Raw genomic sequence first — 72,089 nt, forward strand, 5'->3', positions numbered from 1 at the left:
AGAATGTTGAGGAGGAATCAACACCTAAGTGGAGTAAAGAACCGAAATAGAAAAACACAAAGGAAAGACACTGGCAGTACTGGTAGAGAATTTCCTGGCAAATGTTTCAAGTGTGGAGAAACCGGACATATATTTTATGAATATAAGCAGAGAATGGCAAGAAGTTGTTTGGCAAATGAGGAACCAGAAAGTGAAGTTACCGGACTTGACTGCATATCGGAGCAAGGATAATCCCTTATGTTCAGAAGAGTCATGATGGAGTAGAGCAGTGAGGATACCGGATCTACTCAGAAAAATTGTCTTTTTCAGACTATGTGCAAATCAGGTGGTAAGTGTTGCAAGGTTATTATAGATAGTGGAAGTACTAACAATTTGGTATCCGAGGAGATGGTTCTGAAGCTTGGATTGAAGAGGCTTGAGCATCCTTGTTTTTATGAGGTAAGTTGGTTACAAGATGATCAAAAGATAGAAATAAAGGAATAGTGTTTGGTGAATTTTAATATTGGGCCTTTTAGGGATGAAGTTTTGTGTGATGTTGTATCTATGAGTGCTTGTCATGTCTTGTTGGGAAGACCTTGACAATTTGATAGAGGGTTTATTTATGATTGTAGAAGAAACCTAGTCACTATTGAGAAGGATAGGCGAAAGTTCGCATTGATTTATTTGAAGGAGGAGGAGAAAGAGGTGAAGAATTGAGTCATGAGAAAAGTTGCAGTACTGAGAAACCGGTTGTAGAGGTAATACCAAAATGTGACATGAGTTTGCAGAAAGATCTAATAAATAAGCCTGATGGACAGATAGAACCAAATGACAAAGAGCTTATGATGACAAACCAGATGAAGTCTTGTGGCTGAAATAAATCAGAGTTGCAGAAGAAAGAGAGCAGTAAACAAAGACAATATGCAAATTTGAAGCAAAAGAAGAGAAACAAAGAAAGTCAGAGGTTAGAGAAGTCAGTTGAGGCACTAGAGGAGATAAAAAGAGGTTGGCAGATAAAGAAGATGTTTGGATTAGAAATGAGCATGAGGTCTTTATTCTGAATCCTTTTAGATGTTCATGGGTTGCCTCTCATGGAACATCTTTTTCTACCTGGGGTGTTTGATGCAAGAGCATCCTCGGTCTCTGAGCAATCTTGCATCAACCAAAAATATTTCCCTTTCAGTTTAGTTCTTGTTCAGTTCAGTGTGCAGTTTTATGTGTTCTTATAGATTGGTACTGGTAGTTGCTTGCTTTTAATTGCAGATCCTATTTTTTGTTTCTAGGTTGGTTCATGTGCTCCATATTTTTAGTTCATTTGGATTTTTTTTTTGGTCAGTTATCGCTTCCAGTTGACTATTTTTGGGTTCTGGGATAGTTTCTGTGCTTACCGGTTAACTTTCCTTTATTTTCGGAGTGATTCTTGGTGTGTGGATCTATTTTGGTTCTTGTCCGATGTTCTTTGGCATGTGGTCGACCTTCCTGCTGAACCACACTTCTTGGTTGTTATTTTCCGTAAGGATTTCTTTAATTCTTAGGGTCGACCTACTTACACATTTCATTTTCCTACATTGGTACATGTAATCTTATGAGGCCGATCCAGATATGTTCCGATGGGTATAAATATGGCACTATGTAATCATTTGTAGGGGTAGAGGAAGTAGAATGGAGAATATGGATTGAGATTCACATTTAGTGATCCAGTTGATTCTTAGAGTCCCGGTTGGATTGTATCTGGCTTGAAGCTTGCATGTAATAGGTTAACTACTAGATGTTCTATGATGATTGTATGATGATAACCGGTTGGTTGCCAGAAGTTCTATGAAAATAATATGATCTGTTTCTGTAACCTTGCTATGTTTTCTTGTTGCTTTCATTGTGTTACTCTTGCTGCATAAGTCAATTTATTCTCTTTAAGGGTTTTACCGGTTATGGTTGCATCACCTTCTTGAGGCAAGATATGTGGAAGACATAATGCACATTTCTACTCTCAGGTAGCTCTAACTCGTATGGAATCTCTCCAATCCTCTTGGAGATCCTAAATGGTTCATAAAACTTTGGCTTAAACTTCTTCGATCCACTCTTCTTGAGTGTGGACTATCTATAGGGTTGTAAACACAAATAAACCATGTTCCCATCTCAAATGCATTCTCAACACAATGATGGTTTGTATATTTCTTCTACTGATTTTTAGCATGTTGGATGTTGTCTCTCAAATATCTCATGATATATTGACTTTGTTGTAAAACATATTTGGCCTTAGGCACTCTACTATCACAAAAAAACCAAACAATGAAGCTAAGAGCTTAATAACCAAACAACACTATAAAGGAAGACATCTTAATGGTCATGTGGTGGGTATATTTATAATAATATTCACCTAAATGCAACCATTTCACCCATGTCTTATGCTTCCCTGAAACATAGTTGCATAGGTACCCTTCCACCTATTTGTTAATAATTTCAATTTGTCTATTTGTTTTGTGGGTGGTAGCTAGTGCTACGAGTCAATTTAGTAACTCAATTTGAACAACTAGTACCTAAAAAAGCTCATGAATTTTTTTTTCTTGTCACTAACAATGTTGTTTTGGCATTCCATTTAGTATGAATACCTCCCTAAAGAATAAATTTGCCCCCTGAATCACTGTAAACACCATTGAAGTGGCATAAAAATGAGTAAGTTTAGTCAATCAATTGACTACCACATAAATGCAATCATTTCCTTGTACCTTGGGAAGTCCTATAATAAAATTCCTAGAGATGCTTCCCCATTTTTTAGTGGTATTGGGCAGGGACTCCAACAAAACAACAAGATAAGTATGCTCATTTTTGTTTTTTTGTCATGTCGAACACACTTGAACATACTTAAGGACTTCATTTTTAGTGTCTTCCATGAAAATATCTCACATATTTGGCTCTTATAAAAACTAAAGTGGCTAGCCATATGAGCATCATGAAATGTCTTCAAAACCTTCAACTTAAGCCTTGATTCAGGAGCCAACAAGATCCTATCCTTATAAGATATAAGCTCATCCTTTACCTTGTATTTGTCATCATGATATTGTTGGCAAGGGTGCTCTTTACATACTTAGTAAGGATTTGATCCTTCTAATTTTTTATAATCTTTGTCAACAACACAAATGTGTCCTTCTTGACAAAGCATCAACCATTGCATTCATTTTCCCTTTAACATACTCAATGTCAAAATTGTAAGCTTGAAGCTTGGTTACTCACTTTTGTTGTCTGTCATTGAGATTCTTCTAATTTAGGAAGTATTTGAGGTTATTATGATTTGCTTTGATAATTTATTTACCTCTAACAAGGTATTATCTAGCTTTAGCCAATGCATGCATAATGGCAAGCATCTATTTGTCATAAATACAATTACTTTCTCTTCGCCTCTATACTTCCTACTTTCATAAGCAATTGGGTGCTTATTTTGCATTGGAACAATACCAATACCATCACTTTCAAAGCATCGCATTCAAGCTCAAAAGACTTAGAGAAGTTTAGAATAACCAAAATAAAGCATGTGCTCTTCAAATGTTTGAAATTATCAAATGATTTTTGTGTTGTTTTGAACAATGTAAATGCCCCCTTCTTTGTCAATTATGTGAGTGGGGCAACCAAATATGAGAAAACTTTAGCACACCTCTCATAGAAACCACACAACCTAAAAAAACCCTTCAACTACATAAGATTTGTGGGTGGAGGACAATCAAAGAGTATCTAATTTTTTGAAGGTTAAAGGACCTAAAGAGGACATGAACTTTAGATGCAGAAGTAAACCAATTTGGACGAATAATTTTACTTTATGTGTGGTATTAATCACAAGGCATGTGCTCAATTTTTTTACCTGGCATGTCTAATGTAGGATCATCTTAAGGGTTGAGAAATCTTGCATCACCCATTTTGTTTGTTGCGTGTTTTGGAGCTTGTTTCTTGTGTCGTGTTCTCTTGTTTTCTTGTATACGTGTGCCTTGTGTTTGTTGCACATGTGCATGTTTTTTCTTGCCACGATGTACATATGATGGGTAGGTGTTGGGCCTACACAATTAGGTGCTATGTGGATGTTCAATTCTTGTGCAAACTTGTGACATTTCTCATTCAATTAAATTCCGAGAGTTATTTATGTTGGGATTAGGTGTTTCATTCACCTTGAAAATTTGAAGTCTTATAAAATAATTTAATTATATAAATAATTAATAATGTATGATCTCTAAATGCATCACAAGTTAGTTAAAATATGATGGCCATGTGAGGGAGATGACATTATTCCTTTATTGTTTATTCACAATATACTTTGGATATTGTGTAATAAATCATCAAGTATGGAGGTTACATTGAAAGGGTCAAAATTGAGAGTTAGAGAGCATTTTTGTTGATTTGGTGGTTATGACGATCAATGACCTCATAAAGCATGTAGATTTGGAAAATTGATCAATTTGATTTCTATGGCATAATTTATGACACGTAAGAGAGATGTAAGATATGTAAGGGGAGTCACTTATTTTTTGGGTTATTTAACCATGACTTTGGGTGTTTGGATTTTTGGTATGGCTCATGGCTTCAAATCATACTTTTGAATACCACTTGGTAGTTTCTAGTTTTTGCCTTTCCTATATTGGATATATTATATGTAGAGATTCTTTACTAAGGCTAGATATTCCAATTGATTGGGTTTATCTATTGTTTGGTTTTGTTTGTGAACAAGGATCCATAAAATTGTAATTTCTTTGTGACTTTGTGTGCCCATGTTATTTTTAACGAGATGTCTCACCTTGCATATTTGAAGATGAGTGGTTTTAAGCTCCTTGGGGAGATTTCTAGTGTTTAAAGGGAAAGTGCAAAAAAAAAATCTTAATAACTAATCAATCCTTGTTTAAGATCAAGATTGAATACACTCCAAGTATAAAAACAAGATTCCTAGATGATGAAACAATTGTATGGTATCTATTAATGTAGGTGTTGGTGCAATCCCCTTATCTCTATTTGATATAGTGTAAATGAAATACAACAATCCAATGATATTTGATAATCAACTATGACCTAGGACTTGTCAGATTAAAAAAAAAGATCCTTTATGTTCAATTTAAATTATATTGGTTAATAAGCCAATATATTTTGTTATATTTTTTGTAAGGGTTAGCTTAGAAAGTGAGGAGACAATTTTGAATTGAGAGGATTGGGTCATGGGCGTGGTCTTGTCTAGAGGATAGGTTCACAGACAGTCTAGTCTCTAAGATGACAAAAACCTACTGGGATGAGCCAATCTTGTTTTGTAGTGATGCATTATGCATTATAGAGGCTAGGTTTAGGATAAGGGCCAAATTACCTAAACAACCAAATTGAACATAAAGATAATGCTTAATGATAGGACAAAACATGTGTAAAACAAGATGATAAAAAGGAAAGATGATATACTCAAAACACTATCAATTTAAGATCAATTTAATAAGACGCTCATTATAATTTATGGGTGTTAGTTATTCAATCAAAGGGGTTTTGGTGGCACCATAATAGGTAAGTGGTTGAAAATCTATCCATTTAGATGTTTGTGAACAAATAGTAACAAATTAGGTAGCTACAGTAGTGAGTAAATTTTGAACATTATATAATTATCTATGTAACAAGTTGAGTTTCATTCGATGTAGGTTTAATATCACACTTGATGCTATGTGCCACATCATCTTGTAATTAAGGTTGGTCCCCTTCCTACAAGTTTATATAAAAATGTATTTCCCCTCAAGTTAGATATGCCTAAAAGATTATGTCTTGGAATTATTTCTATAACTATAATTAATTTAAAATTGGTCATATGCCTTGGTTAATGATTACATATACACTCCAATATACCATTATCTTTATGCCAATGGATGTGATACCAAAATGAAAATGTCCCTGTTACTAACATAATAGTTAATTGGTTGTAGATGAATTTGTTTGCTTGTTTAGTCTCCTATCTTATATCTTGTTGAAAAATCTAAAAAAAAAATCGTTTGTACTTGATTTTCAATAAAAACTTGGTCAACTCAGAACTATTTTTACTTCTATAACCCCATGTCTCCATGTGGATTCTTATGTACAAATTCTGCTTATTTTTCAATAGTTAGTGTGTTCCCATGTAAATTTTTAATTACGGGTAAAAAATAATTTGGAATCTTTCCCTATAGTGGCTACTTAAATATTGAAAATAAGCTTTGAAAAAAGGGGGGATGAAAATAAACAACAACTACTTATTGGAAAAAAACAATATGTGGCTTCACCATTTTTCTCTCCTTTTTATTTGCCTCCAATTTTTTCTCCAAATTTTATTGCAAAAATTATTAGTAAGATTTTTATTTAAGAATACCATTTAGATTTCTTAAAAACAAGCATCAAAACTTTACTATTCATGAGGCCACCAACACCACAAATGGTTGCTAAAAAATTTGAGCAATGATTGCTAGCCAAAATAAGCTAAATAGTTGCATGGAGACCTTGTTGGATATTCCTGCTGCTAGGATATGTTGTTGTCATTGATGTCAATATATTCCTGTGCTTTGGTATTGCAAAGAGTTGTTTGGTGTTCTGGTGATTGCATTGCACTTATTTGGTTGGCTTGAGGATTTGTGGTTTAGTAATGAAGTATCTCCTGTATCTCTACTTCATTCCTTATTGGTTTAAGTGATCCATAAGTTTACTTGATCATATTATTTGATCCGGTTTTTAGTTCAGGTTTTCTATTTTGTGGTTGGCAGAGTTTGGTGTTTGGTTCGGTGAGCTCCGATATGATCATATCTTTGGCTGTGGATTTGGGAGAATGTTTTGTATGTTCATGTGCATCTGAAAATCAGATGGTTCATGATTTGGTTTTCCGCAAGTTATCTTTCTAGTCCAAATTGCTGCTGTTGAGTGTTCCTGTGAGTTAGCATGTTGATCGATGAAGATTTGAATAAGTGGTGTTGGTGCAGCTATTGTGGATGGTTCTAATGTGCTTGTTGGTGTTTCCTGATTGTGTCTTATTTGTTTTGGTGGTCCGCCTTGATCTTTGTGCGCGTTCTTGGTGATTTTGCTGATCCAGTAATATTCTTCATGTTATGTAGTATTCTTGGTGGTGTAGCATGTTGCGGTTGATCTTGGCAAGATTTCTGGTGGTGATGCATGTTTGAAGATCTGATTTAGGTCCATGCTATGTCATGTATATTATTATATTGGTTCGATGGTTCATATATGTATCGTGTGATGTAATTTTATAATTGAGAGTTGAGGGTTTGGCCGACCTTGTAGTCAAGGTTGATGGATTGTATAAATAGGTGGTATAGTCATGTGTTGAAGTGGTGTACGCATTATCAGAGAGTGGTGTATGTGTGCATAAGCGAATTTATCCTTCAATGTGGTGAATTGAGCATAGATTGTTGTAGGGCAAACAAATGTTCTTAACCAGAACTGTCATTAGGCATTGGCAGATGCTATATCTACAGTTCATGTGATCCAGATTGTAGTTCGAATCTTATTGTAATGTAGCGAACCTTCCCCGAGGGTGAGCAGTGAGCTCTAGGCAGCGTGCCTGAATGCATGTGCATTCCCCATTGTAATATTTACACATTCTACTGCAGAGTTACATCTTATTGTGGGTAGGTTCCCACCATGGTTTTTCCCTTAACCGGGTTTTCCACATCAAAATCCTGGTGTTATGTGTGTTGGTACTATTGTGTTTATCTTTATTCTTGATGCAGTTGTTTAGATCTGAGACTGTGTTTATTTTAGTGAATCCAGTGAAAATTGATTCACCCCACCGACCCCCCTCTCAGTTTCCCTTCTTGGTTGCTGCTAACAGTCCTGCCCTAAGGTTCTCATTCCTCTAATTCTTCATCTCTTAATTGTACTTATAATATTTTTAGGGCTATAATACTCTTGTTCCCCTAATTCAACATCTCTTCATTGTATATACTCCACCATTCAATGATCTTTATTACAATGGGTGGGCAATGCCACATTAGAATGATCCTTCTACTACCATAATGGTTAATTGATTGTGAACAAACACACTTACTTGTTTAGTCTCTCCTCTTCTCTCGTGACTTGAAAATCTAAGAGAAATCCATTCTTACAAATTTATATAAAAACTGTACATCTTAAAATTATTTTTATGTCTATAAAATCTTCATTTTCCTAGCTCTTCATCTCCTAATTATATGTAAAAATATTTTCACAATAAAACTCCATTATGTATAACTTCTCATAATAGCTGCGTGAATTAATTTTTTCAAGAAGAAACATTAAGTTTCCACAATCCATGAGATAATAACCAGCTGCTTCTGGATTAGATTGTGTGAATTTTTGCATCAACATTTTGGATCACTTTGTGATCCATCATCAGGATGAAAGAAGCCAGAGAGCATGCAGAGAGAAAAATATTCTTTGACTTCTTTCATTTGATGATGGATCATAGAGCGTGATCCGAAATATTGATGTAAAAATTCACACACAATCTAATTCGGAAACAACTGGGTATTAATTTCTTCAACATTTTAGATCAAACTACAAGAAGAAAAGAATACAAGACAACAAAATTGAATAAATTAAAAGCAATATTATAAAAGCTATGCACAATAATGATATAGGCTGAGGAAATGATATGTGCATGACAAAACTTCATTTTTTAATTATATTGAATGAAGGTGGGGGACCCAATACAAGACCCCATCTCCAAAAATATCTTTGACAATGCATTGTTTTCTTATAAACAAATTCAAGTATTGCATTGTTTTCTTATAAACAAATTCTAACTATCAATTTTTTAAGAAAAGAAACAAAAGTCGATACAATACTCTTAACTTTTGCCCTGGAATATCTCGAAACTCTCAACATAGGCTGCCTCGGTTTTTCCACGAAAGCAAAAGAAGCTTCTAATTTCTCGTGACCAACTTTTCCCAAAACCACCGTTACGATATTTCCCATTTCGGTGGGCGGCCGTCGTCCAATAGACGTTGGAAATAATAATAATAAATTAATAAGAAATCAGCTGCGGATAAACTCGCCTCCTCTGACATTCCGTCACATACCTTAATTTGAGCAACGGAACGGATGAACAAAACAGCGGGGCCCACAGGACACACTGTCATCAACGACGCCACCTGTCACCATCGTTGAAAACGACGTAACGGATCTCATCCTCCCGCTGCGCTCCACGTCAGCAACACCTGTAAAGTCTAGAAGCTCCGTAGCTGCTGCCGCGGCAAATGTTTGAATATTCCGGTCCTTCTCAAATATGGGAAACCAGAGTGCCGTGTGAAAAACCTTGTTCCTCACGTTTTCCGATGTATTGATTTTCTATATAGCCTTCCCGCTGCTTGCTTTTTGTATCGCGAAAAGAAAGCAGCCTTGTATATCTTCAACCCTAACGAAGTAAATATTTTTGTTTGGAAGGTCGATTTTAGCCTTTGACAATGGGTGAGCTTGTGATCTTTGCTCTTGACTGGTTTTCTTTTGGAAGAATGGAAAGGAATTTTGGCTGAATTTATATTTGTGTTTGCTTTTTTGTGCTTAGGTTCTACTGGAAAGATCAAGATCGGCATCAATGGTAATCACTTGTTTGCAATCCTGTTATTATAATTAGTGCATGGAAAGTGTCAAGTCAAATGAATCAAAAATAGTTTTTGAAGTGTACATGCAAGGTTTTTGTGGAATCTGTACTTATTTATCTATAACATATATTTTTTCAATGATTTCGATGGTAAAGATTCGACGGTTTTTTCCCAAAATTTTAATTGTTTTTTGAAATAGACCGCTCTAAATACACTTAAGATTGTGGAGAGAGAGGATTTTGATGATCTCCTCGACTTTAGCAAAAAATTCGCTGTGTTCTGTTCGGCTGATTATTTGTTCATTTATTTGTTTCTCCAGGGTTTGGGCGAATTGGAAGATTGGTAGCCCGTGTGGCTCTGCAGCGCGATGATATCGAGCTCGTTGCAGTGAACGATCCTTTCATTTCAACCGAGTACATGGTACGTGACTCAGGGGATTGATATTGAGGGTTTCTTTATGTTAAAATTACATGTTTGTTGAGCTTTGTCTCCGTATTGAAAAATAATTAGGAGTTGAAAGGAATTTGATTCTCTTCGATCGGTTGATCGGAGACAGCTGAAAAAGGATTTAAAACAGTTGTTTAGAGGCAAAGTGGATTGTTTGGCCCCATAAGCCTTTCCGATTAAGCTCTTGTTTGTTATACTATTATAATATGATTTTTTTCATAATCTGATCATAGGAATTTGAGGATTTTTTAAGAATACGATCATATATTTTGAATTGCTAATAATTGTAACTCCAATATTTATCGATTGGAATCCCGTCCTGACTATTTATCCCCTGTATTTCTTTACCTTTCTTCATTGATTACCGTGGCAAATTAGATTGTTTGGCCCCTTAAGCCTCTCTGATTAAGTTTGTTTGTTATACTATTATAATATGATCACATATTTTGAAGTGCCAATAATTGTGACTCCAATTTTTATCGATCGGAATCCCTTCCAACTATTTATCCCCTGTATTTCTTTACCTTTCTCCATTGATTACTCCTATCATCTTCATTCAAATTGAACCTTTGTGCTGTTTACTGGCTACTGTAGTTACAAAATAGCTATTACAGGGTACAAGGTTACCTCAGAAAGGCTTTATTGTTTGTTCGTTTGGCGTTGTTGTTGAAGAAATGCAGAATATATTAGTTACATCAAATATATCAAGAGTGTTACATCCACATGTGACTTTTTCCTTTTTGTTCATTTAGGATCATTTCTTTATGGGTGATGATTGTATCCCCCATTTTAGCTAGAGCTCTTTTGGATAACGTATATATAAGTCCATTTTTCCCAAGAGCTTTGGCAATGTCTGTGTGAAAATCTTCGTTCCAAATTAGAGCTCTTTTTAAAACTGGTTAAAGGAAATGTCTTCGTTAAAATATCTTAGACATGATTGTGATTTAGAACCAGTTTATACAAAGAAGGCCAACTCCTTCAAAATGATAGCCATTATAGTTGAGATTGGTGAGAGTATGAATCTTATCTAATTAACGCACATAACTATTGCCAAAATGCTTTGCACAGGGAACACAAACTAGTTGTGGGTGTAAACTAATCCATTCTTTTGGAAGTCTTACAAGCCTGTATGTAGAGAATAATGCATACCAATTAAAAATGCACCTGTGAATTTGTGGACATTATCACAACTTTCTAAAGGATAGGGATATTTGTTGGAAAATTTAATCCTTTTATTTTGGCGATTCCCTTTCCTACAAGTATTACACTTTCCATAATGTACTGTATTATTATGAGTCTTTAAATATTTGTTTGAATGACTAATGACATCATCAGATTTTGTGAGTACTCATCTTTGTCTTCTTTGTTTATGTTACATTCAGACCTATATGTTCAAATATGACAGTGTCCATGGCCAGTGGAAGAAACATGAAGTCAAGGTCAAGGATGAAAAAACTCTACTTTTTGGTGAGACACAAGTAGCTGTATTTAATTGCAGGTAAGGCATTTCTAAATGTCTAATTGTAAGCTTCTATGAGAGATTTCATGAGAAAAGTGCTTACAGGAGACACAATTTTTGCGTTTATTTGATGTGTTGTTATACATATGAATGTACATGTCTAATCCAATTCAATTATTCAGAAATCCGGAAGAAATTCCCTGGGGTGAGGTTGGTGCAGAGTATGTGGTTGAATCAACAGGAGTCTTTACTGATAAAGAGAAAGCAGCTGCACACTTGAAGGTATGCCAATTTTCCTCCAATCATTTTTGTCTCTTTTAATAGGTTTTAAAAATAATTTTCTGTATATTGTTGTCAGAGTATTAAATTTAAGTAATATTTTTTCGGTGACTATTTACGGTAGCAGGAAATAATGTTTTTTTTTCTTCTTATTGGTCATTCTCAGGCAGGTGCTAAAAAGGTAGTCATCTCAGCTCCTAGCAAAGATGCCCCTATGTTTGTTATTGGGGTTAATGAGCACGAGTACAAATCTGATTTGAACATCGTTTCAAATGCCAGTTGTACCACCAACTGCCTGGCTCCTTTAGCTAAGGTTTGTAAGAATATGTTAAATACTTGAATCATACAATTTCAGATGTAATAGTTTTTACACATGAAAACGCTTTATTTTTACTGGAGATTAAAATTTAGAGTTTGAACTCTTTTTTCCTTTTCAGGTGATCAATGATAAATTTGGCATTGTTGAAGGTCTCATGACAACAGTACACTCCATCACAGGTATGTTACGCTAGCTCTCATCGAAGTCAAAATATCTTATCTTATTCTTGCAGTGCTAACCCTGCAACCTTGGAGTGGAAGCATTGATGCCAATCTTTCTTATTCCATTCTAAGTCTGCCCTCCCCACCATCTTTTGTTCAGGTTATCTGCAAGTTATACTGACCATTTCTGTTTTTTTCTGGTGAACAGCAACACAGAAAACAGTTGATGGACCATCAAACAAGGACTGGCGAGGTGGCCGAGGTGCTGGATTCAACATTATTCCTAGTAGCACTGGAGCAGCTAAGGTGGGAATATGAAATCGTCCACATTGTTATAAATGAATATAAAAGTAAAAATTACAATCTTTAATTGCCTCCAATTTGATTATTTTGAAGTTCAATTTTAGAAATTACATAGAAACTATGGAATTGTTCTTCTGAAAATGGTTTGATTTCGGTCTGAAAATTTCAAGTTTGCAATGGAAATTTGGGGAAAATGAAATAGATACTGCTGTTTGTACCAAGATTAACGGATCTTGTTGGTCATGCATATCTAATGCCCATGATTAGTATGCTACCACATCCAAATGAACTATGCTTATATATTTCTTGCTTTTTAGGGCTCTCCCGATCGCTGTAATTTCCAACCAGACACCGAAGGAAAAATAATATCAGTCCTTTCCCGATTTAGCATCTACATTGAATAATATCCGATATAGTTGTGATAAATACTTTCGTTTTCTCCTTCTAGGCTACAATGCAGTTTGGCTTTAATATGCAACACTTGTGTACAGGTCTCAACTACAAGCAAATATTTATGGACAATCGAGTCATACAGATAGTGAAAAGTTAGCACACAAGTTCTGCACTGACAAATGGGTTACAAAGAATGTTGTGCGTGTATGTAGATATTGATGTCAAGGCGCAATGCAATCTACCTATTTTTCTAAAATTAAAACTTCAACAGTAGGCTTTTAAGTCTTGCTATGATATATTCTTCTTATATAGGTTACATGATGCCATTCTCTCCATAGTCTATGAGAGGCTTTGTGTTGTACTGTTAGACCTATCAAAATTTGCCCACTTGTTTAGGTGATTTTTTATATGGGTCTCTGGTTTTAAATAAATTTTGTAGGCTTTGATTATCTTGATTTCAGATTCATAATTAAAGTGAATTTTACAAATTTGAAATGTCAACATGGTTGTGCTGATCTTGATTGTAACCGGGTTTTTGAAGGCTGTCGGAAAGGTTTTACCAGCTTTGAATGGAAAGCTGACTGGAATGTCCTTCCGAGTGCCCACACCAGATGTATCAGTTGTGGATTTGACTGTCAGACTTGAGAAGCCTGCCACTTATGGGGAGATAAAGGCTGCCATCAAGTAAGTAGTTAATTCTGAATTTGTTTTCTGCAAGGGGGGAAGGAAAAAAGTTGAAAACCGATCTTATTTGCTATTTTTGCTTGCAGGGCGGAATCTGAAGGAAAATTGAAAGGAATTCTTGGTTACACAGAGGATGATGTTGTATCTACAGATTTCATTGGAGACAGCCGGTATGTTAATTTATTCAATTCAATCCATTCCTTTCCTTTAGTGTCGACTATGATATCGTTTTGACCAACAGATACTATGTTTAATGATTGTAGATCAAGCATATTTGATGCCAAGGCAGGAATAGCATTGAGTGACAATTTTGTGAAACTGGTGTCATGGTATGACAATGAATGGGGCTACAGGTAACTACCAATTTACCTTACTTTAACATCAAGGCTTTTAGGCTTCTACAGATGGACATCAGTATTCGTAGTAGACATTTGGAATATCTCTGAAATTCTTAATAATCAACATTGTTTCAGGCAGTTGATCCATCTTGTTTTTTGCTTTGAGCAACGCAATGCAAACGGTGTTAATTATATTTAATGTTTTGTGTGCAGTTCACGAGTCATAGATTTGATCGTGCACATGGCTTCAACTGCATGATTATGGAATATACGGTTCCTTGACTATGCAACGGACAGAATTATAATTTAGTTACTCTGCTCTCTTCTTTTGGTCCAGGATGAGAATCAACATATTCTGAATAAACTCATAGGTCATCTAAGCTGAAGCTTTTGGTAGATTTTTGTCTATCTGTCTCTCTACCTTAGGAATAAATCGAATTCTGTTAATAGAGAGTATTCCAATTTATAATATTGTACTGGTTATTGTTAAATTTATTATCCTTGCCTGTAAAAAGGAAAGTAAAAGAGTTCTGTTACTCTCCTATCAGAAATAAATGATATTTTTTTTTATAACAAAGGCTAGCACATTCTGAGAATATGAAGCATTTATTTAATCCTAGGGGTTTTCAACAATGCTGTTTTTTGCTTGTCAAGTAAATCTTGCAGTCTGAAATCAAATTTTTTTTTAATTGTTTAGATTCCTTCTTTATTCTGCAGCATTTAGCGTACATGTACATACAAATCATGCCAAATTGTCAAGCATTCTGTTACATTTAGCATACATAGGAGTCAAAGCCCTCTAAATTGTTAAACAGTCTGCTTCATTTAAGATGCGTATGCCTCAAAGCTTTCAAATTTGTCACAGTCCTGAGTTCTTTTTTCATTTCATTGCATATAGCATGAGTGTGCATCAAAGCTCTGAAAACCCGTATCAGTCGCAAATTTGATATTTATTAGTTTTTGATAATCATACCCTGCTCCAAACATCTCATTCTGGTACATCCTTAGTGATACTGACAAATGTTTGGTAAGTTTAATGGAACACCTGGTATTTGCATTGTAGCAAAACTAGTAGATGGACCTCCGATACACAATGAAGTAGAAGATAATTTTCAACTAGCCATGAAATATATTTCTGGAAAACTAAGCCAACAAGCACTAGTACAGATATTTCTGTCACAAGTACGAAAATTTGAAGCCAAGACAAATAAACGATGTCAATGAATTCTAAAACTAATCTGTGCTATAAAAATAATGCACTTGGGGCCTGCACCTATTATATTAATATGAAAAAAAAGATTTTACAATGAAATTCTGTTCTGCAGATTGCCAAAAAAAACTACTATCATACATTTAAAGTTTTCTCTCCATTCTAGCCTTCAAAAAAATATCACCATTATGATTATAGGTCTTTGTATATTAAAACCATTCACCTCGACTGCCTTCGGCTCCTGCAGCATAACTTTCCAAAGCTTGCTGCTCCCTTCTCTGATCTATGTTGAAATTGGTACCCCATAGAATGAAAGGTTGCAGAGGTGGGTTAAAGAGACAATAAACTTGAGTCCAACATTTCCCCCTCGAGCACGGAAGCCCGCTCCCGGCTCAGCCATTGCTATAAACACTCCATATCACCTCACCATTTCTCCCAAATGCACTTTGTCATCACCTATCTGGCCTCCTCCTTTGAACCTTATTCCTAGATCCAAGCAAAAAACTTGGAAGCAATGTCAACAGTGGTTCTGTATTTATACTCCAAATTCAGGTATTCATCTTAACCACCAGCAACGTCATCGAATCATGGCGTTCGAAGATGTTTTAAAACTTTTTATCAAGTCACTTTTCCCTTAAAAGCTATATTTTTCTATCCCTCGCAATCAGACTGAAGTTTGCCTTCATTGTTGGTCTAGACTCCCATTGTGTCTTTCCTTGCAACTGCTTTGTAAAATGCCACTCTTTTCGTCTCATAAAATGGCTTTACTGCTGCCTACTGCCCCTCGGCCAACACAACCTTCCAATGTGAGATGTACCACGTCGTCCATTGACTACATGTTAGACGTAGAGGGGTTAATGCTCTTAATTCCAATCGCCCATCAACTCCCCTGCATCACCTTCACGTTTTGTCGCCCATCTAGCCAGCTGAGCGGCGTATGTCATTTCTCTCTATAAATGTGAGATAAATGAAAGTCTTTAAATTTCTCCAATAATTCTCAGGTAGGCCATACGAATTTATTTAAATTTTATTTTGATGTTTTATTACTTGTAGTCGTATTGAGGCTTATTTGTGAGTCACCTTCAAGATGAGCAATGCAGCCTGAGCCTTCATTAACAATCCAAAGGTTACTAGATTACTCTCCCAATCTCTTATTTGTGAGTCACTTTATTTCATTATTAGCTAATGTTTTTAGATCCAAAGACCATTGGATTACTCTCTCAATCTCTTATTTGTGGGTGTCACCCATTTTCAAGGTGAGCAATGTAGCCTGAACCTTAATTCATTATTAGTTAATTTTTTAAAATTCAAAGGTGACCTTAATCTCTTATTTGTGAGTGATCACCTCTGTTTGTCATTTTTGTCTTTTTCAAGGTGAGTAATGCAGCCTGCACCTTATTTCATTATTAGTTAATTTTTTAGACCCAAAGACCGCTAGATTACTCTCCCAATCTCTTATTATTACTCTCCCAATCTCTTATTTGGGAGTCACCTTTTATGTTCCTTATTTTCCTTATTTTCAAGGTGAACAATTCAGATTGAGCCTACTTTATCATTAGTTTAGATCCAAAGTCCACTAGATTACTTGCCCAATCTCTTATTGCACACTAATGAATGAATTGTTGTTGAAACATCCATCAAAATTCGCTTTTAGCCATCCCTTCATTTGGGATAGTCCTAGCCCATCTTTCACTTTGTCTATTTTTTGAAGATTAACTTGGCCAAACCCATTAATGGGTAATGCAATATAAATTGATATTTATTAATTTTAAATTTATTTTTCTAATGATGATTTGTGAAGCTTTGTAACACAATATATATACAATATTAATTTATTAAAACATTACATTTATTAGTTTTAAATTTAATTGTCTAATGATAGAATTCTTAAGCTTTGTAATATAATATATAAGCAACACTAAATTATTTAAACATTGTGGTATTAATTGACATTATTTAATTTTTTAATGATATATCTCCATCTTTTAGTTGGCCACAAGATTTTTCTTTTTGAAATAAAGTAACTATGGTTTACTATTACTTACCTCTCTTCTAAGTGTAATGTCCCCTTTCCAATCAAGATGTGTTTGTGGAATTAAAGTCAATTTCCTCTCTCTAGTGAGTTAAGTCAAGGCCTAAGTATAGTTCATCATCATTCTTAGGATGCTTGCTAATGTATTAGAAGTTGCAAAGGTCTCAAAATTCTAAGTGGGGTGTTTTCTAGTCTATCTCCAAGTATTTACAAGTTGTTAGACCTTTGGAGTTTTGGAGTTCTTTGCTCCAACCTCTATTTTCCCTTCCTTCTATCAATTCATTAAATTTCATCTTACCCACATGCCTCTCTTCTAAACCCCATTTTCCCCCTTATCAGATTTTCAAACTTGGCCTTATCAACATGTCTTTTGACCAATCTTCGCACCTCGTATCAATCAATTCAATCCATAACACAAATCTACAAAAGTGAAGATCTTTCAAGATGTCAGTTCCAATATCCATAGAAGTTAAGAAGGCATTTAATTTCTTTGGATTATTTACAAGAAATTATCGTGCACTTGGTTCCTACTGCTACAGTTGAAAGGAGTATGTTTGGATTGCAGTCTAAGTTTGGTTAAAGTGAGGCATGCTTTCATATTACCATAGTTTTTTGTAATCAATAGTTGGAATCGGTACGAATTACATCTCACCTTGTTCTGTGGAATTCTTCATGCTCGTGAGTGATCCCACTACAAATTATGTTACTCTTTGTTTGCCAACATTATAAAAGACTTTATAAGTTTCATTATTATAAAAGACTTTATAAGTTTCATTATTACGAGATCAAGGATCATATCTCTTGAAGTAGTCATGAATTCCTCATCTCTAGAATCCCTCTAGCCTTAAAGTCAGAGTTGAAGCCACGGGGAAGAATAACCCACAATCAACCACAAATGACTATCGCCAAAATTTACTTTTGGTAAAACTAGATGAGAAATCATATCGGAACTAAAGTTTCATTTGCAAATCTTTGATGCACTTGAAATTAAAAAAAAAAGGTATAAACGTTCACCTTGAATTTGCACATTTTACCAAAAACATGTAACAAAGCCTAAATCAGAAATTTGTTTAGTCGATATGATAGTTGAAAATATTGCCATAAAATGATTCAACATGTGATACATTAAAATAGAAGAGTTTTTCATTAAACAGTAAAAATTCCTTTAAAAAAAGGGAATGACAGCTACAAACAGATTCTGCCCAAATAAATAAAAATTAAATAGGTCAAAACATTACATGTTTAGAACTACCTGAGCACGCATCAAATTTTTATAAACAAATCAGGTTCATATGCAAATTCCTACAACCGTAAACAGAATGTAAAATATAATTCAATCACTATCTTCTAGGAATCCATATTCCTAAGAGTCATAAATATACTCCAATTAGTATATACAATGATATATTTTGAAATTCTATGTAGTTATAGTACTATCACTATGCTCTTCCTCCATTAGACAAGGGTAAATAATGACAGAAGAATCATACTACAGTGTTAGCTACTAAAAAGCATATTTGTTGGAACATGAAAAAACGCCAACATGCTTTCATGAGGACACGAAAAAAAAAATTCAGATCATGCTACCATGTTGAAATTTATTTGGAGCATTGCATCTTTATTATTGTAAATCCTATACCATCAATAGTAATGAATAATCTACACTCATATTGGAAGCAATAGTTACAGTCTACAAATAGAACTTAAATATGCTACATGAAACATGATCAAGAGATCAGACATCCCATGCATTTGTCACTTCGACAAAAATACCGGTACACAAAATTGTCACTTTAACAGCTTCTTGAAACTTCTCTGCAATAGATTAACCATGTCCTTAAATTGTACTTCCAATGCATAATATAGTTTAAAACAAAGACTATAATGAGTTTTCAATGCCAGAAAAAGCCAAAACTCTGGTCTTGAACCTACCCTTGCTAATCAGATAACTTAAGTCAACAGGAAATTGGTTGTTGCTTCAGATATCCTGAAAAAATCAAAATAATACAAAACTACTCCAAATCAGGTAGAAAAGCCTCCACAACACCAACCTAAGCAGGGCGTATAATTCTGTCATGGAGAATATAGCCGAGCTGCACATGAACCAAAAGATATGCATTAAGACCCTTAGCAAAGCAAAGGAAATCCAAGTCTTTAATCCAGCCCCAATGGGGAACAACAAGTGTTTCAAACTCTGCCATGTAACATTCAACAACCAATTTATTTTCTTATTTTCTAACATCCATTATCTTTGCTCTCCTCTCTTGTGAGACTACTAGAAGCATAGATATCTTAAATACATCCATCTCTCAAAACAATTTTTAAATAGATGTATTTCAGATATCTATGGTAGTAAATCTATCTTGAATTTCCAAAAACTCTATACTAAATCTTAAATTACTATATATCCTGATATCCATAATTGATAAGTAACTGCACAACTGTTAAAACATATATATAATATTTCACATAAATAATACAAGTTAATGCCAACGTGAAAATTCTTTGCAGATTTTAGCATCGTCCATTTATTATGAATGATTAATTCCTATTACATCATAATGCAAAGCCTATTACTGATAAGTACCTCCAAAGTGATATAATCTGAAAATTCATGCACTAAATTATATCTTAAATTTCCATAATATAACTTCAAACAAGTCTTAAATTACTATATTGATATTGCTTCTTGTTTCAAGCAACATGAATTTACAGAAAGTAATTCTGAATTAAATCTTAAATTGTTAACCATCTTAATATCAAATTTATTTAATTATTAATCTTAATAGCAATCTTCACTGATAAATTACCATTCAAATATATGGTATATATAAATATTATTTTAATTAAGGCCCCTGATATATATAAGGCTAAAACCACTACCACTTGTATTGTAACTACACAGTTGGTTAGTTTGCATGTGATTACAAGTTCCAGCCCCTCACAATAAGACTTGCAATGCTATCTCAAGCTAGCTCTATTGCTATATGCATATGAAATAACTGAAGATGTATTGCACGATTCATGATACATTACCATATTTGTGAGATGCAGGTTGAGATTAACAATGCACATTGTTTTAGCAATTAAATAAAACTAGTACACCAAAATTGTCTAAGACTTGAAATATAACCATATAATAACACCAACATCTATGCCACTGATGATTTATGTCTGTACAAATTACTGTCACCATCCCAAAGAGAATTCCTTCATACCATAAATCAAAGAAAAGATATTTTATGAGACATACCTTTAAGACCACACCCACAGTGCCAACTTCCTTACTTGCATCTGGAAATTGAAATACTGCCATATGCCTATGAGGATCAAATTGCTCATTTATTGGGTCAAACTTCTCAATTCCATACTTTTTAAACACCTGCAGTCCATACCAACATCATTAGAATAAACCTCTGCCTTAAAACCTTACTATTTCATATCTAATGAATGCTTAGATTCCCAAACTTCCTGAAACAGTTAATAGATGTTGACTTTAGCACCTAAGAAAGTTAAGGCCAGGAAAATTAGGTTACATCAGATAGTTGTTTTTCTGTCATCTCCACTCCTCCTAAGAGTGTTTTCAGAAGTGCTGCAGCACCATTTGAATCTTTTGAGGCGTCTAACTTGCTAAAGCTTTCCTTTGCAACAGATGAAGCTCTTCCCAAATTATCTGCAACATCTAACAAGCTCTTGGCAAAGCTCTGCAATGCAATATATAATAAGAATACAACAGCAGTAGATATCAGTTTACCATCTCAACAAATAATACAGCAACAGTAGGTGTAAATTTACCATATCTACAATATTTTATAAGTAGAACTCATTGAAAATATAGAATCGATCAAAACATTCCATATGTAAGTCCAAAATACTAACTCTTCGTTCAGTATATCCCTAAAAATTGACAAGAATAGGCACCTGTATTGCAAACTTTTTTGAGTTTTCTGCATCACGCCTTGTTCTATCCATGACATTTTCAACTTCTGCATAGCTCCGAAGAACCTTCTCCTGCATTGACTGAATTTCTTTGTGCTTAACCATCAATAGTTCTTCTTTCTCGTCTACAAGCCGAATCAAATCCTCTGTAGTAAGTTCCTTCTCTTCATCCGAATCTAATTCTGATTCTGACTCTGACTCATTTTTCTTCACATTATTCTTGGGCTCTGTCCGTGCTCTCTTCACAGCTTCCCCTTTTCCTACTGAGTCTGGTTTCTTTTGACTAACAGGCTCAACAGGTTCCTCTCCTTTATTCCCCAGTGAACTCTCTGTCGATGAATCTGTATTTGATTCCTTTTGTGACAAATCAGGTGATGTAACAGAGGAGGAAAAAGACAACTTCTGAGTTAAAAAAGCTGGCTGAGGTCGAGAGAAGGCTTGAATTGTTTCACAGGAACCCCACAGCAACTGCACATGAAATTTAACTTAGGTAAAACTAAACATGAATAGAAAATACAAGAACATGGCATAAACCCATATTGTTTAATAATTTCCTATTCTGGTTTGAGTTGTTGCAGATATCAAGCTAAATGGTTTAGCTTGAATAATATTCAAAAGTAATTTCTATATCCATGATATGAATATGTTGACCACCATATCCGAACCTCAAACACAAACATTATTTCTAGATATATTATTTATTATATGCTGCCCAAACTATTATCTAAGTTTTCCACGATAATCAAGAAATTTATAGCCTACTCACCATCCCAACTTCTAAGAACACATTTTTCAGAAGAAAAACATAAACATCTATCTGACCCTATAGATACCCACACTTCTGTTTGATGTAACTAAAAGCAGGGACGACCATGCTTTCAAACTCAATAAGATGCAATGAAATAAGTCAATAAAAATATCATACATAAGCAAGGCAAATGAAAAAACATTTTCCCAAAAGGCATATTTAAGAAAAATAAAATCACCATTGTATCAATAATCTTGGTTGAAAAATCATCTCTATATATGCAAGATTTAGAACACAACAATACTGCAATATACTACCAATAGACCATCGCACTATTTTTGATAAACTCTATCAAAACAAAAAAGTTCCATCAAACATGACTGTACAAAATGCATATTAACTGCAATTTTCCAGTTTAATGCAAACGTAAATACAGCCTCCTTTGATTACAAATGATATTATTATCTCTTCTGTTTGAGGACTATTATTTCTAGTAGTATACAGCCTTTTCAGAATCCATCTAGTTCAGGCATCAAATTTTGCAAGACCAAGCTCATGATTTTTCGTATTTTCGTAAGGCTATATTTTAATTTTGTCTATAAATACTATTAAGTAGAAAAAGAAAACCATTACATATATATTAGTGTGTAATTTTAAGGTTCTTGGCTTTAATATATGTCCTTCTATAGAGCTTACATGTTTTAAAGGCTGTGTATTTTTGTATCTTTGATGTCTACAATTTACCCACATAATTGTAGTTATTAGATACTTCTTTACACAACCTATAACTCTTTGCCCACTCATGATATGAAAAGTTAGTATTTTTTTTGCAAAAAGAGACATGCATCATCCATTGTGACCAAATGATACTTGTAAAGATCATGACAATAGATTTTACTAGTTATGTTTGGTTTAGCAAATATAGTCATCAAATGTAATGTCCCTCTTTGGAATATTCCTGATCTTTAACTTAAAACAATAATTTTTACTAAAAATAATAATATCTTTATCAAAGCTAAAGAATTTATGACAATATTCAGATCAATAAATCATAGCACAATACTCAAAGTCAATCATATCGTGAATTCTCTAGAAATACTTGCAAATCTGCTGAATTGAAAGTTTCATCCCTAACTCAATAGTGACAATATCAAGGGTTTTCGTCCTTAGCTTTCCAAAGAGCATGAAAGGGTTTTCTTCCTCCCAACTGTTAGACCACCTTGGAGGGTTTTTGTCCTTGACCAAGATTTGGGTTTTCATCCAAACTTGATAAGAGAAAGAAAGGGTTTCCATCCTTCCAATTCTCATGTATCCAAAAGGGATTTTGTCCTTCCAATTTGCAAGATACTACTTAGAATTCACAACTGATAACATTGCTGACTTGATGCTTCAATGAATTTCTACTTTATATTTTTTTCTGAATGAATTGATACTTAAAAATATGAATTTCTGAGTTGATTGAGTTTCTTGGATGAAACAATACCTAAATGAATTGATACTTGAATGAATTGATATTTGAATGGATGATGCTTGAATGGTTGATGTTTGAATGATTGACGCTTGAATGATTGATGTTTGAATGATTGAGATTTGAATGATTGTTGTTTGAAAGATTTGATCCTTGAATGATGAGTTGATTGATTTGATAGATTGATTGCTTGATTGCTTTTCAATGAACCGATTTGCCCTTTTCTTGAAACAGTCACCATCCTTCACAAGTAATGAGTCAGTACCCTTCTTTGCTACCGTTTTGAGAATAATAATTTATTTCCAAATTGATTGCTTGAAATAATTCCTTTATTCCCAATTGATTATTCATTGCTGATTGCTGGTCTCTTCCCAAGAAATGATCTCCTCTTTATATCTTGTTATTGAGGGAGTCACAAACTTCCACAATTACCACCCTTTGAAAGAGTACTGTTATTTTAAACCCTAGGTATGTTAACCAGATTTATCTAATTGATTATGCCCTAGGTTGTATTCAGATTTGCAGTATTTTAGTAAACCAACATAGATTAAATTGTGCTCTAGATTGTAATCAGATTTGCAATATTTAGTAAGCCAACATAAATCATAAATAGAACAGAAGACAAACAAGCATACCCTGGGAAAACCTCCAAGGAGGAAAAACCCAGCATGAAAGACCCACAGGTCAGATTATATATTCTCCTCTAAAATATAAGTACAATACTTAGCTTGAATATGATCTTCACATATCAGATCTATCCTTGTATGCTTCAATGACTTGCATCATAATCTACTATGTCACTTTGGACAATTTCGCACCAAGCTGAATAAGTTCGCACTTTTCCTTAAGTTCGCACAGCAGAGCTAAATCGCCTTTTGATATGATTAAACTTGATTGAAATGACTTGCAAATTGTCATTTACTTATATGCATCTTTATTCCTTTTAAGTCGACCTCCTTATTATTTTTGGTGCTAATGTTATTTTGGAGTTTATTTAGCGTGGCATGGAGAATAAGGGTGGGGTCACGTTATTTTAGGGTAGGACCCGGTCCTAAAAGGGGGTTTGGATGTTGCCTTAAGGCAATCCGAACCCCTATACCCCTAGTTACAATCAACACTCCCTCTTAACTAGGGAGGAGGAGAATACATAATCTGAACCTTTTAAGTTCCATCTAGCACACAAGCATAGAATGGATCTAGCACACAAGCATAGAATTACATCTCCCACCTAGCACACAAGCATAGGATGGTTCTAGCACACAAGCATATAAAGTGTAATACACCACTGGGTCTTTACATTATTACAATAATCCATCTAGCACACAAGCATAGATTGGATGAAATTCATTCTTGCACACAAGCAAAGAATGATTCAAAGTGCTACCAATAGTCACTGAGATTGAAGCTCCCTCTCAATCAGGGTTCCGTTTTCCATGACACCAAGTCTATCTCTGAAGTACTTGAACTTCACTCTGGATAAGGGTTTGGTGAGGATGTCAGCAATCTGTTCATTTGTGCTAATGTACTTTAGATGAATGGAGCCTCTCTGTACCATATCCCGAATGTAATGATAGTGTGTTTCCACATGTTTGGACCGATCATGAAATACAGGATTTACTGACATCTTTATACAACTTTGATTATCACAATGAATGGTGGTAGGATCATTGACTTGACCAAATAATCCAACAAGGAGCTTACGAAGCCACACTGCTTCTCTGGATGCAACAGATGCGACAATGTACTCAGCTTCTGTAGTGCTTAATGCTACCGAAGATTGCTTTCTGCATGCCCAAGAGATCACTGCGGAGCCCAAGTTGAAGAAGATGCCTGAAATGCTTTTCCTGTCCTTGACACTTCCTGCCCAATCTGAATCTGAGTAGCCTTTCAGGAGGATTGGGGTATTAAGTGAATACTTCAGCCCATAACCAATTGTGCCACGCAGGTATCTTAGAATGTGCTTGGCAGCAACCAGGTGAACATGTTTAGGTGAGCTCATGAACTGACTGAGAGCATTCACAACATAATAGATATCTGGCCTAGTATTGACTAGGTACATCAGGGAGCTAATCAACTGCTTGTACTCAGAAGGATCTGCAAAATCCAAGTTAGCTGCAGAAACACTTAACTTCTTTAGGTTAGATTCCATAGGAGTACGCATAGGTTTACAATCTATCATTCTAAATATTTTCAAAATGTCAATAGTGTATTTTCCCTGACTTAGAAAGATTTCATTAGCTCTTTGCCATACTTCTAACCCTAGGAAGTAGTGCATTAGACCTAAATCCTTCATTTCAAATTCTGAGGCTAATTCCTTTTTACATCTTATGATTAATTTATTTTCACCTGTGAGAAATAAATCATCTACATACAAAACTAAAACAAGCATCTCATCATTATAAATTTTCAAGTAAATGTTAGCATCAGCATCATTCTTGGAAAACCCTAAACTTAGTAAGTACTTATCAATTCTTTTATACCAAGCGTGAGGAGCCTGTTTGAGCCCATATAAAGCTTTCTTCAACCTGCAAATATGAGAATCTCTTTTATGGATTACATAACCTTCTAGTTGCTCAATATAGACTTCCTCCTCAATGACACCATTAAGGAAGGCTGTCTTAACGTCCATTTGATGCAGCTCCCAACCTTTGGCTGCAACAATAGCTATTATAGACCTAATAGAGGTATATCTAGCAACAGGGGCAAAGGTTTCTTCATAATCTATTCCTTCCTTTTGAGAAAAACCATGAGCTACAAACCTAGCTTTATATTTTTCAATACTACCATTAGCATTATGTTTAATTTTAAACAACCATTTAGAGGAAACGACAGACTTACCTTTGGGTTTGGGTACGATGTCCCAAACATCATTCTTGATGATAGACCCATACTCTTCATCCATGGCTAATTTCCAAGCATGATGGGACATAGCTTCTCCGATATTGTGGGGTTCAGACTCAATTATATTGCACATCACAGAAATGTAGTTGGTGTGATTTTGGACACTCTTGCTATTTTTGAAGGTTACTCTGGGACCAACAAACCCTTCAGCATCTTGAATTGTATTTCTAACCCAAAGTGGTCTCTTCTTGCAGACCACAATATCCTGAGGTATATCGGTAGATTGCATGGGTTCTGATGAGTCATTCTGAACTTCCTGATCTGGAAGATCAGTAGACTCCTCCTGTAACTCAGGGTTAGCATCAACAATTGAATCTTGTTTTTCCATCACCATATCATCATTGTTGATTAATGAACCTTTAGATCTTTTGAAAGCAATATCTTCTTCAAAAGTTACATCTCTACTTACCTCAACATACCTTTGACCTGAAATGTAGATCCTGAAGGCTTTGGAAGATTCGCTGTATCCTACAAGGATGCCTTTCTTTCCAGATGGATCCAACTTGGTTCATTTTTCTTTAGGCACATGAACATACACAGGGCTTCCAAATATCCTTAGGTGACTGATGTCTGGTTTGATTCTTGAAAAGGCTTCTTTAGGTGTCACATTCTTTAGGACTTGATGAGGACATCTATTCTGAATATAAACTGCGGTTTTGGATGCTTATGCCCATAGAAAAGGTTGCAAGTCCTGATCATGTATCATGGCTCTTGCAGCTTCAACAATGGTCCCGTTCTTTCTTTTAGCAACTCCATTTTGCTGAGGGTTGTAGGGAACACAGAACTTCCTCTTAATTCCTGCTTTAATACAAAAGTCATAGAAACTACCTGAGGTGTATTCACCTCCATTGTCAGACCTCAAACATTTAATTCGATTTCCTGTAGTATTTTCAACTAAGGCTTTGAATTCTTTAAATTTGTTTAAGACTTCTTCAGACTCTTTAGTTTTAAGAAAATAGATCCATGTTTTCCTAGAGAAATCATCTATGAAGATAACATAATATAGGAAACCGCTAGGAGATGCTACTGACATAGGACCACATAAATCTGAATGAATAAGCTCTAACCTTTCTTTAGCCCTACTATCGCTTTTATGAAAGGGATTCTTTACATTCTTACCCATTGCACAACCTTTACAAGCATCATCATGAGATAAACTGAGATTAGGCATACCTTTGACCATTTTACCGAGAGTGGGAAGAGCTTGAAAGTGAAGATGACCCAATCTTCTATGCCATAGCTCACATGATTCAGGGGTCTCATGAATGAGAGCTTGAATTGGATTAGCTGCAAGCTTATATAAACTATCACATCTATTTCCAATAATACGAGTAGATTTGAAGTTAGATTTCTTAGACCAAGCGAGTACTTTCCCTTCAGAAAATGCTATTTGCAAACCCTTATCTTCTAAAGCAGAAATGGAAATAAGATTTCTTTTAATACCAGGTACAAATAGAATATCACAAAGTTGTAAGGAAATACCAGAATCTAATTTTAAAGAGGTAGTGCAATAACCTTTTACCGAGTATCGAGCATCATCACCGATTACTACATGAAGATTGGTGTCTTTTTCAATCAGGTCTGAGAGATGCTCACTAAATCCTGAGATGTGTCTGGAAGCACCACTGTCAAGTATCCACGTATTGCTGTCTGTAGGAACATTGCTGGAAAGAGCAGAGATAAGAAGGTAGTCTTCACTTTGTTCGACAACTTCATTTAAGTTAGCTTCCCTTTCCTTTGGGTCATTTTGACAATCTCTGGCATAGTGACCATACTTATCACATTTGAAGCAACGAATGTGAGAGGAATCTCTTGCCTTTTTCCTTGGATCATAGGAGGAGGATCTAAAATCTTTGCTTCTCTTTTCTTTCTTCCAATGACCACCTTTCTTAGATTTAGATAAGAGAACATGATTATCTTTGAGAGAGTTCTTGAATTTTCCTCTTACCTCAATTCGAGATTCCTCTTCGATGCAATCAGATTGAAGACGCTCAAAGTTGGGATGATCGGCTCTTCCACCAATGCTATGAATGAATGGTTCCCATTCATCTGGTAGACCATTTAATGCAATCATAACAAGGTCTTTATCTGAGATTTGGCAATCAAGAGTGCTTAGCTTGTCCTTTAGTTCATTGATCTTCATGAAGTAGGCTATGATTGAGTCTTCTTTCATTTTCATGTGAAGAAGTTGCTGTCTTAGGGCAAGAGCCCTACTGAGATTGTTGACTTCATAGATCCCTTCCAAGTGTTTGATCATTTCTCTGGCAGATGTAAACTTTGATATGACAGTGACAAGATGGTTCTTGACGGACTCAATTATGATCCTTCTAGCCTTGAGGGAATCTTTCTTGAACAGTTTCAGCTCTTCAGCATCTTCTGGAGGAGACAACCTTTCTTCTTCTACAAATTTCAATAGGTCATTTTCTTCAAGGATCAACAGAATACGAACTTTCCAAGCAGCAAAATCAATGGCTCCCTCAAGCCTATCTTCAGCCTTCAAACTTGACATCTTTAATCTGAACACAAACAACAGCTATATGCAACAATCGATTTGCTAAAATCAGAAGTTAGTTACACCTAGAGCTCCGATACCATGTTATTTTAAATCCTAGGTATGTTAACCAGATTTATCTAATTGATTATGCCCTAGGTTGTATTCAGATTTGCAGTATTTTAGTAAACCAACATAGATTAAATTGTGCTCTAGATTGTAATCAGATTTGCAATACTTAGTAAGCCAACATAAATCAGAAATAGAACAGAAGACAAACAAGCATACCCTGGGAAAACCTCCAAGGAGGGAAAACCCAGCATGAAAGACCCACAGGTCAGATTATATATTCTCCTCTAAAATATAAGTACAATACTTAGCTCGAATCTGATCTTCACATATTAGATCAGATCTGTCCTTGTATGCTTCAATGACTTGCATCAAAATCTACTATGTCCCTTTGGACAATTTCGCACCAAGCTGAATAAGTTCACACTTTTCCTTAAGTTCGCACAACAGAGCTAAATCGCCTTTTGATATGATTAAACTTGATTGAAATGACTTGCAAATTGTCATTTACTTATATGCATCTTTATTCCTTTTAAGTCAGCCTCCTTATTATTTTTCGTGCTAATGTTATTTTGGAGTTTATTTAGCATGGCATGGAGAATAAGGGTGGGGTCACGTTATTTTAGGGTAGGACCCGGTCCTAAAAGGGGATTTGGATGTTGCCTTAAGGCAATCCGAACCCCTATACCCCTAGTTACAATCAACAAGTACAACCCTTTATTCTTAATCACTATTTTAAACTCATAGTTTAATTTTAATTTTAATTGAATCTCCTTTATTTTAGGAAATCGCTGCCCTTGGTATTCTTTAATTTAACCTTGGTCAACTCCCTATAAAGGATTGCTACCATCTTAATTTAAATGCCTTGGTTATAAAATTAAGGGCTGCAATAATGAATTGTATTAAGGCTGTGATCTCTTGTAATTGGCAGAGTGTTGGTGTGTGTTTTATGCACGCGCAACTCATAATAAAATACCCAAAGATGTCCTACTCTCTCTTGATCAAAATCTTCTATATGCTAAACAGATGGACTGTGTGATCACAAAGGCGACTCCAAGGTTCCAAATTCATGTGGATAGTCTCAGTTGGTTCGTTGTGATATGATGGTAATCTCAAGGGGGATTTACACAATTGTTCGAGGAGTGAATGAATCAAAGGATTTTGTTGATTGCCAACACTTGTAACTTTCTCTTTTTTGAAAAAGTTTTGCAATAAGTTCTTTTCAATCCTACTTCTACTAAGACTTGGACAAAAGGGGGCAAAAGGGAGGGTTTCAGAAGATAATTCTAACCCTAGGTTAATCCTATGAACTTTGGAGACAGAAATTGCCAAAAGTGGAATTCAAAACCAATTCTTGTTTAGCCAAATTCAACAGCTACACAAGAATGGTGCTATCTTCTAAGGAATTCAAAAGATTTTCATATCATTGATATTCACCAACATTTCGAACAATGAATATAGCAATAGAAGTTAAGTTTTCATTTATTGGTTCAAGCTAACTTTGCACAATAATTGAAAATCATCCAATTATCAAAAGTATGAACACATCCATTCCACATTAAGCAATTCTATCAAATCCTTCATTCAATCTATCAACTTGAAAATGAAATATATTCTATTGAGAGCCAAGAAACCATGCTAACTTGCAAAAGTAGACAAAAATTCACCAACAATTGAACAATGAATAATGTCTTAGCACTTAAGAAGTATCACTACAACAATTTCTCCAAAATCTCTCCCTTTACAAATGAGGAGTGTTGAAATTAGACTTTCAGATTTAATGGAAAACTCAGAAATTGAATCTTAATTGATTTGCTGTTTAGTTTAGTGACTTTCAGAATTAGGCATAAACATAAAAATGAACAATAATGAAACATGGCATACAAATACCCTAATAAAACCTCCTAAGAGGAAAAACCCAGCAATAAAGACCCACAGGTCTGATTATGCATTCAATTCCAAAAGGTAACAATGTGTACTTAGCTGCAACTCAGATCTGAGATCTGTATTCTGCACACTTGCATAAATCTGATCTGCTTCTTTATCATGAACAGGTTTGCACTAGGTTCGTACTTCCACAGGGAATAAGTCTGCCCTTTCAAGTGAATATATTTGCTTCAGGTCTGTATCAAATCTGTACCTTGAAGAACTTGCTATCAACAACAACAAAGTATTAGATCTGCACCTTGAGGGACTTGCTATCAACAACAACAATATTCGATATGATCTTGAACAAATTCGCTATAATCTCCTTCAATAGATTCGCCAAGCTCAGTAACAACTTTCGCACCTTTAAAGAAGATATCCTTTTTCGCTGTTTGTGTGTGTATTGAATGGCAAATGACTTTGTTGTATATGAGTTCTAACGTGCAAGTTTTCCTTTAGGGTCGGCCCCATATTTTGGCGCCCATATTTTATATTTAACCTTCACACGTTACCTTAATTGTTCTGCCCTATTTAAGGGTCACACGCTACGTGGGAATAGGACCCAACTGAGTCTCCACGTTACATCAAGAAGAAGGGCCCAACCCTATAAGGATTCGAATCCTTATTTATTTTCCTCACTAAGTTACAATAAACTAACAAGGAGTAGGGTTTATATAGACACACCATTACAAAGCAACAAACCAAATTGATAAAAGATCAACGGCCAAGATTAAAACATTAAAGCCCTAATTAGGGTTTGTTACAATAGTTATCCAAAGTGGGCCAATGAGAAATAAACAACTATTAAATCCAACTTTCTTCGAGAAGTGGGCGTCCCTTATCCTCTTCTTTGACAGAAAATTCGATGAACCTAGTCACTATGGGACCCAACTCTTCCATTGGGACACTTGGCATAATGTCGACCTTGTATTCCATCAAGTCCATCTTATCAGCTTTCGAAGACCATCCTCAATGTTGCTTCCAGATTGGATTTGCGGAAGTGAAGAAGCTGCTTTGAACTTTGGCCTTCAGGTTTTCTACATTCATGTCCTTGTCTTGAACTATTTCCTACTCAAGCACATCAGAGACTACGACGAAGACCTTGTCTTGGATTACTTTGATCATTTCTTCTATTTTGGCATCATCAATCTTCATCTTTTCCAATTAATATTTATGGATTAAGGAATTTTTCTTTGCCTTCTTCTTTTCTTGAAGTCTTCGAGGTCCACATGACCAAGGTTGGTATCCCCAACCCTCATCATGATCTTGGACTCTAGTTTTAGTTCTTTGTTATTGAACCTCATCTACACGTTTTTTTGAAATCCTTCCTTGAGTTGACATCTACCACCTGAAAATCATGAAAATTTTCTAAGTTAAAAAAAGTAATAAGGGAGTTTAAAGTTCATTTCCAACCTGGAATACAAAGTTTGAAGGAACTCAGAAGGATAATTCTGATTTAACTTATGAAATTCCAGAAATTGTAACCGAAATCAGTCTTTAGAAATTTTGAAAATCAGACTTAGAAAAAAGCATAAAAAGCAAGATTATTTGAAAATGAAAAATTCTCTTGCAAATCTAAAATCTTAGGAATTCCAAATGAAAGAAATCTTTGAAGTTTGAAAGAAATTGGAATTCTAAAAAAAAATCTGCCTTCAAAATTGTAAAAAGCAACATGCTCTCTTCAGTGATATTCAAAGAATTTGAAGTGGAAAATCCGTGTGCAAGTCTGAGAATCAGAAATTCAGACTAAAAGAAGGAAGTCTTGAAGTGCAAACTGAACATGAAACTCTGAAAAATCTACCTTATAAATTTTTATAAACCTGAAAATATTAAAGAAATTCTTCAAAAGAATTGCTTCCAACTTGGCCTGATTTCTTCCTTAAATCGCCTTGCACCTGAAATTCACTTTGAAAATCCACCTTGCAACTTGAAAGATATTCTTTCTCGAGCTCCAATTTTCAAATCTGAGAAGCAACTTGTGAATGAATGAATGCCAATGTCTAAGTTTATAGAGAATTCAATCCTTGCCTACCTTTGTTTTTTTGTTTTAATTTCAATGGCAATTTCTTCCCTTCTAGAAGCTCTCCTCTTTAACCAAATTCTTTTTTCCTCTCTTTCAACACTTTGCCAAAATTCTCAAACTCTTCTCACTTAGCTTGGGCGGACTTCATCTTTGATCAAGGCATTTTCCAACCATCCTGGGCAGACTTCATGCATGGTTGAGGAAGTTTTTCATGTCCCAAGGCGAACTTTTGCTCGACTTCAAGAATTTCTCCTCACACCTTGGGTGGACTTACTATGAGGATAGGGAATTTTGCCAAAGCGTAGGTGGACTTTGCATGAGCACAAGGAAATTTCTTCTAGCATGGGCAGACTTTGACATTGATTGGAAATTTTACTCACCATGCCATGTTGAACTTCATCATTGATTGGAAATTTTACCAAGTTGCCACACCTAGCCAAAATTCTGACTTTTTCTCTTCTCAAAATACCAACACTCAACCATTTTTCTCACCCATTCCTAGGGCGGACTTCATGCTGCTTGGAGGAAGTTTTCCACTTGCCATGGGTGGACTTGATGATAGAAAAGGATTATGCACACATCCCTAGGCAGACTTTGGCAAGGGTAAGGAAATTTTCACCAAGGCATGGGCGGACTTTGCCATTGAACAAGAAATTATTCCCTTCATGCCATGGCAAACTTGAAGTGGCTTTGGAAACTTTACCATAGGGAGGGCAGACTTGGTGTTGGCACAAGAATTTTATGCTTCCCTAGGGCAGACTTCATCATGAAACAAGAAATTCTTCCATGGATAGACATTCTTCATGGTTTAAACAAAGAACTTCTTGATCCAAGTTCTAGACTTGGCCATTTTTCATGATCTTCAATTAGCCTTATGGAAAATATCCTCTAGATTCAAAAGCAACTTCATATCTAATTTGTTCTAGATGAAACTTCTTGACTTGACTCTTTTCCTGACTTTGAAACCATCTGTGATCTTGAAAAAAAAAAAAAAAAGCAACCTTTTATTTTTAGAAAGAAAAAGCAGACCAAAAAAGCAAGTTCCTAGATTGGCCCCAAATTGTAAAAAACAAAACTTTCTAAATTTAGAAAAAAAAACAAAAAAAAAAATCCTAAAAAATAGGAAGTTGTCAGAATTGACCCCGAGAAATTGCGATTTTACTCCTTCAACCTATTTGAGCACATCCGTAGCATCAAAACGCCCTTTTGACCACTCCTCATTAAATTTGATGAATCCTCCAATTTTTGAAAAACTTGACTCATTTGTAGAGGAGAGAGACTGGAGACAAAACCCCACAACGCCAAAACACTACCCTAAAAAGTGAAAACAAGGGGGGCCCCATTTGCAATGGGATGATGTGTGAAAACGTCACAACATGGAGGAATGCCATCAAAAGACAAAATGAAAGGTCAACTTTATATTTCAAACCACCTACCTTTCCATAAATCATTTGGTCCCCATCAAATTCTACATTGAAAGCAAGAGCTAGATGATTGTGACAATCAAGGGATGTATTTGTGAATCTTATATTTGAATCACATAGATCTTGCCTTCTAGAGAGCTCAATATAAACTCAGCTTTGTAAACACAATATATAAGTAATACTAGTTTATTAAAACATTGTGGACTTGAGTTAGATTTTTAAAAACATATGTAGACCATGTTTTAATTTTTTATTAAAATAATATAAAACTAGCACTTGCACCAAAAGAAGGTGCAATGGTTATGTTGATAATAAAATATACTTGAATAATATATTGGAGGGTACAAATCACAAAATATGAAAACTATATTAGTGCCAATTATTTATAATATAAATTAAGATGACCTTGTCATTCATTGATGTCAAATAGGAGGGAACAAAATGGGTTATAAGATTGATGATTGGATTTCATTTCCAATTAATTTTTTCTAGCTAATAATATTTAATTAATTCAATCACCTACCCCTTCTCATCTTCTTCTATGTCAACTATCTACTATTGTATTTAAAAATATCACATAATTATTAAATAATTTTGACTACAAATAATATTGATTAAAATAATAATAATGTTAGATTTTGCAAGGGCCTTTATAATCCACTTGTTAATACAAGATACCACACTCCATGGAATTGATTCTAAAGTCCCTTGCAAAATCTAGAATATGCTACATTAAAGCAAGATAGGACGTAAATGCCATTTTCACTATTTGAAGAGTGATTCACAAAAATGGTACTTAATATCTAAAAGGCTTCCTTCCACTTTTACAAAATTTCATTTAAACCAAAATACGTAACCATCCCATCTTATAAGACTTAATACATCAATATAGTTGTACATAAAATTTGGTAATGATAGTCTAAAATACAGAAGCAAACAAATAAAAGACTTATTGTAATGAGTCAACATATAACAAAATGGAGTTTGTATGCTGAAAAGCGTGGAATTTGCAAAACAAGACACAAACAACTCAAGCACACCAATGAAACATTATGTTAGAGATCAATGAAACATAAAACATAAGTAAATGAAAAAAAATCTCTAAGCACATCTCATTGTTCTCTATCTCCAAGGATCCTTCAAATCAAGGTGGATCTCAGCTTGGAAGAGTACTTGATTTCTAGGATGACTACCTAAAGAATGAGGGATACATGATAAAAGATCTAAATGCAAGTGAAACTAAGATCTTAGCATGATATGGATATGAAAAGCTATGATATGGTGCAAGATGATGAGATTAAAATGAAGATTATGCTAGTATGATATGCTATCCTAACATGATAATGCTATGATAATACTAAGTTATGATAAAGAAACTAACATGCTATGATAATGCTATTATACTATGCTAACATGCTATGCTATGCTAACATGATAATTCCAATACTACAATGCTCCTAAATGCTTAAGCTTGAAAAGAGAGGCAAATGAGACTCCTTGATAACTTGCACACAAGAAAAAGCCATTATTATCATGGAGATGTTTAGTTCTATTGCATTTAAGATGCAATAGAACTAAAAAAGCCATTAAATTTATCATTATTTCTAAGATGCAAAACCTTCGACAGAGTATATCAAAACTGGTATCTGACCAACTGAAAAAGCCATCAAATTTATCATGGAGATGTTTAGTTCTATTACATTTAAAACCGTACAGGCGATTCGTAGAGGGGTTCATTTCACGAATTTTCTCTATCCTTATGTTGAGAGAACAAAATTGTCTATATTACATTTATTATCATAATATGAGAGCTGCCCAACTAGAAAAGATGTTATCAAAAGGCTCGTTCAAGAAATTCTCACTAGATCACAAGGAAGATGAAAAGAGCTCAAATTATTTTTAAATGATTGCAAAGAGTTAACCTTCATGATTGACCACTATTTTGAACTAGTTTCAACAACATCTAAATTAATTGTTTTTCCCTTTGTTAGTGTATTGAAGAGATTACTAATCTAGATAAAGTTAGCAGTTGTTGTCACATTTTCTTTTGTTAAAAGAAAAAATAAATAATCTAATAAATAAAAGCACCAACATGCATTTCACTAATAATAAGAGGGCGTTTTCCTCTCTTTTGACAACCACATTTTGAGTATCCTTATGCTGTTTGAATTACTTCATCATTGCCATCATTTTTCTAATCATCTTGCTTTCAATATACTTGCATTTATTGTTGAGAGCCACATACATTTGATTGAAGGAGAAAGAAAAACAATGGAAGAGAATGGAAGAAGTGCTCGTATTAGTTTGCGTTTGTTTTAAGCATTTTGTTTTCATACTTCTATTCATGTGATTAGAGTTATTTTCATGATGTTTGCTTTTGTGGTTGGCTTTATGATGTCATTATGTTTTTAACTGAATTCCTAATCTACAGTTATTATTCTTAATATGAAAATACTTAATGTTCTTTCTCAAGAAAAATCTAGGTTAAGAAATATTGTAATTTTCTTCACTGTCATGGATATCTCCAAGGTCTTGACAAGGAAATACATGGATGAATGGATCAAGAATATAGGGGTTAAAATGATTTCTATTAAGGTTTCCTTTCACATAATGATTCTATTAGAGTTATCTTTTATTAACTAATAATTATTTATTTAATTATTAGTCTATTAAACTCTACGCTTAAGCTAAACTTAGACATTTAATAAATATTATAGGTATTTAATAATTATTCTAATTATTAAATACACATTATCCCTTTAGGGTTTCTTTAAGGTTGCATTTCTTTAGGGTTTCTATTATCCTTTTATAAGGATTGTATTGTACTTGTTCATTCAATTGATTCCCTTTCTGAATGATAATTTTCTTCTTCAAAACATTTATGCTTTTTTTCTTTATGTGCCTCCATTCTTCTCTTGTGACAGGTATTTGCATGCAGGTGTTCTTGGGATCTCTGAAGTTGTATTTCCTCAACTTCTTTGTGGTATCAGAGCCTACATCTGTTGCTGCTTGTTCCTGATTTTTCAGAAGATTTTTTGGAGGAGGGTTTCAAGCTTTTCAGAGTTTTTTATTGGATCTAGGGTAGCTGTTTAGTTTCTAATTATTTTGGGCTCAAACGGACCTCATCGTTGAGCTCAGAATGCCTCAAAACCCCCATTTCCATTTAAAATTTATCAAATTTTGACAAATTTTTGTTCTAAAATTTTTTCTTTGGTTTTGCCTTTTTTGGCACGAATTTCGAGAAATTCATGAAAAGAAATCATTAAAAAAACAAAATTTAGAGCAGTTTGGGCAAAAAAAGACCTCACCGTTGGCTTTTGAAGGGCATTTCCAGTCATTTTGATATATAATTCGACCTATTTCGGTGACAAGTGCATCTGGGCCATGATTTTTTCATTGGCACACTTTACAAGACACAAAAATTCGTACAACTGTACCTGCAAATGCGTCAGAAAATTTTCATTAAAAAAAAAAAAAAATTTCTTTTTTTTTACCCTTTTTATGCCCTAAAAGAGAGGTTTTTTCTTTTGGCCATATCTTGGTCATACGAAGGTGCTTTTTCAAAAACTTTATATCGTCGGAAAGCTCTTTTCGATCTCTCTTCAGATCTAGAGGTTTGATCTTCCGATTTTTCTTTCTTAATGGTGTTTTTTTCTGTCAAATCCAGAAGTTCCTTTTTGCACTCCGGGAGACATAACTTGAGCATCTGAACTTCATTTTTTGAAAACTTTATATAGTTCGAAAGCTTGTTCTGTGCACTTTTTAGCCATATGAGTTTTCTTTCCAGATTCTGCTCTAGGAATATTTTATTCAATTTTTTGTTTTTCAACACTCTGGTAAATATCTTGGATGTTTCAGGTCCTGAGATCTCTTTCTTTGAGTAGGATGTCTCAATTTTTGGCTGTTCTTTCTGTTTCGAGTCTTCTTATCATTGTAGCTTTTTATTTATGCAAATGCACAGAGATAAAGTGCCATCATGCATTGTTTACAATATTGAAGGCAAATTCTTTGCCTGTGATATTGAGATTTTAGGGGGTTTTAACTCTTGCTACCTTTGTTGTAAAAAGGGTCACATTCACAAAAGTTGTCCATTGTTAGCAATAGGTCAATTGGTAACAGTAACCCTAACAAACTTTCCAAATCAATTGACAATATCAACCCTAATGGCTCTACCAATAACCATAATCATGTAGGATAATTTCCTTGAGGACAAGCCATGGATAGAAAACAAGATCATGGCAACACCGCCTTAGGGAAACAACTTTTTTTTGAAAAATATCTAAATTCTCATAATGAAATCCTAGCCTCAAAGTTGGAATCACTAAGTAAGGCAATTATCCTTACTTGTAACAATTTTATTTTCTTTGCTGGGTAGAAGAACAAAATTGCTACTCAACCTATTGATTCCACTCTGATAGGTGGTGAGTTCAATACTAACCCCTTGCCATATTTGGCTATTAAGAAATCACTCTCTCAATTTCATTAAATTTCCCAAGAGAAGGAAGGCTTCTCATATGGTAAACATCGTAGACCTCAGAAGAAGAACACCCAACAAATTGCCCTGGACAAGATTACGACGAACATTGCTGAGAAGATGTTGGCCTCCTTGGTGTAGACAACATAGAGGATAAGGTTCCTAATTTTGAGACTCTTGATCCCCCTTTGAAGACCACTTTTGACCTTCTCCATAACCAAGGATCCCTAGTCAAAGCTATTATTCAAGAATTTGAAAGTTAGGGATCGAATAATAAGGACCCTTAAGGGAGTGGTAGGATAGTGACCACTCTTCCTATGAATAACTTGAAATTATCCAACGATTTCGGTTCTCTGGTTGACTCAAGGGAGATATAGATACTGTGTGCGAGAAAAGTGGTGCAATGAAACGAAAATTACGAAATCATGACTAGTCCACACACCAATGGGACTCTTGGTGCAAGTTATGGAGCTATATGGAATAGCTCAACTTCCCAAGGGATGTTCCATTGTTCTCTATCTCACAAGACCCCTTAAGCCAATGCCTTTGCTCTCAGATCACTGAGCAAAGTGACTTAGGGATGACAATCATGAGAATGAGGGATGTTTTGATCAATCTAACATGAATGCAATCCTAATGTGCATGATATTAATAAAAGATGACCTAAACTAGCATGCATATGATGATAAGATGAAAGGATTAGTAGAAAAACTATCCTATCATATCACACTAGTCTACCATGATTATACAAATAAAGATGTTATGATTATTTCTATCAAAGAGAGACTAAATGCTAGATAAAGATGATTTATATGCTTAGTAAAATGTCTATAAGTGTGATGCTAAGACTTGGATCTCAGAATGATAGAAGAAGAGCTCTATTTATAGGAAAAAACATGGCAATGAAGGGTCAAGATTGGATGATCCTATCAAGGGTCGGGATTGAAAGTTATCAATCCATGTTTACAATTCTCACCAATGAAATGGTGACAATTGTCAATAAGAGACTGCTTGAGAGGAGATGTAAGAAGCATTAAATGCTTGAGAAGACCTCATGGTTACCTTAGAAGGTAAGGGTTAAGGTTAGGTTAAGATTACCTATTGGACAAAGCTTTTACCCAAAGGATAAATTCTTGTGCAAGGGTTAAAGGAGTAACCATGGTCAAAGCAATGAATGCTTGATGAGACCCTATGGTTAGATGAGGGTTGAGTTAGGCAAAAAGTCTCCAACCATGTAAGAAGGTTGAGTTAACCATTAATGGTTATGCAAGAGACTTAAATGGTTAACTTGTTGAGGACATAAAGCCTTTAATGGTTATTGAATACTTTAAGGGTTTGAGAAGTGACTTCCCTTATTTAGGGATGTGACAATATTTAGGGGATGGGTTAGGCTAATTTAGAAGGGATTAGAAGAATCTAGAAGGGGTTTAGAGAGGCAAATGGGAGATGTAGGAGAATGCAAGTGGATGGGGGGTAATTAAAATAAATTGTTTTATTTCAACAAAATAGATGCAAGTGGGGGATTTCAATAAATTAGATTTATTTATTTGAAGTGAACAATTTAATTAAATGTAAATTTAATTAAAAGGAGAGAGAGGGGATTTAATTAAATAAAGTGATTTATTCAATTAAATGATATGAAAGGCCTAGGTGAATTTAATTAAATAAATTGAATAACTTATTTAATCAAATAGATTAATGTGGATGATTTAATTAAATTAGATTTAATTAAATAGAGGAATGAGAATAAAATGAACATTAAATATTCATTTAGGAAAGTGGTCATTTTTATATGTCTACATTTTGCCCCTCTTTGGAGTGACATGTTTGCACATGTTGATTCAAAGAAAATTGATGTATCGCCAAAATTTGATTGGTGTGATGTTGTGTGTCGAGATGTCGATGTTGTGCCCCAGATTTGATAGATGGTATTGATAATGCCCCCTCGGGAGATGAATCAAAAAATTGAAAATTTGGTTGTTGTTGATAATTGTTGTAGATTTGAGCACATTTTAAAATTTTGTCTGTGTTTAATGTGCGCCAATTGATTCATCTCTCGATAATGATGTTTGCTAGGGTTACAAGCGAGAGTACGAGCAAAATACATGCCCCACCTAATAACCCTAATTTCCGTTTATCCTATAAAAAGGTGAAAAGTGATTTTATATGCATCATTTGTGCCTTTTAACTTTTGGTGATAGTGACATTTGGAGAGTGACAAAAAGGCCAGTTCCCTATGCTTCACATCGATTTGAGTGCGTTCATCGATACCGGAGGCCCACCACGTATGGTCCACCTATAAGTCATCTAAATTTTGCCCCTTTTGCTTTTTGTTTGGTCGATTTTGATCGCTTTTTTGATTTCTTGGGTCGGATTCTCGCGGTTTAGTGCATAGGGTCATTTGCGTAGCGCATAGGATAAAACCATTAGCGCGTAGGGTTAGTGAATTAGGGTAGTGTCGGGGTGTTGTTGGATAGCGCATAGGGGTAGGATAGCGCATATGGCTAACAGGGTAGTGCATAGTGGGAAAAGGGTAGCACATAGGATAGTCCTAGCGCATAGGGTAAAGATGGTAGCGCATGGGTGGAACAGGGTAGCACATAGGGTAGACCTAGAGCATAGGGATGAAATGGTAGTGCATGCAGGGAATAGGGTAGCGCATAGGGTAGTCGTAGCGCATAGGGTAAAGTTTGTAGCGCGTAGCTAAGTTTAGCTAATGCATAGGTGGTAGCTTAGCACATAGGGAAGATTTCTTAGCACGTGGCCAGAAAATTTAGTGATTTAGGAGGAAAATATGATGTTGTGTGGTAAAATTAGATGAAGAAAGATGGGTTGGGGTGAGTAGGTGTCTGTCAAGTGTTCCTGGATGGGTGTTGTAGCCAATCTTTGTGTCTGCTGTGTTGATGTGTGATTGTTTGATAGATTTTGTTGAAATTGTTTTTGTTGTTGGAGTTCCAAGCTGATTGATTGAATGATGATCTAGATTATCTGTTGATTTAGATCTTTGATTTTTTTGTCGTGAATATGATGTTCGATATGAGTTCCGATATGGTTCCTGATATGAGTTTTGTAATATGGTTTTGATTTGATTTCTTGATATGGATTTGAGTTGATTTATCAATATGGTTCTGAGTTGATTTCTTGATATGGATTTGATAGATGAAACTTGATTTGATTTGGATTTGTTTCAAGTTTGATATGAACTTTTGATTGGATATGGGTTTGATTTTCGATATGAAACTTGATTTGATTTTCGTTGTTTCAAGTTGATATGGAATTTTTGATTTTGATATGGGTTGGATTTTCGATATGAAACTTGATTTGATTTTCATTGTTTCAAGTTGATATGGAATTTTTTATTTTGATATGTGTTGGATTTTTGATATGAAACTTGATTTGATTTTCGTTGTTTCAAGTTGATATGGAATTTTTGATTGGATATAGGTTGGATTTTCGATATGAAACTTGATTTGATTTTCGTTGTTTCAAGTTGATATGGAATTTTTGATTGGATATATCGGATTTGATGTGGGAACTAATATTTGGACATGTTTTGCCTGTTTACAGGAATGACTTGGTGTTCTTTAGTCACGAGAGCGATTTTTGAGGCCATGGTCTTGGATTCCATGATTGACACAAACAGATAGAGATATTATTGAGAGATGTGGGTTGTCCTCTTTGTTGGACATGCCTCGGTATATCATTAACCAGGGTTTACTGACAACATTGGCAGAGAGGTGGCATAGTGACACAAACACCTTTCACTTGGCTACGAGGGAGATTACAGGTACTCTAGAGGACTGTTATCGGATTCTATAGATCCTTGTGGTAGGGGCACTATTACCTTATGAGAAGACCGAGGAGGATGGGACAGAGGCGCTTCCCCAAATTTTCCATGATGATCTGATTTATGGATATGAGATCCCTTGGCAGGAGTTCATAGATTTTGATTATACCCCACTACCATCAGTACTGGCAGGTTTTGCAGGTGGCTTCTTGTGTCCCGACCGTAGGTCGCAGGGAATGGCAATGGGATGGGGATTGGTTCTTGAGGATATGGTGACACAGGGTCGCCGGTTTGCATGGGGGTCCTGTATGTTGGCCCATTTGTAGAAAGATTTGCATTAGGTGGTGTATTTAGGATACAACAGTTTATCAATCGAGGTCACATTATTACAGGTGTGGGCTTGGGAGCACATTCCCGCAGTGAGGCCACTTGCAAACAGGGATAGGCTAGTTGGTCGTGCTTATGTATATGGATGTATAGGGATAGTTGTCCAGCGTAAGTTGGACAAGCTAGAGCATTGGAGGAGGGTTTTGGATGACATTGATACGATTATTTGGAGACCGTATATGGAGTGTGAGATGTGGGCCGAGGATGGGCTAGAGATGCCCTATGTATACATGTCACAATACTTGATAGGGTGGACGCCTTTTATGATTGAGAGGTTCTTGTACAGCCGAGTTCAACGATAGTATGGTCGACAACAGGGTATTCCACAGGGAGCATGCTTATATGCTTGTCGGAGGCAGGATGTGCCAGAGTGGGGTCTGACTATTGATAGTGTTATGACGGTGGAGGAGTACATGCATTTGGCTGGATAGATATGGGACTATGCCTACAGGGTTGTAGATGTGGGGATGACAGAGGAGTTTGCAGTGCTCTTTGTGGTCCATGTTGTGGCACAGATATCAGATCCAACGGAGATGATTCCCATTTTTTATGATGATGAGGATGAGCAGCCTGAGAGGCTAGGGAGATAGAGAGATGAGGGAGAGGAGTTTGAGGAGGGATATGGGGATGGTGGAGGAGATGATGGGGGAGATGGGAGGGGGGATGGTCAAGGGAGACGAGGAGATAGAGGAGGGAGAGGAGATAGAGGGATGAGAGGAGATAGAGGAGGGGATGGAGGAGATAGAGGGGGGAGAGGAGGTGGATTAGTGAGGCAAGCAGTTGATGAGGGAGGGAGGGGAGTTGGATTAGTGAGGTGAGCAGTTGATGAGGGAGGGAGGGGAGGTTTTGTGGTTGGAGTTGGTGGAGTGGGTGAGGTTATAGTAGTTGTGGGTGGGATGGATGGGTTTAGGTGACCAACCCAGAGGAGGAGATCAGATGTGTTACCACCATCGACGCTAAGAACAGGTACAGGGATAGGGGGTACCACGATATATGTACCCCTCCAGATGTGGATACCCACCTACTGAGAGGATGCACAGATTAGGTCCTTACAGTTGTTAGTGTAGTAGCTGTAGGCGTAGGTATTGGCCCAGCAGCTCCTGATTACGCAGATTACCGCAGAGTAGGATACAATGATAGAGCGCTTAGGTCAAGCAGAGGCTCGAGCGGATAACCTGGAGAGAGTGGCGACTGGTGGTTCTTTGAGAGACACATTGAGAGAGATGCAGTATACAGCCAAGGAGGCTAAGTATTATAGACATTTATACGACGAGGTGGTTCCTAGAGATCACAGAGCTCCTAGCTATGCTGCGGTGAGATCCAGTCGATCCATGCAGACTCATTCAAGGACGAAGAGCAGAGGTGTGACTGGGTCGTCTCGTCATGATCCACCCCGAGATCCAGGTGTTGGGACATCTGCTGCGAGACCATCAGCCTCAGGAGATAGTCATACCTGAGAGACTTGCCTCCATTGTATTTTGATCATTGTGTTGTATTTGGACAGACATGACATCTTTTGTATATTTGACCAGTTTTGATATATATATATATATATATATATACAACATTGATTTTTATGATCCACATGTGATGTGTTTTATGGATGATGATTTATGCTTAGATAAATGCTTTTGATGTGATAGTTCTATGATGATGATGCCATGATATGATCTGTGAGATGTATCTTGAAAATGAGATGTATGATAATGATATGCTATGAGATGTATCTTGAAAATGAGATATATGATAATGATATGCTGTGAGATGTATCTTGAAAATGAGATGTATGATAATGATATGCAACTATTTGTAAAATGATATGCAACTAATTGTAAAATGATATGCAACTATTGTAAAATGATATGCAACTAATTGATCATCCTCATTCTGTCGTTTGTCATTCCTGTATAGTCACATGTTGCTTTCTTTGTGTTTATCATCATTGAGTTGTTTTGATATGTTGAAAATTTATACAAGCATAATGGTATAATTGAACCATAATGACATGAGAAAAATTTACATGAATTTTGATATTGAACCAAGACGACCTGAGTGTTGCTTGTGTAAAAATAGACAAGATTAAACCATTTGTATGCGCAAAGTGGAACAATGTCTTCAGTGATATGCTTTGAATCATGTCTCGAGACAAGTATTTGCATAGTACAAGTGATCGCCTCATAGACAAAAGACTAAAAAATATTGGAGTCCCAATCACTTTCTCTAGCGTGATGCATTGTTGAGAAAATTTAGGGGATCCAATAGTCCAAAAGAGTTCAAGTGCAAAAATATTCAAAACTTCATGCAAGATGTAAACAATTTATACTTCAGAAAATCATCCATCACGTGTTGTGAATTTGTTAAGTGGATCAATGTTTTGTTCTCTTGACTGCTGGAGTTTTGCTTGACATGATTTTCTTGGCATGCTGTGTTTCTTGTTTTACTGACATGTTTGATGTTAGATGAATGTTGCCCCTAGCTAGAGATACCGATCGATGTGGATATGTACATTGATTACCAAGCCATGGTGGGATATGATGAACTGATATTCAGATAAGCAAGGACAGTGACTACGCTAAGTATGTCCTGGATAATGTGGTTTTGATAACGTGCTGGACGATGGCCAGTGGTGTTTAATTTTGGATACAAAAGTTTAGGAGAAAAGATAGATAGAGGAGCTGTTCTCTCGCAAGTAGTGCCTGTTGCCAAGTTTTCACCATTTGTTTTCATTGCACCTTTTTTTTGTTTTCGATTTTTGATTTTTGATTTTTTTGTATTTTTTTTATTTTTTTATTTTTTTTGTATTTTCACTTTTTTCGTGTATTTAGACTACTCAAGTATAGTATTTCTTCAGATGGATGTTGTTGGTTGGTTCATCAAGCACATCGCCTTCTGAAGTTGTTAGCTGATAGGCACCTAATCTATAGGCTGAGATGATGACATAGGGACCCAACCAGTTAGGTTCAAACTTCCCCTTGTTTTCTCAATCCTATTGATTTTTGGGATTTTCTTTGAGTACGAGATCACCGACTTTAAAATTCTGAGGGATGACTTTGTGGTTGTAGCTTCTGCACATGCATTGCTGGTACACTTTGAGGTGATTATAGGCATGTTGTCACTTTTCATATAGAAGTTCTAGCTCTTGTAGTCTGTTTACTTGACACTCCTCATCCGGAATGAGGCCTTTCAAAGATACTCTGAGTGAGGGAATTTCTACCTCAAGAGGTAAAATTGCTTCTGATCCATACACCAATGAATATGGCATAGCTCCTGTAGGTGTCTGGATGCTAGTCCTATATGCCCAAAGTGCCAGATTGAGTTGCACATGCCAATCCTTTCCTACATCATTTACTGTCTTCTTGAGGATTTTTAATATTATTTTATTTGATGCCTCTGCTTGACCATTCCCCTACAGGTAGTAAGGTGTAGAGAAACGATGTTGGATTTTGAATCGTTCACATAGTTCTCACACATCCTGGTTTTTGAAGGGACATCCGTTATCTGTGATGATGGGACTGGGAATGTTGTATCTATAGATCATATAATTAAGAATAAAAAGACAATTTGTTTTCCAGTTACTATGGTCATGGGGACTGCTTCGATCCATTTTGTAAAATATTATGTTGCAGTGATAATGAACTTGTGTCCATTTGAAGATGAAGGGTGTATTTTGCCTACTAAGTCCAGTCCCCACTAGCAGAAAGGCCAAGATGTTGTAAATGGTTGCAATTCCCGTGCTAGTGCATGTATAAGATTGCCATGGATTTAGTATTTAGGACATTTCTTTGCAAAATGATAAGAGTCTTTTTCTATTGTTGGCCAGTAATATCCCATTCTTAGAAGTTTCTTAGCAAGAGTAGGACCACTTGAACGTGTGCCACAGATACCTTCATGAAGCTCTTGTAAAGCAGAGTCAGATTCATTACGATCAAGGCAATGAAGAAGAGTACCATCTAGACCTCGATGGTAAAGAGTATCAACAGTTAGAGTATACTGGGCAACTTGCCGGATAAAGTTGCATTTTTTATTTCGAGATAGGTCAATGGGTAGGGTATTGGTTTTGAGATATTCATATATTGTTTTGTATAATGGAGAGTTTGAACCGGTTAAGGCATATATAACATGGGATGCGAAACTGTCATAGGCTAGGGAAAACAGTTGCTCTACCAGAAACTCATAACGACTCTATTGTTCTGGAATTTGTAACAGTGAAGCGATAGTAGCCATTGCATCGGCTGCTCTATTGTCCAACCTTGGTATTTGTTCGAAGGTGTTGTGTACAAAGTACTGTTTGAAATCATCCACCATTCTTTTGTATGGTAGCAGCTTGTCATCTTTTGTCTGATAGTCATTGTTGATCTGATTTATCACTAGTTGGGAATCTACATAGAATTTTAATTTCGTGATTCTCCATTCCACAACCATTTTGATTCATGTAACCAGTGCCTCATACTTAGCAATGTTATTTGTGCATGGAAACATGAGTCTATATGATCTTGGTATGGTGTGTCCTTCAGGAGTGACGAACAAGATGCAGACACCTGAGCCATGTTGAGTGTAGGAACCATCAAAGTACAGGGTCCATTGCTTGGTGGTAATAGTAAGGACATCCCTATCTGGAAATTTGATCTCCATTGGTTGTTTATTTGGTAGTGGTGTGTCAACTAATTGATCTGCAATTACCTGTCCTTTGATAGCTCAACGCTCTGTGTAGTGGATATCAAATTCACCGAGAATCATGACCCATTTAGCTAGTCTGCCTGTGAGAGCTGATTTGATAAGTAAATACTTGAGAGGATCAATTTTGGCTATTAGCGTGATTGTGTGAGCTAGCATGTAATGTCGAAACTTTTGAAAAGTGAAGACTACAGCTAAGCAAGCTTTCTCAATGAATGTGTCATTGATCTCATATCCATTTAAGGTTCTACTGATGTAATAGATAGCTCGTTCCTTGCCTTCTTGATCTTCTTGTGCTAATAGTGCCCCCAATGATATGTCTATTGTTGATATGTAAAGAATAAGTGGCTTTCTTGTTATTGGTGGTACCGGAACTGGTGGGTTCATTAGATATTGCTTGATTTGATAGAACGATTCTGCACATTTGGCTTCCCACCTGAATGGTACATTCTTGTGTAGAAAATAATTGAATGGTAGACTTTTATCTGCTAGTTGGGCGATGAATCGCCTGATTGACTGGAGCCGACCTTGTAGAGATCTGAGTTGATTAATGTTCTTGGGAGGTGGCATTTCCATGATGGCCTGTACCTTTGCTGGATCTACTTCATTGCCTTTTGCTGACACGATGTAGCCTAATAATTTGCCTGATGTTACCCCGAAGACACACTTCTTAGGGTTGAGCCTGAATTGGAATTTCTCCAATCTTTCAAAAAATTTCTCTAGTATGCCCAAATGTTATGCCCGAGTAAATGACTTAGCCAGTAAATCATCCACATAGTCTTCCATGAAGGTATGCATCATATCATGAAAGATTGTCATCATTGCTCGTTGATAAGTTGCCCCAACATTCTTTAAGCCAAAAGGAATGACATTCCAACAATACGTTCCCCAAGGATAGGTGAACGTTGTTTTATCTTGATCCTCTGGAGCTATCTTGATTTGATTAAAGCCAGCAAAACCATCCATTAATGATAGCATTGCATGGTCTGCTATGAGGTTTACAATTATGTCGATGCTGGGCAAAGGAAAGTCATCTTTTGGATATACTTTGTTAACATCCCTAAAATCTGTACATATCCTGATGCTTCCATCTGGTTTTGAAACTGGTACAATGTTTGAAATCCATTCAGCATAGTCGATAGGTCGAATAAATCCGACGTCTAATAGTTTCTTTAGTTCAGCTTTGACCATTAATGCCACATGTGGATTCATCTTTCTCAACTTTTTCTTGACTGACTTAGCTCCTGGAGCAATAGATAAGTGATGCATGATTAAGTGTGGATCAATCCCGAGCATATCTGCATAGGACCAAGCAAAATTGATTTGCTTTTCTTTGAAGAATTTGATAAACTCTGGCTTTTCTACATCTGTCGGAGATTCTACTAGGTGTATGTTTTTGGCTGTTTCTTTTGTACCAATGTTGATGGATTGAGTGGGCTCAATCAATATGGGTGATTTCTCTTGATAGTGTTCAGGAAGAGTGTCAAGTCTCCCATCCTTAGGTGCCTTAAAAAGGTTTTCACCCTCAGATGCGTCCTTTATTTTTACTTTTTTGCGATCTAGTGCTGCCATTGACTGGTTTTCAATAGTAGATCCTTTATTTCTTTCATTTTTGCGACTGAGAGACTTGGCACTCCCCTGATTGCAGATGTCGTTACTTTGTTTGCTGGTAGAGTCTGTTTCTGGGTTGACAGTACATAGGTAATGGATAATGGAGTCATCATCTGGGAAAATAGGTATGTCATGGTTTTCAGGTTCATCCCAGTCTATGAGATCAGGAAAGACGAGTGGTAAAGAGTCATTGTGTGGATCGAGTTCGGCTGCGGTAAGTGTCATGATAGAGGTATCATTAAGGTTGTCTGGGATATTGAATAAGTTAATGATATTGTCAAGGTCTCGATGGTATCATCTTCTATGTAGAATTTCTTGTAATGCCGCTGCTCATTTTCTTTGGCTTCATAGATATTTTGTGGACCAAATTCATGTAGTCTAGACTCTGTGCCTTGTCCTTCTTGAGAAAGGGGTGTATGACTAGTATTTTCAGGAATATCTTCAATAAAATTTGAACAGCTGCCCATTCATAGTCATTAGAATCAGTCTTAGAAGTATTATCCTAGAGTTTTTCAGTGCTGCTGACAGGGGTGTTGTAAGGTGAAAAGAGATCCTTGATGATTGATACCAATCTGATAGTTTTCTTTGATTTTGTATCAGATCCTGCTTGTATTCTGTGCATTTGTTCATATACTATTTCTCCTCGGGGAGTAGTGATGTTTTCAGGGGGTGATTCTGCCTTGTTTGGAATAGGTTCCTGAACATGATGTACTTCTGCATAAGATGCTTCTTCTCTTTGAATGACCAACTCCTCTTGTTGTTTCTCTTTTTCCTGGTGTTCGCATTCCTTTCATATTATTTCTTTTGATTCGTGCAATGCCTCCTGCCATGCGTCCTCCTTGTACTTCTTCTTTGCTTTCCACTGAGGTTTTTGATATTTATTTGGTTTCTTCTTTGGGGGTAGAGTGTGTCCATAGCCCAATCATGTTTTGTCTCTAGAAAACTGTGAAGGAGGATCCAATGGTTCTGTGACGCCTTCTTGATGCTTGTCGATAGGTCCTTTTCCATTGTATCCTATTCGTTGCATGATCAGGTATCCCTTCCCATATTGTTGTGTTCGTATAGCTACTTCCATAGTAGCAACTCTGACTTCTTCATCCTTGTATAGCCAACTAAGGATGTCCTTCTCTTCTGATTCATGTGCTAGTGTGCCTAATTGGATAAATTTGCCATCAAACTTGGTGATGGGTTGTGTTGCTTGATGTGTTAATGCAGAAGGTTGCCCATGAGAATTAGGTGATGCTGGTAAGTTGGTTAGACACATGGGTTCCAAAGAGTATTCTCCCATGCCTTGCTCTTTGATTTTCATCTTTTGTTTGAAATCCATGGATAAAGATTTGAGCTTTTCTTGCTGATGATCTGGCACTGAGGAAGTTTGTTTTTCCCTGTTATGTGGAACCAAGCTATCTTGGGCTTCCCCCATAGCATTTCAATGTTGAAAAGGGTTATTATCTACTGAAATAGAAATCTCCTGCTCATTGTAAGGGAATTTAACACACTGGCGGTAAGTTGAGGGTATTGCTTGCATTTCATGTATCCAAGGACAACCCAATAAAATATTATATGTGAGGTCTATATCTAAGACTTGGCACATAGTGTCCCTTTGTATCGGTCCCACTTGAATTGGTAGTATCACAGTTCCCTTGGATGATATTTCTTCATCATCATATGCTTTGATAGTGATCTTTTTGCGTGGATCAATAGACTATTTAGAGAAGCCTAATGCACATATAAGTTTTAGGGTACAAATATTGAGTCTAGCTCCTCCATCTATTAATACTCTTTTAACTCGATGTTTGTAGACCAAGACTTCAATGTGAAGGGGGGTATTGTGTGGATGGCTTAATGAGATATTATCATGCTTAGAAAAGGTGAGATTATGAGGCCCTATCATGTGAGCTACCATGGCTTGAAATTTGTCAATATCCAGATCTTGAGGTACATGTGTTTCCAATAGTGCTTGTTCCAAGATGTCTTTATGTTTTGGTGAAAGTTTTAATAACTCAAGTATGAATATTTGAGTAGGAGTTCTGTGCAGTTGACTTACCAAATCATATTGAGTTTTGGGGATAGTGGTTGTTGTTGATGTATGCCCTTTCAAAACATATTTTTGAGCTCTGGTGGTTACATTGATCGATTCATGTTCGCGTTTTTCCTTGATTTTAATGACATTTACTTGATTGTCATATGCTGATATATGATTGATGGTGTTATTGTATATGTGATTGATACAAGATCCTCATGTATCGTTTGATGATGAAGCTCCATCCTTGTTGTAATTTGGAAGAGAATTTTTAAAGGCGCCATGATCACCATTTGTCTTGAGACCATTGACCGTTAAATCACCTCTATCAATCATGTCTTGAACAATGTTTTTAAGCATCATGCAATCATTTGTTTGATGTCCTTTGTTTCAATGAAAATCACAATAGTGCGAGTCATTCCACCAAGGTGGTTTGACCTGGGGTTCAAAGTTGTTTATAGCTGGTAATGAGATAATCTTGTTTGCCAGGAGTTATCAGAATGTTGATTCTAATGATTGCCCCAATGGTGTATAAATGCATTTATTTGGAAAGTTGTTGGTGTTACCCCTTGAATTTGGATTAGGTCCTCGATCTATGTTGTTGTTTTGGGTATTGTTGGTGTTGTTTGTATTTGAAGATTCTGGATTGGTATTCGGTGCATAAGTGTTAGTGCCCTTGGTTAGAACCCTTTTGATTCTTGGTAGCCTAAGGATTACCTGATAAGGCCAATACTAGTTGTTTGGACTTCACATCATTAGCCTCCTTCATTTCCATTATTTTAATTTCTGGTCCAAAACCTGGATTTATCTAAGTTGTTGTTGTTGTTGTTCTGGTTGTTGAAATGAGAGTTGGATGAATTAGTTCCTTCTTTGAAGAATTTCAATGTTCCTTTCTTAATACATGCCTCCTCTACTTGGATTCCATTTTTTATCAACTTGGCAAAAGATGGTATGCATTGGAGCTTGAGTAAGTAACTCATCTCACTATTCAAATTGTCAATGAAAATTTCTATCTTTTCCTTTTCGGGCACATCTCGAGGATATCTCAAAACCATCCGTCTCCAACATTGAAGAAACACCATGAATGTTTCATTGTTTTTATGTTTGGTATTGCAGATATCTAGCATGGTGATTGCATGTTGAATATTGTAGGAGTATTGAGTGATAAATTTGTTGACTAACTCATCAAAGGATCTAACAGGAGGTGTGAGTTTGGATAACCGCTCCATTGTTTTCCCTCCCAATCTTCTTGGGAATAGCCTCATCAAATAGGTGTCATCATGGAAAAATTCAAGGCTCATGGTACAAAATTCCCGAACATGATCGCAGGGATCGCTTTTACCATCATATTTGTCAAATTTGGGAATGTCTGAATTCGGGGGAAAAGGTATCATGTTTAACCATCTGTCGAAAGGGTAAGGACAAATTTCGTTTAAGGAATACCATACTATTGTCCCCTGTTGCATGTCTTGTATTGGTCTTTGCAACATTTGCATTTGCTACGTGAGAGAAACCAAGGGTGAATTTGTTTGCCGAGGGAAGATTTCTTCCCTCTCATTATCCCTAGTTCAGGTAGGCGTGTGTTGTGGTATGTTTGGCTCAGGTATGTTTTGCTCAGGGTCACATGCTTCTTCTTCTCTTTGTTATTCCTGATAAGTATAATTTTGAGACCTTGTTCTAAAGGTGTTAGCATCAAAGTCTTCATGGATCCTAACTCCTTTACTTGTTAGCATGAGTCTTTCCATAAGTCTTTGAAATGAGGCTATTTCTTGACATTCTTGGAGAAACTCCTTAGTAATCTCCATGTCTTCTAGATTTGGATACTCGAAAGGATTTGATAATCTTTGACCCATACTGGACTTTGGCTGTGGTTCGATTTGCTTATTTCGTTGAGAGTGAGTGACAACGGGAATCTAGTAGAAACTTTCTGTGACAAAGGGGATGAATTCCTCTTCTGTGTTTTGTTTGGGAGTTGGTGGTTCAAATCGAGGTATGTTGTAAGTGATGCAAACTTTTGGGAAGAAAGTTAGATTGAGCTTTCCTCCACGATTTAAGCGTTGGTTGAATGCTAATTTTTGGCAAAATGTTCTACTTCTTAATGGCTCTTTGTCAAATTCGTTTGACTTGTCTTGAAGATATAAGTGCTTATGATAGAGAAATGTGAGATGAGATTTGAAAAGTTGGTGATTGATGTAGAGAAATCTATTCCTTTTAGCAAGTTTCTGGGAACTAGGTTGTCATTTTCTTAACTTAGTGTTATGATGAAGACTTTTTCTTCTCAAAATATGAGGAGTAGTCATACACAGGTGATCAATGGTTTCCTTTGATTTGATTGGATTATGATACTTTGTTTGAAAACTTAAGCCTACTTTTATCAAATGAAGGTTTAGATGCCCCCTCACGACAAAGTGCGTCGAATGATATGGAATAAGAGTCTTCTCGATATGGGAACTCAATTTGACAACTTAGGTTTAAAATAGGTATGTTTTGATGATGGAATCCGTTTAATTGGCGGACCTTTTGATCAATGTGATGATGTAACTTGATTTCGATAGGAGAAAGTGTTATCCTTAGCTAGCTTTGGACTTTTGACAACTTTTGTTCTAAGAATGACTTGTTGGATCTTTTGGAATAGTTCTAATGTTCTGATTCGAGTTTTGCCTGATGAAGTCAACTGAGGATCCAAAAGGGTGTTTGAAACTATTGTTTAAAATTTTCAAAAAGGCTTAGTTTTTGCTCTCTATTTTCACATTTTTATCTATGCGCTAAGACAGAAACTGGATGCGCTAAAGTTTCACTCAGATGTGTTGTTTGAAACAACCAATGCGCTAAGCTGTCCTTGTGACGCACTAAAACAATGTTTTGACTTCTTCTATTTCAGTAATGGTTATGTGCTAATCTGGTCCAAGTATGCGCTAATGTTTAGACCTAAAGCACTACTATTTGCCCGCAATGCGCTATGTTGATGCTTCAATGCACTAATATGTCACTAAGAAGCGCTACTGTTTACTTGTCAAATATTCTGATGATTTATGCACTATTTCTCAGAATGGATGCGCTAAGTTTAAGCTTGGACGAGCTAAGTTTTTCTTGAGATGCGCTAGGATGTTGCTCCTACACGCTAAACTACTTTGTTTGGTTTGATTTGTGGGTTTTTCTGGAAGTTTTAACACTTTCTTAACTTTAATAGACGATTTTTTGAAGTATAAAATTGAAACACAATATGAAAAAGACAACCATTTTTGCCTATTCTAAACAAAGAGTGCATGTTTTGCGAGGATGTGTTCAAATCCCCAATGTTTTAACAGGTTTGGATACAAATAATACAATTCAATCAGACTCTTTATTCAAGGGTCATCAACAATATCATAGCCCACTAGTCTCAATACTTCGTCAGCTCAAACAGACGTGTCACCCCTAGGGGGCGCCCATTTTTTTGTCTTTTGCCTGAAGTTAACCCAAAGTGAATTGCTTCACAATTGAGTAGCTATCTTGGGAGATATATGGTGAGTAATCTTGGGGGTGGATTCTTCCCCACCCTTGCACTATGATATTGAAGATGTCTGGATACTGACTCATCTCAAGGTTTCTATTTCTAAGGTTCGTAATCAAGCTTCCTTTTCAGCCATCAGTGATAAACTCCCTCGGGAGGCTTCCCAACCTTTAGAACAAAGGCTTTATGTATTGTAAAGATACTGAGGGAAGGCTAATCGCTGCGCGAAACCATTGAAAGGGACTTTTGTCACCCTCCATTTTTGATTATAGTGGGTTGGAACACTTGGCGATAAAGTTGTTTCCCACTTAGGTCATTCCCCTCTAACTGATCATAATGGCTTTAAGAGTTATTAGCTCCTCGAGAGGGTAGGCCTGCTAAAGGATTTAAGTACTTGAAATACATAAAACATAAGAGTGGTTTGGCTTTTTGGTCACCAATTAAGGGGAGAACATATACCTTCCACGTTCGAGACAAGGCACAAAATGTTATTTTTATCCTTCAAAACAATGATTTGTTAATTTCTATTTGGAGATGTTTCTCCAAAAAATCATGGTGTTCTTTTTAACTCCCAAATCAATGATTTTTTAAGCTAAGTAATGAAATCCTGGTCAACAAAGCAAAGTTTTCGAGATGGTCCACAAAATGAAATCGATTAGGGAAAAGATTTCCCTCTTTTGCCTTATCTAGAACTTTGAAGATGAGGTTCTTTGATTTCTGCAAGAAATGAGATGGATCCTTTTAAACACCAAAGGATGGTGAGGGTCATTTTAAGCTTTGCAGAAATCAAAGTTTGTCTTGTTCTTTTTAAACCCCAAAACTGAAGTGTTTTGCCTAACTTGCAAGAATGAAAAAAAAGATTTGCTTTGTTGTTCTTCTTAGGTACTCCAAAATGAAAATGAGTTCATTTTACTAATAAGGAAATGAAGAAAACTTTATATAACTAACTTAACAAAGTTAGAAATACAAAATTTTAAATCAAAGTCTAAAACTTTAGTAGACGAAAAATTCTCCCAAACCTGCAAGCAAATGTTAGTTACCTGTAGTAAAACTAATTAGCAATTAAAAAAAAAATTCTTTTTGTGGACTTCCACAAGTCTAATTTGAAGTCTCTGTTACAATTTTGTTTTCTACCTTTGTCTGTTATGCGCTATAGGAATGGGACTGATGCACTAGAGAATGGGATTGATGCGCTAGCTGAAGGCCCAGATGCTTTAAGCTGTTGTCTGGATGCGCTAGACTGATGTATTAAAGCGCTGAGACCTATAGGAAATAGCATAAATGCTATGCGCTAAAGCTAAGTCTTGATGTGCTAAGGTATGGTATGAACGTGCTAAACAATCCGCCAAATGCACCAAAGTAATGACTGAATGCGCTAGAGAATGCTCTCCACGTGCTGATTCAAGTTTTCCGCGTACCTGCAAAGTTAGTCCTGCATCGAAAATGATTTGATAAATGGGGTTATGCCCCACGGTGGGTGCCAAAAATGTGTGCGGGACAAATGGTGCAATGAAATGAAAATTATGAAATCATGACTAGTCCACACACCAATGGGACTCTTGGTGCAAGTTATGGAGCTATATGGAATAGATCAACTTCCCAAAGGATGTTCCATTGTTCTCTATCTCACAAGATCCCTTAAGCCAATGCCTTTGCTCTCAGATCACTGAGAAAAATGACTTAGGGATGACAATCATGAGAATGAGGGATGTTTTGATCAATCTAACATGAATGCAATCCTAATGTGCATGATATTAATAAAAGATGAACTAAACTAGCATGCATATGATGATAAGAGGAAAGGATTCGTAGAAAAACTATCCTAGCATATCATACTAGTCTACCATGATTATATAAATAAAGATGTTATGATTATTTCTATCAAAGAGAGGCTAAATGATAGATAAAGATGATTTAGATGCTTAGTAAAATGTCTATAAGTTTGATGCTAAAGACTTGGATCTCAGAATGATAGAAGAAGGGCTCTATTTATAGGAAAAACAGGGCAATGAAGGGTCAAGATTGGATGATCCTATCAAGGGTCGGGATTGAAATTTATCAATCCATGTTTACAATTCTCACCAATGAAATGGTGACAAATGTCAACAAGAGACTACTTGAGAGGAGATGTAATAATAATTAAATGCTTGAGAAGACCTCATGGATACCTTAGAAGGTAAGGGTTAAGGTTAGGTTAAGATTACCTATTGGATAAAGCTTTTACCCAAAGGATAAATTTTTGTGCAAGGGTTAAAGGAATAACCATGGTCAAAGCAATGAATGCTTGATGAGACCCTATGGTTAGATGAGGGTTGAGTTAGGCAAAAAGTCTCCAACCATGTAAGAAGGTTGAGTTAACCATTAATGGTTATGCAAGAGACTTAAATGGTTAACTTGAGGACATAAAGCCGTTAATGGTTATTGAAAACTTTAAGGGTTTGAGAAGTGACTTCCCTTGTTTAGGGATGTGACAATATTTTGGGGATGTGTTAGGCTAATTTAGAAGGGATTAGAAGAATCTAGAAGGGGTTTAGAGAGGCAAGTGGGAGATGTAGGACAATGTAAGTGGATGGAGGGTAATTAATATAAATTGCTTTATTTCAACAAAATAGATGCAAGTGGGGGATTTCAATAAATTAGATTTATTTATTTGAAGTGAACAATTTAATTAAATGTAAGTTTAATTAAAAGGAGAGAGAGGGGATTTAATTTAATAAAGTGATTTATTCAATTAAATGATATGAAAGGCCTAGGTGAATTTAATTAAATAAATTGAATAACTTATTTAATCAAATAGATGAATGTGGATGATTTAATTAAAATGGATGATTTAATTAAATAGAGGAATGAGATTAAAATGAACATTAAATATTCATTTAGGAAAGTGGTCATTTTTATAAGTCTATAGATACTTGCCACTATTACCTCTGATATGGTAACCTTGGAAGATAGCCCAACCCAAGTGGCAATTAAACCTATCCCTCCTTTGAAGGTCCTGGATGATTACTCCCTCCTAGCCCAATTGTGGAACAACACCTTGAGGATGTCTTGAATGATTGTATTGAGAAGGATAGCTCCTTAGGTGTGAAAGACATTGTGCCCTATGTTAGAGATAGTAACAATGTTTGCTCAAGCCTAATTGGAGTTAATGATTTGGATGATATGGCTGACCCTAGGGAGAACCCCAGTCTTGAAACCATTGAGAGGAAGAAATCCTTGAGTTATAGCTCCTCCCCTATCCCTAGGAAGGCTATAGATGAGGATTTTTTTTTTCCCGGTGTCTCAAGGTATGCTCGTGACCTAGCTCAACACCCATTTGGGGCAAGCTAAGTCGAGACTACTCTTTGGGGATGTACCAATTATCCTTCCTTCCAAGTGCATTGGGTATTCAATCCAAGCCTTGGACTGAAACCTGAGACCTATGGGGAGAAAACCCACAACCCAAGCCAACTCTGCAACTCGTGCAAGCTGATAGATGAGAATCTTAAATTGCTGCTAAAAATGGCCAAATTAATGTGGTGAAAAAAAGAAGAGAGGAAAGCCAAAGGAATTTACATCCGCCATAGACAAAAAGAAAGATATTGAAGATAGCTTTCCTAAATGCTTTGATAGCTTTAGGAAGCCAATAAATAATTTTGAATATGTTGAACCATAAAATTTAGTTGCACTTCATGGAATGTGCAGGGATTAGAGTCCCTGGTAGTTAGGAAATATGTTGTTAGAAGTTTTATTAGTCAAATCAAGAATAAAGATGTAGTCTTCCTACAAGAGGTGCAAGCTACACAATTCACCCTTGATGTTAACCTTAACTATATTTGGAAAGAATTTGCAAAATTTGCCACGCAACATGGGAAAGGTAAGGGGGGAGTTGTCATATTCATCTCCAACAAGCGGTCTTATCATTTCATAGAGCATGACTCCTCACACTTTAATAGGGTAGTGTGGATCATTATTGAGATGGATAATCTCAAATTTGCACTATGCTCCCTATATGCACCTAATTACTATAGGGATAGGATTGATTTATGGAAATTGGTCTATAACCTTTCTGTTGTACCTTGGATTAGTGGAGGGGATTTCAACATGGTGGAAAGACAAGATGACAAAGTAGGAGGATCCAAATTTGAATTAAAAATAAATTAGAGATATTTTTGGACTAGAATGAAAAATAAACTTGGTCTATTTGACCCTCTTACAGGAAAAAACAAGAGCAATAGTCTATTTGGTTTACATGGTGCAACTACCAGTAAGGAGAAAAATGATTTATTACAGACTGGATAGATGAAATGTTACTAAAGATCAGTTTAGTTTCAATAAGGATAATAAGCGCAATAACATCAAAGTGCTTTCGTACACTCTATCTGACCATCATCCCACCCTTGTTGAAATAGTTCTTAATAATAATAATGGCACTAGATCCAATAGAAGTTGCAACTTTCTACTCAATGTTAGCTTATTGAATTATGAGGACTGTAAATATGTCATTTACATGATTAGGAAAATCAACAAGTGGGGACTACCCAACCCATTTGGCATTGCTAAATTGGATCAAAATTTTAGAAGTTGGAGGACATTATTTTAGACAATAGGAAAGAAGAAGGCAATGGATAATATGAAGATAGAAGATAGGCTAAACAATGAACTCCTCCACTTTGAAGCTCTATTGTAGGATGATCCATCTAATAAAGCCTTCAATGATAACTTGAATATGATCAAGAATTATTTGATAAAATTACAAAATAAAAGAATTCAAGGATTAAGAATAAGAGCAAAATTGAATTGGATTAAGAATGGGGACAAAGGGTCTTTTTTTTTATCTCAAGCACAAAGAATTTAAAGAGAAAATTGATCAAGTTTAGGAAGATGGAAAAACCATCCAAAATCAAGAAGAGATTAAAAGAATCTTTCTAGGGTACTAGAGGAGGTTGTTCATTATAGAAGGTAATACAAACAAGTGCAAAGAAGCTAGGAAAATCTGGAAGCAACTAATCCCCAGTAAGCTTTTAGAGGACAACATTCTCAACTTAAATGAGGACATTACTCTAGATCAAGTTCACAAAGTCATCAATGTCCTAAATAGTGATAAACATCCAACGCAAATGGGTTGCTAGTGGAGTTCTACAAGAAGCACTTTAGTTGGATTAGTGGGGATCCGCTTAAATGGTATATAAGGAAGCCATCAATAGAGGATCATTGGGCATAAAGATAAATAGAGGAATCATTAAACTACTTCCGAAGGAAGGTGACAAGACAATTATAAAAAATGAAGACTTATTACATTGCTTAATGTCTCATACAAAATACTTGCTAAAATCATTACCCTTAGACTAGTGGATATTCTCCCGAAGTTTGTTAGCAACACTCAAATTGGCTTCATAAAATTCAAGTATATATTGGAAAGTTTGTTGACTAGTTGGGAGGCTATGAATTGGCGAGGATCTCCAATCAAAAGGTGGAAATGCTACTTTTGAACTTTTAGAAGGCCTATAATAGGGTAGAGTGGCCATTTCTAATCATGACTTTGGAAGCCTCTGTCTTTCTTGCAAAGTTTTGTCAAATGATTAAAGTTTTGATGAAAGATGCTTCAATACAAGTTGACATCAATGACTCACTAACCAAGGAGTTTTTGTTAGAAATATCCATTAGGAAGGGTTTCCCTCTTTCCCCTGTCCTATTTGTTATTGCAACAAATGCATTTTTCTACCTCCTATGGGAAATATCCCTCTCAACAAGAGTCAAAGGTATTAAACTTCCTAATAATGAAGACCTACTCAACATATAATTTGTAGATGATACTACCCTATTTATTGAACTCAAGGAAGATAATATGGATTCTCTCATGGGGAAATTGAACCTATTCTATGAGGCCTTTGGAGAAAAAGATCTCCAATTACAAATCTATCATGTTGGGATGGGTTGAAAATCCCCTTCATTGTTTGATAAAGTATAGTTTTTTAGTGGAGAGGGCCCACTAAGCAAGTGAGGTATCTTGGTGATCCATTTGTTGTCAATCCATGCATCAAAGTTATGTAGATTTAGATCAAAACTAATATTGAACATAAGCTGGGTAAATGGAATAAATAATTCCTCACTCTTGCTAGCAAAATGCAAGTTTGTCAAAAAATTATCTCATCATATAGTCTATATTGTTCCTCAATGGAGCTATTCAACAATTGTCACATAAATGATATTAAAAAATAAATTAGTATATTTCTCTTGTTTGATGGTAGAGGTAAAAACAAGCAACACTCTGTTAATTGACAATAGCGTTGTTTGGATAGGAGGAGTGGATTAGTGTTAAAATATCTCAAGTTGCAAAAAACTTGCTTTGGTTGCCAAGTGGATATTCAAAGCACTGGATGGTGATGAACCCTAGAAAGTGCTCATGAGGAACACCATCCATCTCTCTGTCCCTACACAGGCTAAAAATTAGAAATTGCTTCCTCTTAATGATCTCTCATCTAGACCTTTCCTAGTATCACCCACATGATCCAATGTATTGAAAATTATTTCGAAAGCTTGAAAGGATGTTAGAGATCTTATTACCCATAATGATATTGTTTTTTAGAATAATGAAATTTATGAGGAAAGATCAATATGTTGGAACCTTGTTCATGAGGATAAGCCACTTGCTCTCCTCCAAGGCTGTTCTGCTAAAAAATGATTATTAAGGGCATTAAAAGTTTTGGTGACATCTTCCATGATGGTAAAATTAAGTCTTGGACCTCATTTAGTCTTGAGATCTCTCCCCTTCCAACTGGAGGATATTATTCATCCTTAGAGATGCATGTGCTTACTACCTTTGCCTTCTTAGAAACTACTCTAGGATAGATGGTAGATTTATTAATTATAAATGGGTTGATGAGACACCCTCAAGGCTATCAGAGCCAAGTAGATTTCTAATTCTTTGTGTTGTAATTCTACTATGATTAATTACATTAATAAAAGTTGGAACCTAAATATTCTTGAGGAAAAATGGAATGATATATTCACTAATCCGTGGAATAATAATGTTGATCTTAAAAAGGTGTGTTTCAAATGGCTTCTTTTATTGAAAATGCTTCCTTACAAAGGGATTAATGATAATACTGGTATAAACAATTGCAACATATGCAAGGCTCTTGAAAACATTAAACACATCTTCTTTGAATGTTTTGTTGCTAAGGAAATTTGGAATATCTTTTGCTCTAGGTTGAAAGGTTGGAATAATAATATTGTTCTCTTTGAAATTTTATTTGGCAACATTCATGGTATGACGAAAAATTATAATACAGTTTCTAGGATTATTTTATCAATTAAAATTTTATGCCAAATTTGGTTATTACGGAATGAGGATAGGTTCCAGGGGGTCAAAAGGGTGCTTATTGAGTCTTATAAGAGACAAATATATTCTAATGTTTCTATGTAGGTAACCATTACGCTGAGCATTTCTAGATTCAAATTTGAGAAATTCTTGGAAGATGGCACCATCATAGTCAACACTATAGAGATTTCATATGGACATATGTGGGCATACACTAGAGAGGGATACATGCCATTTGTGAGATGCTAAACAAGAATTTATCAAAGAATGTATAATGACTTAGGCAAGCATGCAAGTGGTGATCATAAAGGGAAACAACTTGCTGAACCAAAAGAGAGGCACCAAAATTTATTTCTAACAAGGTGAATGCTCAGTTGTTGAAGTGGTGAACTCTAATTAACACATATCTGACATTCACCCTCAATCAAATGGAGGAACATGGATCAGAATGAACGAGCAAGAATGGTTTGATACCAAGAAGATCAATATGAATTTTGATACCAACACATATCAACAGTTATATATCACACATGTAGTTTGTATATCACATTATTTATGTTTTGAAGTTGCATCTATTTTACAAAGAGACACATTATAGATATTGTATTGATCATATTGGGGCCTTGCAAGTTAGCCACTTTATTATTTCTTGGTTTATTTTGAGGCAGAAATAATCTATCCCTTGACACTTGTCTTTATAACTCTATGTATGCTTTACTTATCTTTAATATAATTTATTTTTTTAGTAAAAATCTTGAAGGATAGGAGATTTGGGATTATTGATAATTTCAGTTTATTTGCCATTAAGCCTTCTTTGTATAGTATATGGCCTACTAATGTACCAAATGATACTACAAATTGACATTTATTCAAAGTTAATGAAATTTGTAAGATTTTGCGTTGCTCCAACATCATCTAATGAACTTGGACATGGTATTTGATTAACCCATACGCACTCCAATCATTAAGGTATAACTTAAGAAATTGTGAATGAAATATTTAAATGTTTTTATTATTGTTTTTCTAAATACCCCAAGTGCATTCTTTAGGACAAATAACATCACCATATACATAAATTAGCATTCAATTACAATTACAGTTTTAGGTTGATCTTCCTAAATTTTTACTTGATGGTACCATGAGAATTCATTTGTGAAGGATTAAACTTCCCTACCCATTATTACTTAAGAACCTCTTCTATAAATGGATTAAGAAAGGGATCATGCACATAAGACTTTTAATAAGTTTCATAAAGCCAATGCACACCCTTATTGTCTATTTTCTTATGTTATCATTTCTAGCCAACATTTTATCTAATTGATTCTTGACTATGGCTTTACATTAAGATTGAGTCCACAAGATCTTTTCCTATATGATTTTTATCTTCTTTCAATTGATTTTTTATTACTTTGGCATCCTCTTTAATTCTAAGTTAAGATTAATGAAACTGTAGGGAAATAGATCTTCATATTCTCTTGGTACCTCTGTAACTTGCATGACTTGCTTCTCATCCTAATTGTCTATGATTTTAGCAAGTTAGGACTTCCTTTAATTTCTATATTCTCCTCTTTTATTTTTCTTAACTTAGAGTGGTTAAAACATTACTTTTCTTGTGCATTGGAGTGACTCCATCTCTTTTTCTCACATTAATTTCAATTTCTAAGTGTTTAGGATCATCTTATTCATCATTTTCTTTTCTTCTTTTTCTTGTAGTATATATTAAATTTTGTACCAGAGTATATATCTTATCCATATAATCTATAAGTTTCTAGATGTCTTTATCTTTTAGTGGCATGGTTTGATATATCTTATCTCCATATATTTTTTTCTTTTTCTACTAATGATATAATTATTCCCTTCATCTTTTAAAATGTATCATTTATATGTTTATTAGGGATATGGAATGAAATTTAAATTTCAGTAAAGTCATCTTATACTATATTCCATTCTCTAGCTTCCCCTCTCTTCTCTTGGTTGGTATACCAAGTTATTGCAATGGGTGATAAGGTATAGAAAAATAGTTGAGTATAGAGTCTATCATCATATTCTATATGATTAATCCATTCCCTAATAAAATTATGTAAATGTGTTTCACGTTTAATCTTATTGCAATTCTTAGTGTTAAGTTCCTAATCTCTTTCTTTGGGTACGTATCTAGTTTTATTAGGATTGTAAATGCTTTACAAGTTGGGACGTTTGGTTATGGGTATATACCACTTTGCCACATTGCATATCAAGGTTTCCTATGGTTCCTTTATTCTCAAAGCATCCCTTTCAAATATGTTTTCCATGCTCTATATGTAGGTTATTGACTCCCTATTCCAAAGTACTACAAAGCTTAATGTGTGAGATGTTTGAAATGTGGTTCAAATGATCTTAAAGTTTGGGATTTATTTTTAGTAAGTTTTTTCAATGGATTTCTATTATTTGTGGCAATTCTATTAGGTTTTATTTTTCATAAATTGCATACTCTTCTTGCTCTTGGTATTTTCCTTAACCTTATTTTGGTTTGTCCCAAAACCAAGCTTCCATTACATCCTCACCATCCATACTATATTTGCTAGTATTAAGGATGATTTATCCCTTTGAGTTAGGCTCATTTATTTTATCTTTTGTCAGGATCTTCTTTAAGTAGTGTAACAACATATAGTCTTATTGTATATGGTGAAAATGGATAACAACAATGTTGAAAGACTAAATGAATTCAACCACAAAACCCTAGCCTAACAACAACAAAGATCTACCATAACATATGAAGATTACCTAAGACAATGCAAATCGAATGAAATCACAAATATTATACCATCACATGTCCAATAGGGTTTGGATCCCCATTCTTCCTATCTCCATTGATCTTGCTTGATATATTTTCTCTCAGATTTTATATGTGCACAAGAGCTCAACAAAGAACGGAAATGTGGTTGCAAGTAGGCTTGATTGCATATGCAAGTTCAAACGCGTAGTCGGGGCTAAATGCATAGTGAGTTAGTCAGGGTTTGATAATGAACGAAGTATCCTCTTATATAGAAGACACTATATGAAATGGAGGGATAAGATTGAGAGGTGTAAAAGATAAATGGTCGGCTATGATTAGAGGGTAGGTAGAGAAAATAAGAAAATAATGAAAGGGGTAGGTAGTGTACGAATTAAGAGATGAATGACATGTGTCATAGGTAGAAAAGGTTAATGAATTAATTAAACAAATAAAGATTTATTTAATTAATAGAAGAAGTGGGATCAATTAAATAAATAAGATATTTATTTAATTTAGGAAAAGGGTAATTTAAATAAATAAATGTATTTATTTAAATGATAAATAAGGCTAGAAGAGGATAAATGAATTAATTAAATAAATAAAGATTTATTTAATTAATAGAAGAATTAGGATAAAGTAATTAAATAAATAAAGATATTTATTTAATTAGACATGACAATTTTAGGTGTCTACATTTTGTCCCTCTTTGAGACAATGCGGCTTGTCGCGTTGTTTCAAAGAAGATAAGATGAACTGATACAAAGTTGCCCCAAGATGGGAATGATATGCCCCCTCGAGAGATTGGATGAAAATGTCTAAAAAGATCATAGACAATCTCTTGATAAGAAAGAAAGGCTAGAATGGACTGACCGGATAGGATAGAGTGATAGAGTTACGGGATAAAGAAGACTGACTCGGGAGACTAGGGCTAGGGTAGTCTATAAGATATACTATAAGGGGAAACATCCTCATTGTCATCCACACATCCAAGAGATCAGAGTCAGAGCGAGAAGAGAGCAGAAGTAGTCAGCAGCGATGGCATTGGTGCATAGATTCGATCGCGTTTGCCGATATCAGAGGCCGACAGATGTCGGAGAGCCAGTAAGTACCACAAAACCTCCTTGTACTTTGTCACATTAATTGTTGTCATTAATGCATGCTAGGTAGTACGATAAATGTGCTTTAGGACAATGTCAAAAAATGTCAAAAACATGTAGGCGTGTCTGCGTTGGTGCTAGGCACGTCTATGTTGGCTAGGCGCGTCTGCGTTTGTGCCAAGCGCGTCTATGTTGGGAAAAGCGTCCATGCAAAATGCAAGTGTGTTTGCGTTGTGCAGGAGCATTTGTGCAATGTGGGCACGTCTGTGTAGGACAGACACGTTTGTGCAGAGCAGAGGTACGTTTGTGTATTGCAAGCGCGTTTGTACAAAGCAGGTGCGTTTGTGCAGTCTCTAAGCGTGTTTATGTCATGAAGGCACGTTTTTGTCTTCAAGGTCAAATCGACAGTTCTGTGATGAACATATGCTGTTGATTGGATAAGCTGCTGAGAGGATACACTCAAGTAGGTCCTCTAGGGAAGACTAGAATAGATCAAGGCACTTTGTGATGAACAGTGAATACCAAGACATAGTACTTTGTGATGAACAGGGAGTACTAATATGAGCAGCACTTTGTGATGAACAGGGAGTGCAAATATGAGCAACACTTTGTGATGAACAAGGAGTGCAAAAATGCGTAGTACTTTGTGATGAACAAGGAGTACCACTAGGATAGAAGCAACACTTTGTGATGAACAATGAGTGTCACTAGGATAGAAGCAACACTTTGTGATGAATAGTGAGTGTCACTAGGATAGAAGCAACACTTTGTGATGAACAGTGAGTGTCACTAGGATAGACGCAACACTTTGTGATGAACAATGAGTGTCACTAGGATAGAAGCAACACTTTGTGATAAACAGTGAGTGTCACTTTGACTGACATGATTGCTTTGCTTGACTGCAGGAGTATTTACCTATGCTGGAGTCACGGGAGAGATTCCCATCGACTTAGAGGTTACGACCAGAGTTGACATTCGCGGACAGGGCTGCCATTGAGGTTATGGCTTTGAGATATATTCTGTACGTGCCTAAGTTTCGGGCGAACATGGGTTTGCTGACTGCGCTTGCTGAGAGGTGGCATTCCGAGACATGCACATTTCATTTGCTGATGGGTGAGATGACAGTCACCTTAGAGGATGTATACAGGGTTCTGAGGATACCAATCGATGGGGAGTTAGTTCCTTACGATCGAGACAGAGACAGGGATGCACTGAGATGAGTGTTTCAGGATCCAGGACTGCAGATGAGGGCAAGACATGTCGCCTGGGACACCATGAGATGGACAAGATTAGCACTACCAGCAATATTGGCAGGAGTGATCAGTGGGTTCCTTTGTCTGGATAGGGCAACACGAGGATTGGCTGCGGGATGGGGGAGGAGGAGGAGAGGAGGAGGATGAGACAACTAGGCTCAGGAGACAGAGGGGACACGAGAGATGATCCTGGGGTGGGTCCTTCTAGGGCTCATAATCCATCGAGGCCAGTCGACTTTGAGGGAGGGAGTCCATCATAGCCTTAGAGGGCTCCCTATGTATCAGTTTTGTACCATTTTGTATGATGATGTAGACACCTTCGGGTGATTTTGACATATGTATTTGGACATCATTGTATCATGACACTTATGATTTTGATATATATATATGAGATGATTCTTTGCGGCAGCTATATGCATGTGTACCTATGTGATGCTTATGTTCCTATGTGATGAGATGTTTCATGATGTATGTTTCTATATGATGCTTATGATATGGATGCAAATATGTACATGATGAAATGCAATATTTTTTTTGTTCTTTTATGTTTTTAATATGTTATGCCAATGCAAATGTGAATGTATGAAATGCAAATGAATATGATAATGCAAATGATTATTTACATGATGAAAATGTAAAATGTGCTAATATGTGTTGTGTGCAAGATGTGATGCAATTGTGATACCTATATGTATGTATGAAATGCTTAATATGTGGTAATGCAGGTGCAATTACATGAAATGCAGATATTTTTTGGTGTGTCATTATACTTAGTCATGTGATAGCAGTCTACACGGACTCAAGAAGGACGATGGAGGTCAATCAAGAAATGGGGATGAAAGATAGAAGATATGAAAGTGAAAGAGCTTCTTGTGCGTTATCATCATTGAACTTTATTATGGCAAGTAGGTTATGACAATCAAGGCATATGTTCGACCCAGAAAGTCATTGTACCCGTTTGCATGGAGATAAGATAGTTGCAAACAAGGAATGCCCCAGTTCATACTAGAATCTCAGTGTCCTCATATCCTTGGACAATTCATAGCATTACTAAGAGACAATCCACAGACAACAAAGAAAAATAGGTGACGATACCCCATTGTTGCCTTTCTAGTCAAAGACATCCTAGAGATAGAATCTCTAGTTAGAGACATCTTGGAAAAGCTAAAAGACATGTCACCAAAAGATAAAAATCAAAATAACACGAAGACTCGACACCAACATCCACTATAGTCCTCAAGTTTAGTGTCTCTTGTCACCTGTATAAGTCTTATTTGATTGTGGTCATAATGTTTACTTTCACAAAAAGGATAGATAGCACTGAATCATAATGTTGTCTGAGTTTGTTGAAAGATTTGATTTGTTGAAGCCCATTGTTGCTACTGTGTCTCATCTAAAATTGACTGAATCCATGAAACTGATACTTTATTGCGAAGAAGATAGAACTTTATTGTGGATTGGCGATGCAAGTGCTGCTTTATTGTGGATTGTACGTGGATAGACTGAAGAAAACTGGAAGAAACTGTACTCCTCGGAAGATGTTATGCTCTCAGTTCCACACCCATTACTAGACGTAGGATTTTCCTTAGCCACAGATAGGAGCTGATTTATTATGGATGGAAAAGGGTGAAAAGGAAGGTTTATTATGAATGGCGAACCAATCGTGGGTAGATCAATAACAAGCCATGATGGGAATGGGCAAGTTTATTATGAATGGATAGGTTGTGAGTGTGTGCAAAGTGAAGTGATGAAAGAGAATCCTGAAGGAGGGAAGAGCAATCTCTCTACACATGGCGCCGGTGACCTGGTTTTCACCATGGTACTTGCCTAGGGCGCCACCGAAGTGGTTTTCAGCGTTGGGCGAAAATGTTTTTCTGTTTTTCAATTTTTTATTTATTTATTTATTTTTTGAATTTTTTTGATTTTTTTTGTGTTTTGCATTAGGATACTCCGAAGAGCTATGTATAAAACCTGCGAAGGTGCATGCTGTTGATAGGATCCTCCAAAGGTTCACCCTCTGTGGTTGAGAACTGATATGCACCAGATCCATATGCTGCTGTGATGATGTAAGGACCAAGCCAGTTTGGTTCGAACTTGCCCTTCTTCTCTCTGTCTTGCTGATTTTTAGGATTTTCTCTGAGAACTAAGTCACCCACCTCAAATGTGCGAGGCTTCACTTTATGATTGTAGCTGTGACTCATTCATTGTTGATAAGCCTTGAGATGATTAAAAGCAGTTTGTCTTCGTTCATCCAATAATTCAAGTTCTTGTAAGCAAGAGACCCTGTAGTCTTCATCAATGATAATGTTTTGCAAAGAGACTCGTAAAGAGGGTAACTCGACCTCAATAGGAAAGATAGCTTCAGTGTTGTAGACAAGTGAATAGGGTGTAGCTCCTGTAGGTGTGCGGATACTTGTGCGGTAAGCCCAAAGTGTGGGATTAAGTTGGATATGCCAATTACGACCAACGTCGTCGACTGTCTTTTTCAAGATTTTAAGGATTGTTTTATTAGACGCCTTAGCTTGACCGTTACCTTGGGGATAATAAGGTGTGGAGAAATGATGGGTAATATGGAAGCGGTCACAGAGTTCACGAACATCCTGATTTTTGAAGGGATGCCCGTTATCAGTGATGATGGAAATAGGAATACCGTATCGACAAATGATATAGTTGAGAATGAATGTAGCAATTTTTTTTCCAGTGACTTGTGTGAGAGGCACGACTTCGATCCATTTTATGAAATACTCTATGGCAGTGATGATGAATTTATGACCGTTGGAAGATGGAGGGTGAATCTTGCCTATGAGATCGAGTCCCCACTTACAAAAGGGCCAAGGAGTCGCAATTGGTTGAAGTTCTTGCGCTGGCGAATGGATGAGGTCTCCATGAAGTTGACACTGCTTACATTTCTTGACAAACTGATATGAATCTTTTTCCATATTGGGCCAGTAATATCCAGTCCTGATGAGTTTCTTGGCTAAGGTAGGACCACTAGAATGTGGACCACATATCCCTTCATGTACTTCACATAATGCAATCTAAGCTTCATCGCTTTCTAAACATCTAAGAAGAGTGCCATCTAGACCTCGACGGTATAGGATATCGGCTAAAATGACGTATCAAGAAGATTGGCGAATGAAAGTACGACGTTGGTTATTGGATAGATCAGGAGGTAGGGTATTGTCACGAAGGTATGCGAAAATGGAACCGTATAACTGGGAATCAGGACCAACAACACATATCATCTCAGTAGGAGTGATTTCATATGAGGGAACCAAAAGGTTATCCAGCAAGAACTCATAGCGGGTCTCATTCGGTGGTAGATCAATTAGTGAAGCAATTGTAGCCATGGCATCCACAACTCGATTCTGCTCTCTGGGTATCTGCTCAAAGTCTATCTTCATGAAATGTTGTTTCAGGTCATCCACCATTCTTTTGTAAGGCATTAATTTATCTTCCTTTGTTTGGTAGTCATTAGTTGCTTGATGAATTACAAGTTGAGAGTCCCCAAAAACACGAAGTTCCTGGATCTTCCACTGAACTGCGATCCGTAATCCAGTTGTTAATGCCTCATATTCCGCTATGTTATTAGTGCAGGGAAATAATAATCGATATGATTTTGGTATAGAATCCCCTTGAGGAGTTATGAGGAGGATGCCAGCTCCTACCCCATGCTGTGTGTATTAGTCATCAAAGTATAGTTGCCAAGGCTTTGCACATGACACTGTTAAAATGGATTCATCTAGAAATTCTGAAATTAGAGGAACATCATCTAACATGGGAGCATCTGCTAACTGATCTGCGATAGCTTGTCCTTTTATTGCTTTTCTGTCCACATACTCGATGTCAAATTCACTTAGGAGCATCACCCATTTGGCCAGTCGCCCAGTAAGTGTTGCTTTATTGAGAAGGTATTTCAATGGATCGATCCTTGCAACCAACTCAGTCTTATGAGTTAGCATGTAATGTTGTAATTTTCGTGAAGCAAAGACCACAGTGAGACATGCACGCTCAATTGGTGTGTAGTTTAGCTCATATCCCACCAATGTGCGACTGATATAGTATACTGCCTTTTCTTTGCCCTCAACAACTTGTTGTGCTAAGAGTGCCCCCAGTGCTGTTGAAGTAGCTAATATGTATAGTAATAGAGGTTGGTCTGGAACTGGTGGCATCAAAACTGATGGATTCAGAAGATAATCTTTGAGTGCCTAGAAAGCTTGTTGACAATTAGCATCCCATTTGAATTTGATATTTTTATGTAGCAAGTGCTGAAAAGGATTACACTTATCTGCAAGTTGTGCTATGAATCTTTGTATGGACTCGAGTCTCCCTTGCAAAGATCAAAGTTGACTGATATTTCTTGGTGGTTGCATCTCTAGGATGGCCTTGACTTTTCTTGGATTGGCTTCGATTCCTCTTTTTGATATAATGAATCCTAGGAGCTTCCCGGAGGTTACTCCAAAGACACATTTCTTGGGGTTTAATCTTACTTTATACTTTTACAATTGATCAAAGACGACTGAAAGTGTGTCCAAATGTGTATCTTTGTCTACTGATTTACCCAAGAGGTCATCAACATAATCTTCCACAGTAACGTGCATGAGTTCATGAGAGATAGTAGTTATGGCTCTTTGATATGTAGCGCCTACATATTTTAGCCCAAAGGGCATAACATTCCAGCAGAAAGTTCCCCAAGGACAAGTGAATGTTGTTTTGTGCTGGTCCTCGGATGCGATTTTTATTTGATTGTAACCAGAGAATCCATCCATCAAAGATAACATCGCATGACCTGCTGTGAGATCGACAATCAAGTCAATATTTGGTAATGGAAAATCATCCTTAGAACAAGCTTTGTTGATGTCTCTGAAATATGTACATATTCTGATACTGCGATCTGGTTTACTGACATGCACTAAGTTGGAGATCCATTCAAGGTAATCAATTGAGCGTATGAATCCAACATCCAATAATTTCTCAAGCTCTGCTTTGACTAATAATGCGACTTGTGGATGCATCTTCCTTAATTTCTGTTTCACTGGTTTTGCCCCTGATTTAACTATCAAATGATGCATT

General features: G+C 35.9%; 2 protein-coding genes across 2 annotated transcripts; one reads left to right on the forward strand and one right to left on the reverse strand.

Moving 5' to 3' along the window:
* The first annotated feature begins 9,207 nt into the window (after window positions 1-9,207).
* On the forward strand, window positions 9,208-14,524 carry LOC131029192 (glyceraldehyde-3-phosphate dehydrogenase, cytosolic). The gene is made up of 12 exons (XM_057959588.2): window positions 9,208-9,411; window positions 9,509-9,541; window positions 9,865-9,965; window positions 11,375-11,490; window positions 11,634-11,733; window positions 11,897-12,043; window positions 12,168-12,228; window positions 12,419-12,516; window positions 13,448-13,590; window positions 13,677-13,760; window positions 13,854-13,943; window positions 14,142-14,524. The coding sequence occupies exons 1-12, from the start codon at window positions 9,408-9,410 to the stop codon at window positions 14,185-14,187; spliced, it is 1,023 nt and encodes a 340-aa protein (XP_057815571.2). The 5' UTR covers window positions 9,208-9,407; the 3' UTR covers window positions 14,188-14,524.
* Window positions 14,525-18,806: 4,282 nt separating this feature from the next.
* LOC131874409 (grpE protein homolog 2, mitochondrial-like) lies at window positions 18,807-37,316 on the reverse strand. The gene is made up of 5 exons (XM_059217773.1): window positions 37,281-37,316; window positions 21,092-21,577; window positions 20,707-20,874; window positions 20,424-20,552; window positions 18,807-19,263 (listed from the first exon to the last, which is right to left on the reverse strand). The coding sequence occupies exons 1-5, from the start codon at window positions 37,314-37,316 to the stop codon at window positions 19,222-19,224; spliced, it is 861 nt and encodes a 286-aa protein (XP_059073756.1). The 3' UTR covers window positions 18,807-19,221.
* Between the last annotated feature and the right edge of the window lie 34,773 nt (window positions 37,317-72,089).

Source organism: Cryptomeria japonica, chromosome 3 (assembly GCF_030272615.1).
Source record: "Cryptomeria japonica chromosome 3, Sugi_1.0, whole genome shotgun sequence".
Taxonomy (NCBI): Eukaryota; Viridiplantae; Streptophyta; class Pinopsida; order Cupressales; family Cupressaceae; genus Cryptomeria; species Cryptomeria japonica.

What these genes read in the sequence shown, in the direction of transcription:
- LOC131029192 (XM_057959588.2), top strand. An exon ending in GATCAAGATCGGCATCAATG is followed by an intron (nt 9,542 to 9,864) that starts GTAATCACTTGT and finishes TTGTTTCTCCAG; the next exon opens with GGTTTGGGCGAATTGGAAGA. An exon ending in GAGATAAAGGCTGCCATCAA is followed by an intron (nt 13,591 to 13,676) that starts GTAAGTAGTTAA and finishes TTTTGCTTGCAG; the next exon opens with GGCGGAATCTGAAGGAAAAT.
- LOC131874409 (XM_059217773.1), bottom strand. Translation starts at nt 37,316, where the DNA reads ATGGGGGTTTTGAGGCATTCTGAGCTCAACGATGAG. An exon ending in CAGAAAAACAACTATCTGAT is followed by an intron (nt 20,553 to 20,706) that starts GTAACCTAATTT and finishes TATGGACTGCAG; the next exon opens with GTGTTTAAAAAGTATGGAAT. An exon ending in CTGTGGGTGTGGTCTTAAAG is followed by an intron (nt 19,264 to 20,423) that starts GTATGTCTCATA and finishes GTTCATGTGCAG; the next exon opens with CTCGGCTATATTCTCCATGA.